This window comes from Aquarana catesbeiana, linkage group LG12 (assembly GCF_042186555.1).
Source record: "Aquarana catesbeiana isolate 2022-GZ linkage group LG12, ASM4218655v1, whole genome shotgun sequence".
Taxonomy (NCBI): Eukaryota; Metazoa; Chordata; class Amphibia; order Anura; family Ranidae; genus Aquarana; species Aquarana catesbeiana.
In genome coordinates, this window is record NC_133335.1 from 10,907,391 (window position 1) to 10,979,479 (window position 72,089).

General features: G+C 45.3%; 1 protein-coding gene across 1 annotated transcript; it reads right to left on the reverse strand.

The window, feature by feature from the left end:
- Positions 1–20,567: 20,567 nt before the first annotated feature.
- Positions 20,568–51,325, reverse strand: CYP24A1 (cytochrome P450 family 24 subfamily A member 1). Its single transcript, XM_073607236.1, has 12 exons — positions 50,969–51,325; positions 47,789–47,979; positions 42,364–42,457; positions 40,071–40,167; positions 38,316–38,407; positions 36,309–36,420; positions 35,298–35,443; positions 33,389–33,555; positions 32,528–32,606; positions 29,014–29,211; positions 27,337–27,453; positions 20,568–22,645 (listed from the first exon to the last, which is right to left on the reverse strand). The coding sequence occupies exons 1-11, from the start codon at positions 51,209–51,211 to the stop codon at positions 27,343–27,345; spliced, it is 1,530 nt and encodes a 509-aa protein (XP_073463337.1). The 5' UTR covers positions 51,212–51,325; the 3' UTR covers positions 20,568–22,645; positions 27,337–27,342.
- Between the last annotated feature and the right edge of the window lie 20,764 nt (positions 51,326–72,089).

Genomic DNA, 72,089 nt, shown 5'->3' on the forward strand with positions numbered 1-72,089 from the left:
GATCACATGAGGTAAACAGAAGGCGGTAATCAGCTTTTTTCTCCTCACACTGACAGCGTGAGGAGAAAAAAATAAGCCGATTAAACTGGACATCAGTTCCACACTGTGACATTCACTGCTGCTAAGCAGTGCCCACCAGTGCCACCTACCAGTGCCCCTCAATACTGCTAAGCAGTGCCCACCAGTGCCACTTATCAGTGCCCACCAGTGCCTCATCATCAGCGCCACCTATCAGAGCTGCCTAGCAGTGTCACCTACCATCGTTTATCAGTGCCCATCAGTGCCACCTATCAGTGCCCATCAGGGCCACCTATGAGTGCAGCCTCATCAGTGCCTCCTGATTAGTGCCCACCAGTGCCGCCTCATTTGTGCACATCATCAGTGCTGACAAGCAGTGTCACCTACCACTGTCTACCAGTGCCCATTAGTGCCACCTATCTGTGCCCATTAGGGCCACCTATCAGTGCAGCCTAATCAGTGCCTCCTGATCAGTGCCCACCAGATCTGCCTCATTTGTGCCCATCAGTGCCGACTCATCAGTGCCACCTTATCAATGCTTATCAGTGCAACCAGTGCCCATCAGTGCACATCAATGAAAGAGAGAAATTACCTGTTTGCAAAATTTTATAACAAACTATGAAAACAGTTTGTATTTTTTTTTTCAAAATTGTCGATCTTTTTTTGTTTGTTTAGCAAAAAATAAAAACCCCAGTGGTGATTAAATACCACCAAAAATGATAAAATGTCATATGGGTACAGTGTTGTATGACAGCGCAATTGTCATTCAAAGTGCGACAGCGCTGAAAGCTGAAAATTGGCCTGGGCAGGAAGTGTCCGGTATTGAAGTGGTTAAGGCAGCCCATTCATTCCGGGTGCAGTTTTTCCTGTGTTGAGGTCTGCAAGTCCACTCAAGAATAATGGACTGCCCCAACGCACAAGAAAGCACATAGATATATGTGGTAGATGGCCCATGTGGTGCAAATAAATTGCACCCTAAACCCATTAATTTTAACCACTTCAGCCCCAGAAGATTTTACCCCCCTTCCTGACCAGATCACTTTTTACAATTTGGCACTGCATCAATTTAGCTGACAATTGCGCGGTCATGCAATGCTGTACCCAAACAAAATTTACGTCCTTTTTTTCCCCACAAATAGAGCTTTCTTTTGGTGGTATTTGATCACCTCTGCTGGTTTTATTTTTTGCGCTATAAACAAAAAAAGCGACAATTTTGAAAAAAAAAACTATATTTTTTACTTTTTGCTATAATAAATATCCCCAAAAATGTTTTTAAAAAACGAATTTCTTCATCAGTTTAGGCTGATACTTATTCTTCTACATATTTTTGGTAAAAAAAAAATCACAATTGATTGGTTTGCGCAAAAGTTATAGCGTCTACAAACTATGGGAAAGATTTATTGCATTTTTATTAATTTTTTTTTTTTACTAGTAATGGCGGCGATCTGCGATTTTTTAGCGGTACTGCGACATTGCGGCGGACAGATCGGACACTTTTGACACATTTTTGGGACCATTGACCTATTATACAGCGATCAGTGCTATAAAAATGCACTGATTACTGTGTAAATGTCACTGGTAGGAAAGGGGTTAACACTAGGGGGTGATTAAGGGGTTAAATGTGTGTTCCCTGACTGTGTTCTAACTATAGGGGGGATAGGACTGACTAGGGGAGGAGACCTATTGTTGTTCCTACTTAGTAGGAACAAACGCTAGGTCTCCTCTCCCCTAACAGAACAGGGATTTGTGTGTCCCCCACCCTGCAGCTTTGGCTCTTAAAGGGAACGACGTAATCATATGGGGTTTTGCACAGCCGTTCCATTCTGCCACAGTATATCTGCGGGAGGTGGTCGGCAAGTAGTTAATCACCCTAAACTCACTCATCCATGTCTTTATGGACCTTGCTTTGTGCACTGGTTCGCAGTCATGTTGGAACAGGAAGGGGCCATCCCCAAACTGTTCCCACAACATGTGGGAGCATGAAATTGTCCAAAATGTCTTGGTATGCTGATGTCTTAAGAGTTCCCTTAGGGGTTAAGCCCAATCCCTGAAAAACAACCCCACACCATAATCCCCCCCTCCACCAAATGATTTGGACCAGAGCACAAAGCAAGGTCCATAAAGACTTGGATGAGCGAGTTTGGGGTGGAGGAACTTGTCTGGCCTGCACAGAGTCCTGACCTCAACCCAATAGAACACCTTTGAGATGAATTAGAGCGGTGACTGCAAGCCAGGCCTTCTCATCCAACATCAGTGCCTGACCTCACAAACGCGCTTCTGGAAGAATGGTCAAACATTCCCATAGACACACTCCTAAACCTTGTGGACAGCCTTTCCAGAAGAGTTGAAGCTGTTATAGCTGCAAAGGGCGGAGCCAACTCAATATTGAACCCTACAGACTAAGATTGGGAGGCCATTAAAGATCAAGCGCGTGTAAAGGCAGGCGTCCCAATACTTTTGACAATATAGTGTATGTCCTGTTTTCTTTTCTCCAAATGCACTACAATGCAGGACAAAATGTACAAAAAAAATAAAAAATAAAAAAATTTAAAAGGTCTACTATATAAACAATAAAAAAAGTCCTTGGGTGATAGTACCAATCTGTTGGGTTGAGTTCTTGCTCCGTTATATGTTTTTATTGCCATCTGAATAATCTTATGAACTGGAGTTCAGGTTCCCATTCTTTTATGAAATATGAAGTACGTAAAATTTCCTCTTATCGCAAATTCTTGTGTTATCTATGACCCCGACTCCTTCCAGGAAAAGGTCAGACCAAGGCAGATCAGAGTTCTCTCTCTGCGTCTTATCATGGTTTTCCATCATGACTCATTCGATTATAATACAGTATATGGTTCATTATACAGTATATTATAAGGCAATGCAGATCTGTGCTCATGCTTCAACCAATCAGAGAATGGCAACGAATACCTAAATAATGAAAATATATCAATATGTAACTAACCAAAGTTTACTCCTTATTTGCATGCGTGTAAAAAAAAAATTACAAATGTTTATAAAACAATACAAAAAAATAAATAAAAGATAGTAAAAATATATGATTAAAATATATAAGAGATAAAAACATATAAATACAGTATTAATAATAGAGAATAAATACTTGAAAAAAAAAAAGAAGAAACAATAACATTGTATACATTTATTAAACAAACTGACATTTTTAGTAGACTTGCTTATCTTCCAAAATCCTGTTAACATGGATAGATGGACCGATCCCTGCTGAAACGGCCAAATTTCAATCCATCTATAAAATGATGATGGGGGAGGGGACAGGGGGTGACCCTTCACTCTCTGAAAGGGTGAAGATTCTGGACTCTTAGCTGCTCACTGGGGTCACGTTGGCACCTTGGTGGCTCTCTATCAATGGGAAGGGCAACCCATGAGCCTGGTGCGTTGGGTCGGTACCTTTTAGTAGAAGGCATTTAAATATTAACCCGACCCAACAGAGCGAGTCAGAAGTAATGATGGTGAAGCAGATTTTCGAGCTCATGAAGCTTTAATAGCACTTGGAACAACGACAAAAAAAAAGAATCTAAAGGTAATGATGATTAGAAAGGACCACACATCGAATCAACATACCTTTAACTGATCCCCTGCAGGTTGTCCATATTTGCAAAGATTCAGCCACGCCCCTACATGGCAAGCCTAGAGATTGGCTGCTCTGGCACTTAGCAATGCCTTGTGGGAGATAAGAAAGGCTGAATGCACCATTACAGTGATTTGCATGGGAGGGAGATTCTCCCCATACATCCATGTGCAGCCCCATAACAGAGCTTGTTCATTGTTTACATCATCCAAACCCATAACAGAACACATTGTCTATTGTGTACATCCTCCATCCTCATAACTGAACTCCTCCATTCTTTACATCCTCCATCCTCATAACAGAACTCCTACATTGTTTACACCCTCCATCCCCATAACGGAGCTCCCCCATTGTTTACCTCTTCCAGCCCCATAACAAAACTCCTACAATGTTTACACCCTCTTGCCCCATAATAGAATTGGTCGTCCATTGTTTACACCCTCCAGCCCCATAACAGAACTCCTTCATTGTTTACATCCTCCAACCCCATAACGGAACTCCTCCATTGTTTACATCCTACAGCCCCATAACAGACTCCTACATTGTTTACATCCTCCATCCCCATAACGGAACTCCTCCATTGTTTACATCCTCCAGCCCCATAACAGAACTCCTCTATTGTTTACATCCTACAGCCCCATAACAGAACTCCTCCATTGTTTACACCCTCCAGACCCATAATGAAACTCCTTCATTGTTTACATCATCCAGCCCCATAATAGAACTTGTTGTCCATTGTTTACACCCTCCAGCCCCATAACAGAACTCCTTCATTGTTTACATCCTCCAACCCCATAACGGAACTCCTCCATTTTTTACATCCTACAGCCCCATAACAGACTCCTACATTGTTTACATCCTCCATCCCCATAAAGGAGCTCCTCCATTGTTTGCATCCTCCAGCCCAATAATGAAACTCCTCCATTGTTTACATCCTACAGCCCCATAACAGACTCCTACATTGTTTACATCCTCCATCCCCATAAAGGAACTCCTCCATTGTTTACATCCTCCAGCCCCATAACAAAACTCCTCCAATGTTTACACCCTCCAGCCCCATAACAGAACTCCTCCATTGTTTACATCCTACAGCCCCATAACAGAACTCCTCCATTGTTTACACCCTCCAGAACCATAATGAAACTTCTACAATGTTTACATCCTCCAGCCCCATAATGAAACTCCTCCATTGTTTACATCCTTCAGCCCCATAATAGAACTTGCCCTCCATTGTTTACACCCACCAGCCCCATAACAGAACTCCTTCATTCTTTACATCCTCCAACCCCATAACAGAACACCTCCATTGTTTACATCCTACAGCTCCATAACAGACTCCTACATTGTTTACATCCTCCATACCCATAACAGAACTCCTCCATTGTTTACATCCTCCAGCCCCATAATAGAACTTGTCGTCCATTGTTTACACCCCCCAGCCCCATAAAAAAAACTCCTTCATTGTTTACATCCTCCAACCCCATAACGGAACTCCTCCATTGTTTACATCCTACAGCCCCATAACAGACTCCTACGTTGTTTTTCAATCCTCCACCCCCATAACGGAACTCCTCCATTGTTTACATCCTACAGCCCCATAACAGACTCCTACGTTGTTTTTCAATCCTCCAACCCCATAACAGAACTCCTCTATTGTTTACATCCTACAGCCCCATAACAGAACTCCTCCATTGTTTACACCCTCCATCCCCATAAAGGAACTCCTCCATTGTTTACATCCTCTAGCCCCATACCAAAACTCCTCCAATGTTTACACCCTCCAGCCCCATAATAGAACTCCTCCATTGTTTACATCCTACAGCCCCAATAACAGAACTCCTCCATTATTTACACCCTCCAGCCCCATAATGATACTTCTACAATGTTTACATCCTCCAGCCCCATAATGAAACTCCTCCATTGTTTACATCCTTCAGCCCCATAAAAGAACTTGCCCTCCATTGTTTACACCCACCAGTCCCATAACAGAACTCCTTCATTCTTTACATCCTCCAACCCCATAAGGGAACTCCTCCATTGTTTACATCCTATAGTCCCATAACAGACTCCTACATTGTTTACATCCTCCATACCCATAAAGGAACTCCTCCATTGTTTACATCCTCCAGCCCCATAATAGAACTTGTTGTCCATTGTTTACACCCTCCAGCCCCATAAAAGAACTCCTTCATTGTTTACATCCTCCAACCCTATAACGGAACTCCTCTATTGTTTACATCCTACAGCCCCATAACAGACTCCTACGTTGTTTTTCAATCCTCCATCCCCATAACGGTACTCCTCCATTGTTTACATCCTCCAGCCCCATAATAGAACTTGTCATCCACTGTTTACACCCTCCAGCCTCATTAAAGAACTCCTTCATTGTTTACATCCTCCAACCCCATAACGGAACTCCTCCATTGTTTACATCCTACAGCCCCATAACAGACTCCTACGTTGTTTTTCAATCCTCCAACCCCATAACAGAACTCCTCTATTGTTTACATCCTACAGCCCCATAACAGAACTCCTCCATTGTTTACACCCTCCAGACCCATAATGAAACTCCTCTATTGTTTACATCATCTAGCCCCATAATAGAACTTGTCGTCCATTGTTTACACCCTCCAGCCTCATAACAGAACTCCTTCATTGTTTACATCCTCCAACCCCATAACGGAACTCCTCCATTGTTTACATCCTACAGCCCCATAACAGACTCCTACATTGTTTACATCCTCCATCCCCATAAAGGAGCTCCTTCATTGTTTACATCCTCCAACCCCATAATGAAACTTCTCCATTGTTTATACCCTCCAGCCCCATAACAGAACTCCTCCATTGTTTACATCCTCCAGCCCAATAATGAAACTCCTCCATTGTTTACATCCTACAGCCCCATAACAGACTCCTACATTGTTTACCTCCTCCATCCCCATAAAGGAACTCCTCCATTGTTTACATCCTCCAGCCCCATACCAAAACTCCTCCAATGTTTACACCCTCCAGCCCCATAATAGAACTCCTCCATTGTTTACATCCTACAGCCCCAATAACAGAACTCCTCCATTATTTACACCCTCCAGCCCCATAATGATACTTCTACAATGTTTACATCCTCCAGCCCCATAATGAAACTCCTCCATTGTTTACATCCTTCAGCCCCATAAAAGAACTTGCCCTCCATTGTTTACACCCACCAGTCCCATAACAGAACTCCTTCATTCTTTACATCCTCCAACCCCATAAGGGAACTCCTCCATTGTTTACATCCTATAGTCCCATAACAGACTCCTACATTGTTTACATCCTCCATACCCATAAAGGAACTCCTCCATTGTTTACATCCTCCAGCCCCATAATAGAACTTGTTGTCCATTGTTTACACCCTCCAGCCCCATAAAAGAACTCCTTCATTGTTTACATCCTCCAACCCTATAACGGAACTCCTCTATTGTTTACATCCTACAGCCCCATAACAGACTCCTACGTTGTTTTTCAATCCTCCATCCCCATAACGGTACTCCTCCATTGTTTACATCCTCCAGCCCCATAATAGAACTTGTCATCCACTGTTTACACCCTCCAGCCTCATTAAAGAACTCCTTCATTGTTTACATCCTCCAACCCCATAACGGAACTCCTCCATTGTTTACATCCTACAGCCCCATAACAGACTCCTACATTGTTTTTCAATCCTCCATCCCCATAACGAAAACTCCTCCATTGTTTACATCATCCAGCCCCATAATAGAACTTGTCATCCATTGTTTATACCCTCCAGCCCCATAAAAGAATTCCTTCATTGTTTACATCCTCCAACCCCATAATGGAACTCCTCCATTGTTTACATCCTACAGCCTCATAACAGACTCCTACGTTGTTTACATTTTCCATCCCCATAACGGAACTCCTCCATTGTTTACATCCTCTAGCCCCATAATATAACTTGCTGTCCATTGTTTACACACTCCAGCCCCATAACAGAACTCCTTCATTGTATACATCCTCCAGCCCCATAACAGAACTCCTCCATTGTTTACATCCTCCATCCCCATAATGGAACTCCTCCATTGTTTACATCCTCCAGTCCCATAATGAAACTCCTCCATTGTTTACATCCTCCAGTCCCATAATGAAAATCGTCCCATGTTTACATCCTCCAGCCCCATAATAGAACTTGTCGTGCATTGTTTACATCCTACAGCCCCATAAGAGAATTCCTCAATTGTTTACATCCTACAGCCCCATAACAGGATTCCTTCATTGTTTTTACCCTCCAGCCCCATAACAGAAATCCTCCATTGTTTACATCCTCCAGTCCTTTAACAGAAGGGTGCTGGAAAATAAACGCAGAAGTCTGTGCGTTGCCATGGTGACGCATTGAACATGGTAGCAATTCTGCACAGGATTCCACGCAATATTTTAATAACATGCATTTTTGTTTTTTATTATTAAAGAGGAAGTAGACCCTGATGGGTTTTATTTCCTCTTTTTCCCCCTGCAAAGTAAAAGCATACTATACTATACCCATTGTGTTACACTTACCTGCAAATGAAGCCAGCGATGTCCCTGAGGTTCCCCGCTGGTGGCCCGTCCATCTTCAAATTTGAAGCGCACTCGTCTCGCCGAGCTGGCGCACAGAAGCGAACACATATGTAAGTCGCGCCCCCGTATATGAAAGCGGTGTTCAAACCACTGTGAGGTAACGCCGCGATCGTTACAGCGAGAGCAATCATTCTACCACTAGACCTCCTCTGTAACGGAAATCTGGTAACCTGTAGATATTTATAAACGTCGCCTATAGAGATTTTTAAGGGTTAAAAGTTTGTCGCCATTCCATGAGCGGGCGCAATTTAGAAGCGTGACATGTTGGGTATCAGTTTACTTGGCGTAACATTATCTTTCACAAAATAAAAAAAATTGGGCTAACTTTACTGTTTTATTTTGTAATTCAAAAAAGTGTCTTTTTTCACCAAAAAAAGTGCGCTTGTAAGACCGCTGCGCAAATACGGCGTGACAGAAAAGTATTGCAACGACCGCCATTGTATTCTCTAGAGTCTAGGGTGTTAGAAAAAAATACATAAATAATGTTTGGGGGTTCTTCTAAGTCATTTTCTAGCAAAATAAAAAAAAAAAAGATTTTGTCTTGTAAACGCCGAGTCTGAAAAATAGGCCCGGTCCTCAAGTGGTTAAGTGTGTGTGCATTTATGTGTGGACTATTCCTTTAAACGTTTTTTGAAGTGATGGAAGGTGGACATTTGTATAAACTTCCACTATAAAGCAACAAGACATTTGTAAGATCAGCGAGTGTCAGCAAGCGGCGAGCGCCCCTCCTTCCGGCTCTATAGGAGCACTCAGCGCCCCCCGCCGGCCCCCAAGCGGAATGGCCGAGCCAGCCAAACGCGGTGTTCTATAATCTTATCAGAAAGCCGCTACTGCGCATGCGCGATGCGTTCCACGGCCGCGCTGATGGGTAGCGGCTATCTGATAGAACAGCGGCGCTTCCACGCATGACGAGAGGGCGGGGCTGCAGTCCAGAATAGGCGTGGTTGTCTAATACACATACGAGAGGGCGGGGCTGCAGTCCAGAATAGGCGTGGTTGTGTAATACACACACGAGAGGGCGGGGCTGCAGGCAGAATAGGCGCGCTGGTAGAATACACATACGAGAGGGCGGAGCCGCAGGCGTGGCTGTGTAATACACATACGGGAGGGCGGCGCTTCAGGAGGAATAGGCGTGGTCGTATAAATAGTAAGTACTCGCCGCACAGCGGGACTCCCACTTAAGGGGCGGATTTTCCCCCACACTGACCAATTGCACGGCAGTGTTTTGTATACATAATAAGGCTCTCATATGTAAATGCCGCCGCAGTAAATTGCTAAATACACAAAAAAGTCCGAATTTGATCATTCAGTTTTCATGGATTGTTAATTAGGAAGCCAAGCTGATCAGATTCAGCTATAGAGACCGGGAGCGAGCGGGGAAAAGTCTCCTTAAGTTGTAAGTTCCCAGGATTCTCGCTATATAAATAGAACTGAAGGCACATACTAGGTTTTGGATGTGAGGGCGATCTGGCTGCGACATCTGTCACCCCATTGATCGCTAGGGTTGATTCGGCTGATCTGGCTGGCTAGGCGGGTGTCCCCTTCCTCCCTCACCGCTCCAAGTGCGTCCCTCCCGAAGCTCCGCGCTCGGTCGAAGAGGATGGCCATCCCCGGTAGATGAAGCACCGATCTTCGGTCAAGGGTATACGAGTAGCTGCGCTCCCCTGCTAGAACCTCCAAACAAGATCCAAGGTCCCATTGTAGGAGAGAAACGTAGGGTAGTCAAGGCTCCACCAAGTCTGCAGACACATCCAAATTAGGCGCTGCATGTGGCAGTATGCCTTTCTTTTTACCATTCTTATCGCATTAACGTATTATTAATATTGTAATTATATTGTTTTTACTATACGCTTTCACATAATTGATTGGGCCACTTTCCCATCATACGTGGGTCTAGTACCAGGGGTTGGTACTCATTCTACCTTACGCCGCTATCCATCGGAACCTCATCGTATCCTTACCACTCACTGATTGGTTGCTAGAGGTTACAGCACACTGATTCATTGCTAGATGTTACAGCACATCGTTTCTGCTTGCTGAGGGGTTGCTAGAAGTTACTGCACATCCTTACCATTCACTGATTGGTTGCTAGAGGTTACTGTACATTATTACTGCTCACTGATTGGTTGCTAGAGGTTACTGCACATCCTTACCACTCACTTATTGTTTGCTAGAGGTTACAGCACACATTACAGCTCACTAATTAGTTGCTAGATGTTACAGCACATACTTTCTGCTTGCTGATTGGTTGCTAGAAGTTATTGCACATCCTTACCACTCACTGATTGGTTGCTATAGGTTACTGCACATCCTTACCACTCACTGATTGGTTGGTAGAGGTTATTGCACATCCTTACCACTCACTGATTGGTTTCTACAGGTTACTGTACATTATTACTGCTCACTGATTGGTTGCTAGAGGTTACTGCACATCCTTACACTCACTTATTGTTTGCTAGAGGTTACAGCACACATTACAGCTCACTAATTGGTTGCTAGATGTTACAGTACATAATTTCTGCTTGCTGATTGGTTGCTATAGGTTACTGCACATCCTTACCACTCACTGATTGGTTGCTAGAGGTTACTGCACATAACTATGTAGCGCTGGTAGATTTTCAATCTACCGCTGATAGGTAAATCTTGTGGGTTACTTATTAGGTGAAGTTAGATTTGCCTCTGTTCCAGCTTGGCTGAGTTGCGTGTAGTTCCACACTGGGCCGGTGGGTGTCATTGTCACCGTGGGCTGGTGTTGGAAAGGCAACGTGTTGAAGTGTATGAGTGCTCCTCTGTCCCGGAGACAACTCGGTGGAGGTGGTCCTCCGAGTTGCATTCTGGGAGAGGGTATTTATGGGACAGACGCCATGTTTAGGGGTTCGTTTTCAGCCACCTGCTGGCCCTCCTGGCCGACAGGTATGCGTTAAGAGCACCACCTCGTGGTCCTCCGTTCCGGAGGCCCACGTCGCTGCGGCGTGTGGGTGGGCACAGAAGCCTGTCTGGGGCCTACCACAGCAGCAGAGGAATGGTCCTGAGCTGTCTATCCCGTCATGGAAGGATCATGCAGAGTGCTGGTCTGGAGAGGGGCCTGGTGACTCGGTTGGAGGACGTATCCTGAAGTAATCTTACTGCATAGTACTGCCGGGTTAGCTTAAAGGTTCAAGTACTGTGTCTGACATTCATCGCAAACCAATACATCCTGTGGCAGAGGATCGTACGGGTTTTATTCCAAACAAGTTTGTGGCAGAGACTTTTGTTCGTGCTGCGTACTGGCTGCTAGGCAAGTAAGAGAGAGGCCTATCCAGGCGGGCAAAGATTGAATTCCACAAGGGGTGTGCATTCAACTACAAGTGTTCAATTCCAAAGAATGTTCTAAAGAATACTAAGGAAAGGTATTTGAGCTTCCCTGCAACTTTCCTTCTGCCTCTTTCCTGCTACTTCCTTTATTACTTGTTCATTAAAGCATTGGAAAATATACTCAAGTGTTTGGTGTCTACATCGTCCAGGGGTAAACTCAACGGGACCCTAGACCCGGTGCCGGTGAAACAGAGGTATCGAGAGTGAAGGTAACAGCCCGCTATAAACCAGCAGCTCCACCGAGAGTTAGTGCTACAATTACTTCTCACTGATTGGTTGCTAGAGGTTACTGCACATCCTTACCACTCACTGATTGGTTGCTAGAGGTTACTGCACATTATTACTTCTCACTGATTGGCTGCTAGAGGTTACTGCACATCCTTAACACTCACTGATTGGTTGCTAGAGGTTATAGCACACATTACAGCTCACTGATTCCTTGCTAGATGTTACAGCACATAATTTCTGCTTGCTGGGGGGTTGCTAGAAGTTACTGCACATCCTTAGCATTCACTGATTGGTTGCTTCAGGTTACTGCACATCATTACTGCTCACTGATTGGTTGCTAGAGGTTATTGCACATCCTTACCACTCACTGATTGGTTGCTAGAGGTTATTGCACATCCTTACCACTCACTGATTGGTTGCTAGAGGTTACTGCACATTATTACTGCTCTCTGATTGGTTGCTAGAGGTTATTGAACATCCTTACCACTCACTGACAGGTCGCTAGAGGTTACAGCACACATTACAGCTCACTGATTAGTTGCTCGATGTTACAGTACATAATTTCTGCTTACTGATTGGTTGCTAGAGGTTATTGCACATCCTTACCACTCACTGATTGGTTGCTAGAGGTTACAGCAGAACCCTAATGGAAATGCATGACATTTCCAGCAGGGATCTTCTAGCATTGAAAGGGCTATCGTGTGCTATCCCTGGGATCTACTATCTCCACTGAGTAGCTGCCACGGCACATACCTCTGCCCAGTCCGCTCTGCAGCCTGACTACTGGCCATAGATGGTTTCAAATCTCAGCTGGTTCAGCAGGAACTAGCCAATATTCGAACCATGTATGGGCAGGCTGAATGTACCCAAGTTGATCGATCAACTTGGGTACAACCAGCCTGAAGGATTTTACATGCAATTATTCCTAGCAGTTATTATAGCCGCTAGCAATTTTAACTGCGTTCTACTGGCGGGGACAGCTTCCCCCACCTCCCCGCTGGAAAAAGACAATGGCCCAGCAAGGGATTCCCCCATCAACACTGACGGGTTGCAGAAAAGAAAATTGCTCTGTCTATGGCTGACCGAAGCCTCTCACAACAGCACACCTGCTTGCCCAACAAGCTGTGATTACCTCCAAGGTAGTTCCTAATGGTTTATGCTCTAATAGTGTTAGCGTGTAGTGGCTAACACTAGTCAATTCAATGGACATAAATGAATCAGTTTTTTGTTCGTTTTTTCACATATACCTAGTGCAAACAGTTTGGACAGGAAACACATTAACCTTTCAATTTATCGTTCGTTCGGCAGAACATTTCCAAACTTGTCCTTCGTTTTTTCGGCTCAAAAACATCCCAGCCGATTACCGATTTGTGCCCATTAACTGCCTGAAAAATGAACGAACTGTCTAAATGACCGAATTTCTGACTTTTTTTGTATAGTGCATGGCCAGCATTAGACATGGCCGGCTGCTGACAGGAGGGGGTGGGGCAAGCGGGTTGCAAGTACACAGACAACTCGCAGCTGCACCTCCCCTGTCATAGCACAGCCAATCAGGGACCCGTAGTGGCGGGAGGGGAGATCTCTCAGCTACACTGATGACAGGGAGGCCCCACGGGCCCCTGTAGCTAGGAGCGATCCAAGATGTTACGCCTATGGCGAGCTCAAGGGGCAGCTGCTTTGGGCCCCACAAAAATGACTGGGCCCTTGGCAGCTGCCCCTTTTGCCCCGCCTTAAAGACGGCCCTGCATACATGGGTCTGGTGCCCATTATTCCTGGAACTGCTACCCATCATACTCATCATACCTTGGGTCGCTATTCATTGTACCAGAGGTTGCTACCCAGCCTTCCTTCCAACCTCATTGTAACGGGGACTGCTACCCATCTTACCAGGGGCTGGTGCCCATCATACCAAGGGCTGATATCCATCATACGTGAGTCTGGTACCCAGCATCATACCAGGGGTTGGCTATCCATCATACCAGAGGTTACTACCCAACCTTCTTACAACCTCATCATAACTGGGACTGCTATCCATCTTACCAGGGGCTGGTGCCCATCTTACCAAGGGCTGATATCCATCGTATGTAAGTCTGGTACCCAGCATCATACCATCTTATCAAGGACTGATATCTATCATATGTACTCATTACGTAAGTTCGTCTCGAACATCGGGTGTTCGCCCGTTCACCAAACAGCAAATTTTATGGGGCGTTCTCAGTGAATTGCTGTATGATGACTGGCCAAGCAAAGCATACACCTGACCTGCATGTTTTGGCCAATTACAGCACGCTCCTCAGCGAGAGCCATAATTGGCCAAAGGCAGGGTGCCTTTGGCCAATCATGGCTCAGGGGGACTAAGTCAACGCCCCACACTATATAAGGCTTCTTATACAGCATCCGTATAGTATGTTATAGTGGACGGAGATAGAGAGTTTGAGCTAGATTAGACAGGCAGGTTAGTTAGTTAGTCAGACTAGTATATATACAGTATCTCAGAAAAGTGAGAACAACCCTCACATTTTTGTAAATATTTTCTTCTATCATTTCATGTGATAACACTGAAGAAATGACACTTTGCTACAATGTAAAGTAGTGAGTGTACAGCTTGTATAACAGTGTAAATTTGCTGTCCCCTCAAAATAACTCAACACACAGCCATTAATGTCTACAACAAAAGTGAGTACACCCTAAGTGAAAATGTCCAAATTGGGCCCAAAGTGAGATACTGTATATATATATATATATATATATATATATATATATATATATATATATATATACACTCTGCATTCAGCGTAGCCTATATATACAGTGTAAACTCTATATTCAGACAGTACAGGCAGTATATTTGATATATATATATATATATATATATATGCAGTCTACTAGTATGTAATATAGTGTGTACAGTTTCATATACACTTCAGGCGGTGTACACAGTATATATATAATACAGTGTAGTGCAGTGTTAAAAAAAAAAAAATACCCATCATGTCCAGAAGGCCTCCAAGGAGAGGCAGATGCTCACAGGCCACTAAAAGAGGGCAAGCAGCCTCTGAAATAATATTTAACAGCAGGGACCGTTCCTGGGCCCAACAAGAGTAACTGTGAGGGGTTACCCTGTTCTGCCACCACCAACACCTAAGGCCCAATTTTTCAGCAGAGCATATAGTACAGTCCGTATAGTATATATACTGCAGTTCAGAGTATATAGTGCAGTCCGTATAGTGTATATACTGCAGTTCAGAGTATATAGTGCCCTCAGTGTAGTGTATATATAATACAGTACAAGGTATATAGTGCAGTGTACAATATATAATATAGTGTATTGAAGTGGTTAAGGGGAGCCCTATGACAAAATTAAGAAAAAAAACTAAATGGGTTCCCCCCGTCCATACCAGGCCCTTAGGGTCTGGTATGGACTTGGGGGGGGACCCACGCTGTTTTTTTAAATGATTTTTTGTGTATATTGCTGGGATCTGGCAATACATTACAGCCGTGAGCAATTTTAGATGACATTTTTTCCTTTAGAAATGTCATTTTGCTGCAGTACTTTTCTAAACATGGGGAAAATGTGCCCCCCAGGCACGATATTTAAAGGAATATTTAATTTTTATTGATTCACTTTAAGCATTCTTAAAATCACTGCTCTTGAAAAAGCGTCCGTTTTAAAAACTTTTTTTTGCATTGATACATGTCCCCTGGGGCAGGACCCGAGTCCCCAAACACTTTTTATGGCAATAACTTGCATATAAGCCTTTAAAATGAGCACTTTTGATTTTTCACATTCTTGTCCCATAGACTTTAATGGTGTTCGCATGTTCGCACAAGTTTTTTGTCTATTCGCAAGTTCTGGTGCGAACCAAACCAGGGGGGGGGAGGTGTTCGGTTCATCCCTACTAGTGACACTAGATAAGACAAGGGCAGATTAGGAGTATTTGGGGTACCTCAGCCAATGGGCAGATTCTTAAATCCCTTGGCCTGCTGGGAGAACCTATATATTTTGGTGGAGTCAGGTGATCTATGTTCTGTGCCACCTGGACGGCTGTCTGGGTGGACGTGTGTTGTACTGCCTGGGCTGCTAGCCCAGAGTTTGGGCCTATCCCGAGCACATTTGGCTGCTAGGCTGTCCGAGGGCTTATCCAGAAGCAAGAGAGCAGCGCAGGGTTGGGACTGCGGCTTGCAGTCCAACCAGAAGTGAAGGTTCTGCCGGCCGGAGAACCTGACATGGTCGGAGGTAGAGGGGAAGCTATCGCCACAAAGGGACCATCCACCTTATTACCAGGGACCACAGTAAGTAGCTGAAGCAAGTACCAGAGCAGTATTCTCACCAACCGGGGACAGTGAAGAATTGGGAAACTTCAGTGGGTATCAAGCCAGGGACCCAGCCAGAGGAGGTGACACTTGCAGAGCAGCCTTGTGTGTCAAGCCAGAGACTGAGCAGGCCAGTGGGGGTGAAGCTTGAGAAGTATCTGGAGTGCCAAGCTAGGGACCCAGCAGAGAAGCGGGGGTGACGCTTGAGGAAGATACTTAAGTGAAGATTGGAAGAGCTCAAGGGATTCGGTGGCAGTGAATCAGCAAGTCTAGTGAGAGAGACTGAGAGCTCAGTGGGTTGAGAACCTACCAGAAGCGATCGTAGAGAAAGTAAAGGGGTTTGTTACAAATTGAGTTAGAAACTGTTCTAAGACTGTTGCCATAGGAGACAGCATCCCTACACATGCAGATGTGGTGTCTTGCTAGATGCCTTTCCTTGCATGGCTGTCTACCTGTAGAAGTCTCGGGGTCTGCCAATTAACATTGCAACTACCTAAGGGTGTCCTGGCTATAAACCCTCTTGCCCACAGTTCTGTTCAAGAGAAATAAAATCTCTTTGCGTTCAAGAAGTGTCTGGCGCCCATGAATCTAACTTGCACTACACCCACTATGCCTTGCAACCCACTCTATATGGAAGGATGTCAGCAGCTCTTGGCTCTGGAGGTTCTCATTAGACTGAAGGAGGCCTGAGATCTTGCTACACAAGCAAAGGGCCACCTCTGCCCCCCGGTCTGCAGTTTGGAGACCACTGCTCTAAACAACTAACTCTATAGGGGGCACAACAGCCATTTGCAAGCCCAATGGTCCAAAGACTTCACTTCCAAATAAGAACTTTATGGAAGTTCTCTATGATCATAAATTCCCAGGATCTGTTTTCCAGTTTTTTTACACACAGACTATACCAAACTTTCTCAAGCTTTTTTAACACGGAGGCACCTTTGAATTGAGGTATCAGAGAATCCCTAGTAATGGTTACTTTATCTACAGCTCATGGTACATTAGCATGAACATTAAGTTGAAGATATAAAAATAAATAAAAGAACAAAGAATGTGATGCACTTAACATATTTGACACCCAGGGCTGGTCTATACAACAAAATGATTAATTTCAGAAATAATAATGAAATTAAACAAATAATAATAGTCATAATGGCCAGGAGATTCGTGAAAATTGTAGTATTCCCTCACTTGGTGGCCAGTAAAGAAATGCTCGGTTGCTTTGAGGGTCAATGGAAACGTGCCCACTTACATTTCTCAATGACACGCCCCTTTGCACGTATGGTCAGAGGAGAAGGGACTACTTTGGTTGGTACTTAGTGAAATGTTCCCTTACATTGATGGTCAGTGGAGAAAGGTCTCTTTATATAGGTGATCTGTGGAGAAAGGTTCTCTTTTATAGGTGATCTGTGGAGAAGAACCTTCTTAGACCTTCTTAACCTTCTTGGTGGTCAATGGGAAGAATGTCCCCCTTACAGATAACTACAAAGATTACCGGTGTCTGTGGTTACTTATCTCAGAGGTAGAAACTGATCGTTGCTCAAGGAACCCCTAGCAACCTCTGGAGGAACCCTAGGCTTCCATGGAACCTTGGCTGAAAAAGGCTGAACCATACTATACCTCTATAAAATGCAGACAATGGGCATCTAACTCACAGCCGAATGCTACATGATGTCAACTACAACTTTTCACATCTTCCGGGCATGTTCTAAAATTCTACCCTTCTGCCAACAGAAGCCCTACGTTCTGCTGACTACAGTTCTGAGTTTTAACTTACTGTTTAACCCGCAAACCTATCAAAATTACATGCCAGGTGCACACGCCAGGAGGTATTCTCCACTGAGAACGCTATTGCTGTTCTATACCATGAAAACCCCTCTGTAGACAGTCTTCAATGCCAGACTTAAAAAAGTTTATTTTAAATTTTAAATGACATGCTGCCAAAATACCAACAAGTGTCATTAGCAGGGCGTGCCCAGCCAGGTTTGGTAAAATCTGGGGCCTGTGGCTGTGGGCCTCACCCCTAATAACTTAATTTTATATAACTTAGATTTATGTGTAGGCAAGAACTGACAGCTCTCCCAAACCTATAATTATATGTGTTATCCTGCAAGATCCTATGGAAACTTTGGAGGGGGGCTATTGGTTAATTCAGTAGCACGTGCAACAGTTTTTTTCCGAAGCTAGTTGCTTCGAATGTTATCATCTATGAATGTAGCATTAGAGGTAAACATACAATAAATCTAATTCTTTAAAAAAAATGTTTTGTTTTTTTTTTTCATTTATTTGGCACTGCAAAAATGAACAAATGTAATGTGAGCAAGGAGTGAAGTGGCTGGGTAAGGATGCACTCTGAGGGGTAGTGGCCATGGAGGGATGCACTGTGAATGGAGGGAGGGGGATAAGGTGGCTGGGTAGGGATGCACTGTGAGTGGTGGTTACCATAGAGGGATGCACTGTATATAGGGGATGGAGTGGCTGTGCACTGTGAATAGTAGGTGAAGTAGACAGGAGGCCATGGATGGATGCACTGTTAATGAAGGGTAAGGTGGCCATTAAGTGTTAGGTGGTCATGGAGGGATGAACTATTAATTAAGAGCGAGGTCGCCATGGAGAGATGCACTGTTAATGGAGGGTAGGGTGGTCATAAAGGGTTAGGTGGCCATGGAGGGATGGACTGTGAATTGGAGTGAGGTGGCCATGGAGGCAAAAACTGTTAATTGGAGTGAGGTGGCCATGGAGAGATGCACTGTCAGTGGAGGGTAAGGTGGCCATTAAGGGTTAGGTGGTCATGGAGAGATGAACTGTTAATTGGGGGTGAGGTGGCCATGGAGGGATGCACAGTAAATGGGGGATGAGGTGGCCATGCAGGGATGCACTGTTAATGGGGGGTAGGGTGTCCATTATGGGTTAGGTGGCCATGGAGGGGTGAACTGTTAACTGGGGGTGAGGTGGCCATTGAGGGATGCACTGTTAATGGAGGGTAGGGTGGTCATTAAGGGTTGGGTGGTCATGGAGAGATGAACTGTTAATTGGGGGTGAGGTGGCCATGGAGGGATAAACTTTTAATTGGAGTGAGGTGGCCATGGAGATATGCACTGTCAATGGAGGGTAAGGTGGCCATTAAGGGTTAGGTGGTCATGGAGAGATGAACTGTTAATTGGGGGTGAGTCGAGGGATGCACTGTAAATGTGAGATGAGGTGGCCATGCAGGGATGCACTGTTAATGGGGGGTAGGGTGTCCATTATGGGTTAGGTGGCCATGGATGGATGCACTATAAATGGAGGATGAGGTGACCAAGCAGGGACGCACCGTTAATGGACAGTAGGGTGTCCATTAAGGGTTAGGTGACCATGGAGGAGTGAACTGGTAAATGGGGTGAGGTGGCCAAGGATGGATGCACTGTAAATGGGGGTTGAGGGGACCATGCAGGGATGCACTGTTAATGGAGAGTAGGGTGTCCAATAAGGGTTGAGTGGCAATGGAGGGATGAACTGTTAATTGAGAGTGAGGTGGCCATGGATGGATGCACTGTAAATGGGGGATGAGGTGACCAAGCAGGGATGCACTGTTAATGGACAGTAGGGTGTCCACTAAGGGTTAGGTGACCATGGAGGAGCAAACTGTTCAATGGGGGTACCTCACTGTAAATGGGGGATGTGGTGACCATGCAGGGATGCACTGTTAATGGAGAGTAAGGTGGCCATTAAGGGTTAGGTGGCAATGGAGGGGTGAACTGTTAATTGGGGGTGAGGTGGCCGTGGAGGAATGCATTGTGAAAAACTGGTGAGGTGGCTAGGTGTTAAAAGATGAATGCACTGTAAATGGAGGGTGAGGTGATCATGGAGGCATGCATTGTTAATGGACTGGACAAGCTCGGCCCTGCAGCACCTCAATGGCTGAGCTTGTGAGGTCTCTGCTGAAACTATAAGGGAAGGAGTGAGCGTGACATTACAAAAGGGTTGGGGGAGATGAGTTGGAGCAGGATGAAGTGATACTGGAGAAGAGCTGAGGAGTGGGGTTGAGGTGATGTGATGGTACCAGGACAAAGCAGAGGAGACAGGGCTTCGTCCCGAACCTTGGTGACAAGAGGGTGCAGAAGCAGAAGAGCCTCTCCTTCTTTAGATGTACACATCAACGCGGTGTCTAAAGACCTCCTCCAATCAGTGGCTTTTCTAAGCTGAGCACATGATGATATCAGTCTGCTGCAGGAAAAAGGAAGAATTTCCTTGGTCTCCTCTCCCCAGTAATGAAGCTGTAACTTTTTAGCATTTCATACGGTGACAAGGTGGCAAATTACTTAGCACAGGCCTGGACACATTTCACCCAGAGCTAGGAGCCAATTTTATAAAACCTAGTAGCCAGCGCTACGTAACCTGCATATGACCGTAGAGAAAGCTGAATGATACTTAGTTAAAAAACAGTCAAAAGGAAAAACAGTTTGTTCTGGAAATTTTCAACAGACTTTATTTTAGCAATTAAATTAATAAAAAAACAATACAGAACAGACTATTACTTTACTGGTAGAACAACTTGAAACCATAAATAACAAGGAACAAAAAGTGACAAATGTTCCAAACATAAAATCAGGAATTATTTAATTGGTGGGGAGGGGGGGTTATATCAGAATGCCAAATGGTTCCCCACCCCTCCAAACACACGTGCCATGGCTTGCCGGCATTGCAGTAGTAGCGCCCTTCTGTCATGACTTAGACAAATCATGGTCCTGGAAATTATACATTTTGGTTTGGGAAGGGGGAAGGAGCATTTAGGCATGGGGTGTTTCCCAACATGCTGATAAAGCTGTTGCAGGCGGGTGCTGAAATGCTGGGGCTCTTGTTAGGTAAGCCAGCACTGGGCGAGAAAGTAGTAGCTGATGAGATTTTATTGACAGCCGGTGTTGCGTGAGACTGACTGAGCTAAGTTCACCTTTCTCACACGCAACACCGGCTGTCAATATAGTCACATCGGCTACCGTACTACTTCCTCATGTAGCGCCGCTTTACCCAACAATAGCCCCGGCATTTTAACACCCTCCTCCCCAGCGTTTAAACATTCTATTGTGAAGGATAGAGATCGGAAGGTAAGTAGTTCTGTAGATGACCAATGATTTTTTTTTCCAGGGGAGAAACATGCAATAAAAGTTATTTGTGTAAAAAAAAAAATTGTGTGCCAGAATTTATGGTGCCATGAGCACCGTGCCAAAAACAACCACGCCAAATTGCAGAGGGCGGAAACTGATACTGCCTAGCTCTGCCTTTGCTATACGGCTACGATAAGAGTCTCAAAACTTTTGCTGCAGTTTTCACAATTGAAAAGGAAATAGCAACTGTTAAATCTTCTACTAATGGCACAAAAAGATGGAGCAGGAAACACAGGTGCAGAGCTCTCTATGAGGTTATTTCATGAGTCAATGATCAACCAAGAGTGAGCAGACACTTTAAGAGCATGCTGTAGAATGTTGTTGTTCTGGACCCCCAAGTGTCAGTGTGTCATTGGTCTGGACCCCCAAGTGTCAGTGTGTCATTGTTCTGGACCCCCAAGTATCAGTGTGTTATTGTTCTGGGACCCCCAAGTGTCAGTGTGTTATTGTTCTGGGACCCCCAAGTGTCAGTGTGTTATTGTTCTGGGACCCCCAAGTGTCAGTGTGTCATTGCTCTGGGATCCCCAAGTGTCAGTGTGTCATTGTTCTGGGACCCCCAAGTGTCAGTGTGTCATTGTTCTGGGACCCCCAAGTGTCAGTGTGTTATTGTTCTGGGACCCCCAAGTGTCAGTGTGTTATTGTTCTGGGACCCCCAAGTGTCAGTGTGTCATTGCTCTGGGATCCCCAAGTGTCAGTGTGTCATCGTTCTGGGACCCCCAAGTGTCAGTGTGTCATCGTTCTGGGACCCCCAAGTGTCAGTGTGTCATTGTTCTGGGACCCCCAAGTGTCAGTGTGTCATTGTTCTGGACCCCCAAGTGTCAGTGTGTCATTGTTTTGGACCCCCAAGCGTCAGTTTTTTGCTACATCAGTGTGTCATGGTTTTGGACCCCCAAGTATTAGTGCAGTTTTGCTCTGGAACCCCCAAGTGTCAGTGAGATACTGTTTTGGAACCCCTTTGTGGCGGTTTGTCACTGCTCTGGGACGTCCAAGTGTCAGTGTGTCAGAATGTTGTTTTTTTAGGACCTCACGGGTGCGAAGAGTGCGTTACCAGTGACAATGAACTCCTGTCAACTTTCGCTGGTGTTATCTGCCCCATCTTATCAGCACCATTGCCAATCTGACCTACTTATAGAAAAACAAACAGTAGATTGTACAACCGCCTCTTTTTAGGTTGGGAGCAGTGGGCGGCTCCGTGCGTCCATCATGGAATCGACTTTTGCCAGCTCTGGCGCTCTGACGTCGGGGAGGGCTGTAAACACTGGCCATTCGCCTGATCTCGCAGGGTTCAAGGCCTGAAATCTGCGCAGTCAGTAAATGAAGCAGAAACTGGATACAGCTCGCTCAGTCATCTTCGAATGCGTCACGTGGAGAGACACTGTGGACAGAAAGGTGAGCTGCAGTCAAGCACGGTGGTGGAATTTTCAATCTCAACTCCTTATAACTATAGAGCTTGTCTATTAAAGTGCAAGTTTGCCTTTATAACACCTTATCCCTGTAAGCCATAGAGAAAACGCAGCTCTCCCAAACAGCCCCTGCAACATAAAAGCGGATAGCAGCCTCAGCCTGCAAGTCTCTGCCAAACCAAGTTCACCGATGCATTTCACCCCACCCACCCTGTAAAAAATTGGCAATACAATCATTGTCTCCATTTTATCTGTCCCTTTCCTCCTTCTGCACCATGTTCGCTCTACCAGGACCTGCCCACGTTTTTCCAATTTTTATCATTGCTGTCCTTGATCTGGAGCCCCTATAGCCAGACATACATGTTGGAGCACAGTTGGGCATGCATGTTCAGACCCATCGTCTCCTGGCCTGATTCCTACCAACGACATGAAGTGATGAGATATATCTCCAACATAGAAACAGACCATGGCTCCAACATGGAACCATGCCTTAGCACTCAAGAGCCAACTTGGAAGCAAGCAGTTGGAGAAGTTATGCAAATATCAAAATGCCTTGATGGGTGGTTGTCAGTCTGGAGGAGTGGACGTTCCTAGGCAGGGTGTATTTGCATTCAGACCACCCTAGGTGACACTCACGTGGTAAGCTGAGTCTCCATGATTGAAAGAACTGGAATCCAATGAATGAAAGGGGTGGGCCAGAGATGGTCAGGCTGGGGAAGAAAGACCTAGAACAGTGGTCTCCAAACAGATGTGACCCTTGACCTGCCTTCATCCGGCCCTTGGGGCACCATTCCTCCCACTGATATGAGACACTATTCTACCAACTGATATAGGCAGTGGGGCACCATTTCTCCCAAAGACACAAACGATGGGCCACTATTCCTCCCAATGACACCAAAAGTGGGGCATTATTCCTCCCAAAGACACAAACAATGGGGCACTATTCCTCCCAATGACACCAAAAATGGGGCATTATTCCTCCCAATGACACCAACAACGGGGTACTATTCTCCTGCTGACATCAACAATGGGGCCCTATTCCTCCCAATGATACCAACGATGGGGTACTATTCCTCCCAATGACACCAATAATGGGTCACTATTCCTCCCAATGATACCAGTGATGGGGCACTATTCCTCCCACTGATACCAATGATGGACACGAAAGACACAAACAATGAGCCACTTCTCCTCCCAATGACAACAATAATGGGGCATTATTCCTCCCAGTGACACAACAATGGGGCACTATTCTCCCCCTGACATCAACAATGGGGCACTATTCCTCCCAAGGATACCAACAAGGGGGCACTATTTCTCCCAATGATACCAATGATGGGGCACTATTCCTCTCAAGGATACCAACAAGGGGGCACTATTCCTCTCAATGATACCAATGATGGGGCACTATTCCTCCCACTTGTACCAACAATGGGGCACTATTCCTCCCAATGATACCAACGATGGGGCACTATTTCTCCCACTGATACCAACGATGGGGCAATATTCCTGCCACTGATACCAATGATGAGGCACTATTCTTCCCACTGATACCAATGATGGGCACTATTCCTACCAAAGACACAAACAATGGGCCACTTCTCCTTCCAATGACAACAATGATGGGGCATTATTCCTCCCAATGACACAACACTGGGGCACTATTCTCCCTCTGACACCAACCAGGGCCATCTTTAATATTGATTGGACCCTGGGCAAAAATTTTCTTGGGCCCCCCCTCCCCCATGCAATTTCGCTCTCCACCTGCTCTGAGACGTACAGTAAATAGCAGTTGGATTTAAAATCAGTTTACTGTATCAGATCAGGCATCAATTTTGATTGGTTGCCAGAGGTTACAGCATATCATTACCTCTTACTGACAGGTTGCTAGAGGTTACAGCACACATTAAGGCTTACTGATTAGTTGCTAGAGGTTACAGTACATGGTTTCTGCTTGTTGATTGGTTGCTAGAAATTACTGTACAGTAATACTGCTCACTAGTTGCTATAGGTTACAGCACATCTTCTCCTCACTGCAGGAGGGGCATGATATACATATGAATGCCGTCTTTATTTACATATCAATGACGCAGGCCTCAGCTATTTACATATGAAAGTCACTTCTATTTAAGTATGAATGCTGCCATTATTTACATATGAATGATTGTTATTTACATGTAAACACAGGGTCTGCAGGTGAGCCATCTGTACACAATAGGGCAGAGCTAGATATCAGGACACTGCACAGGACTAAAACTTCAAGGGACATGGGAATTTAAACTGGAACAGTTGGCAAATATGAGGGAGCTGCTTTGGGCCCCACAACAATGACAGGGCCCAGGGCAGCTGCCCCTTTTGCCCTGCCTTAAAGACGGCCCTGACACCAACAATGGGGCACTATTCCTCCCAATGATACCAACTATGGAGCATTATTCCTCTCTTTACACCAAATGTGGTGATATTTACTCCTGCTGATGCCAAGGAAATTTCCACTCCTGCTGGCCACAGTGTGGTCCCCCCCTTAAGCCTGAAGGACAATAAACAGGCCCTTTGTTTAGAAAGTTTGGAGATCCCTGGCCTAGAGGATGCTAGATGTCCTCCAGGAAATGAGGTGGGCTCCATCTGACTTGCTGTAGCTTCTAATGCACATTGTGAGAATCTCACAGTATGCAGTGAAATCAGAGCAAGCCGTTTCAGGAGAGGAGAGGAGCCGGGTACAACTGTGCAAGACTGAAGTAGGAGGAGTAGGAGGATGACTCGATTGGGAATCAATTCCGAATATATCTTCCTCTTCAGAAGAGAAGTCACTGGTCACGTGTCATCACATATATCTATAACAGCAGACAGGGAGGTACATACGACTATGAACGTGTTGTGTGAGCAACTTGCATCCCCTCCGGGTTTAGCCAGGGTTGGGATGCAAATAGTTCTCTTGAAAAGCTTTGAACTTGCTTAATCTAGAGAATCTTACAACAGCGAGGCGTGAGTCACAGGCGAGAGTGTTCCTCGGAAGAGTCGGAAAAACTCAGAGAAAGTTCCCAGGGCTTTCTAGACTGGGAAGTGAGTGCTTTAACCCCTTTCCTGCCGGTACGGCAATCGGCACTACCGAGTCTCCTTACACCGCAGCTCATTGACAATCTGCTGCACACTTATACAGCAGGGGTCTCCAAACTTTCTAAACAAAGGGCCTGTTTTCGGTCCTTCGATCTTTAAGGGGGCCGGACTGTGGCCAGCGGGAGTGGAAATTTTCCTGGCATCAGTGGGAGTAAACATCACATTTGGTATTAGGTGGAGGAACAGTGCCTCATCTTGGTTCTCATTGTTGGTGTCAACGGGAGAAATGGTGTCCCATTGTTGGTGTCAATGGGAGAAATGGTTCCCCATTGTTGGTGTCAACGGGAGAAATGGTGCCCCATTGTTGGTGTCAATGGGGGAAATGGTGCCCCGTTGTTGGTGTCAACGGGAGAAGTGGTCCCCCATTGTTGGTGTCAATGGGAGAAATGGTGCCCCAATGTTGGTGTCTATGGGAGAAATGGTGCCCGATTGTTGGTGTCAATGGGAGAAATGGTGCCCCAATGTTGGTGTCTTTTGGAGAAATGGTGCCCCATTGTTGGTGTCAATGGGAGAACTAGTGCTCCATTGTTGATGTCATTTGGCAGAATAGTGTCTTGTATCAGAGGGCGGAATAGTGCCCCAAGGGCCGAAAAAAAAAAGGCAAGCAAAGGGCCGCATCTGGCCCCTGGGTCACAGTTTGGTGACCACTGTTACACAGGAATGGCTAGGAGTAAATTTTATGTATAATCTTGGCGTACAAAATCTAATACCATGCTATTGTTTAAGGTTTGAACATGCGCTACAGACACAGATTTAGCCGTTCTGATATATAACATACATCACAACGGCTTAATCTGTGTCTGTAGTGCATGTTCAAACCTTAATACCATAAATAATAACATTTTATTAGATTTTATTACTCCAAGAGTATATAATGAGTTTGAAAGATCTAGAGAAATACTTAAATAATGCATTACATTTTCACTAAACCCATTTGATTTTAGTTGACTAAAATGTACCGCTTTCAATTTCGTTTTTAGTCATAGTCTTTTGACTAAAATCAATGCCGTTTTAGTTTTAGTCTTATTTTAGTCAATCGAATTGTTTTAGTTTTAGTCGTATTATAGTCTACTGAAATAGTGTTAATTTCCTCTATGAAAATATTTTAGTTGGACGAAATTAACACTGTACTTGGCTCAGCCAATTTTTTTTTTTTTAAATGACTTATGTCAGGATGGGTGCTGGAAAGGGGCACCCCCGACTCTAAGTTCAGCCGATTAAGCAGGAATCAGCTGAAATTCAAGCAGTCTATGGGGGGGGCCTCTAAACGGACACACTAATGAGCATGCTGCACCTCACATGAAAAAATACACACGGTGCTAGGCCCTCTCGAACTTTGGCCACTGCACACTCTGAGGTTGGGAAACAGCGTGCAAAATTAGGCACTGCAAAGGCTACAAATGTGACCCCTGACCCCCCCCCCCCCCCCCCCACCACCACCCACCGATGCAAACTGAAACCTCAGAAACTAAAGTTTAAAAAATCTTTATCGGTATGCCTCTACAATTATAATCTTGGTGCTGGTACATCTTTGGTGGCACCGACTCACCTTGGTCTACCTGTGAAGGAAGGCCACCGGCAGCTCTCTGCTTGGCATCAGAGTCCCCAGATGTAAGGTATCCACAGGATGTTTATCAGTGGCTACAATGTTATATCTTCTGACGAGCTGCAAGAGAAACATGGAACACAAATTTACTACAAGAGGGAAAAGGGCCGCTGAGGTCTACAGCGTAAAAATGGCTGGTCACTTTCTCTGGATCCTAATATCAGACCTGTTTACAGCTGTAACCCATTACCAATTCCGTCTCAGTCTGGGAGAGGCTGCTAATACGTGTCCCATCTGATCTTCTGACACCCAGAAAAATCCGGTATCCCCGCCCCCGCCCTGTTTTAATGTGACTGTTGTGAGCACTAGGGATGCCGTGTTTTGTGCCCTGCCCCTGTCCCTATGGGTGGCACGCGAAGAAGAGAAAAAAAACAAAGGTCCTGCAGAGACATTTGGAGGAGGTGGTTATGCCAGGCCATGTAGAGAAGAACGCAGCAGATGAATTCGGTCCACTAGGAATCTTACGGCAAACATGGATGAGGAAACAAAGGCGTTATGGCAATTATCTCCAGTAGTCAACAAAGTGTGCCCTTACACTGGAAGCTACGAGCGCGGTTCAACCCCTTGAACTGGTTCATTTTGTGTAGTGGGAGTTCTCTGAACCATGCCCAGGAAAAGTTAGGTGCACCATGGCTTGGAAGAGGTGGTCCTGGCATGGTTTACTTGTAGTCCGCTATGATTTACTTCAGTAATGTCTGTTCTATAGAAGTTGGTGGGATAGGGAGAGCTCCAGCTAGACTGGTTCGGGGTTTGAGACCTGAGTTCAGGGTAACACGTTTGGATAACCCTGAACTGAATTATGTGGATGCACCAAGTAATGCTTGTTCTATCGAAGTTGGTGGGATAGGGGGACCTTCAGCTAGACTAGTCGACAGGCCACTGATTGGTCCTGGGGTTTGAGTCCTGAGTTCGAGGTAACAGTTTTGGATAACCCTGAACTGAATTATGTGGATGCACCAAGTAATGTCTGTTCTATAGAAGTTGGTGGAACAGTGAGAGCTCCAGCTAGAATGGTCGACAGGCCACTGATTGGTTCGGGGTTTGAGACCTGAGTTCAGGGTAACAGTTTTGGATAACCCTGAACGGAATTATGTGGATGCACTAAGTAATGTCTGTTCTATAGAAGTTGGTGGAACAGTGAGAGCTCCAGCTAGACTGGTGGACAGGCCACTGATTGGCCCTGGGGTTTGAGTCCTGAGTTCAGGGGTAACGATTTTGGATAACCATAAACTGAATTATATGGATGCACCAAGTAATGTCTGTTCCAAAGAAGTTGGTTCCCATGAAGCCCCATTGTAAATGACACAATTTGATGCATTGCATGTGGACAGGTCACTGATTGGTCCTTGGGCTTGAGTCCTGAGTTCGGGGTAACAGTTTTATATAGCCCTGAACTGAATTATGTGGTTGCACTAAGTAATGTCTGTTCCATAGAAGTTGGTGGAATAGTGAGAGCTCCAGCTAGACTGGTGGACAGGCCACTGATTGGTCCTGGGGTTTGAGTCCTGAGTTTGGGGTAACAATTTTGGATAACCCTGACATAGTAAGCCACTGTGGGACAAAGAAGATTCGGGGGGGGGGGGGCTGGATACGTCCCCAGAAACCTGCAGAGTAACTCACCCAACAAATGCCAAGCTGCAATTGAAGCTCAGCTAGCCGTCGTCCGATGCACATTCGCTTCCCAATGCCAAATGGGACGTGGGCGAAAGGGTTGATGGTGTTCTTGTCCTGCAGCCAACGCTCAGGCCGGAACTCAGACCAGTCATCATAGCATTCTTCATTGGAGCCCAGCACATGGCTGTTTATGGTCAAGACTGTCTGCAGAAAACAAAAAACAGATCCTTAAAATTCCATACTTCTTCTATTCTATTATTGTTCTCAATCCAAATATCCAGTCTTTGCTCTGAGATGGTCCACAAAACTCAGAGGAAAAAAAAAATTCATATTAGACTGCTCAACGGATGAACAACCTCATTCAACAACATCAATTAATGAGCAATGGAGATATGCCAACTTGTAATCAAGTTTTTAAACTATCACCTTTTTTTATTGACTTCTACATACTGAATTTTCATGATCTGCACTGTTGAAGAGCCAAACCTAGAAGATGGCCCTCACTCGGCTCTATGCCCTTGGAGGACCAGAGCGAGGTCCAACATCACTTCCGGTTCTCGGGCAGATAGACAGGATCTTTTTTTGCTTAAAGTCAAAATGAAATTTTTTTTTTTTTTTTGCTTTTAAGAGGTAAATGTGAGATCTGAGGTCTTTTTGATCACAGATCACTCAATAAAGAGGACCTGTTGTGCTTATTTCTATTACAAGGGATGTTTACAATCCTTCTAAAGCCTCGTACACACGGTACGATTGTTGGCCAACCGAGCGTTTGATTTTTGTCAAAAGGGCGTGTGCCAGGATCTTGTCTTGCATACTAACGGTACACAATTGTCGGCCAACAAACACGAACGTACTGACGTACTACGAGGAATTTCAGCCCTTGGGCGCCACCCTTTGGGCCCCTTCTGCTAATTTCGTGTTTGGTGAGCATTGATTCCGAGCATGCGTGTTTGTACTTTCGACTTTTGTGTGACGGACTGCTGTACTGACCTAACGAAAATCTGACAACCAACCGTTGTGCACCGAAAATTTACTAGACTGCCATCCAACATTTGTTGGCAGAAAGTTGGACAACAATTGTCAAAAGGAGCGTACTAACGATCTGATTTTAGGACAACAGTCTGTCAACAGACAATCCCCTGCCAACAATCGCATCGTGTGTACGCGGCTTAATAACAGAATTAAAAGTGATTAAAAAAAAAATAAAGGGACAGTGTAAAAATAAAAAATAAGTAAAATAAGTAAGGAAAAAAAAGTAAAAAGTAAAGCGCTCCATCCTTCCGTGCTCGTCTGCAGAAGCGAATGTACACGTAAGGCGCGCCCGCATATGTAAACGGTGTTCAAACCACACATGTGAGGTATCGCTGCGAACATTAGAGCAAGAGCAATAATTCTAGCCCTAGACCTCCTCTGTAACTCTAAACAGTTAACCTGCAATAATTTTTAAAGCGTCGCCTATGGAGATTTTTAAGTATTTTTTTACGCAATTTTAAAGCATGACATGTTGGGTATCTATTTACTCGGCGTAACATCATCTTTCACATTATACAAAAAAATTGGGCTAACTTTAGTGTTTTGGTTTTATTTTTTTATATATAAAAGTGTATTTTTTCCAAAATTACTTAGAAAGACTGCTCCGCAAATACAGTGTGACACAAAATATTGCAACAATCGCTATTTTATTCTTTAGGGTCTCTGCTAAAAATATATATATATATATATATATATATATATATATATATACACACATATATATATATATATATGTAAAGTTCTAAGTAATTTTCTAGCAAAAAATATTACGTTAAACTTGTAAGCGAAAAGTTCCGGAAAAAGGTCTGGGTCAGCAAGTGGCGCTCCTGAGCAGAAGCAGAATTTCTCATTTCCGCTATCAGTAAACAGACAGGAATTATGTAACATGGGAGTCTGGCCTATTCCGCGGGAACACCTGCCAAGCTATGAGGGTCAGGGTGTTGCGATCCTCCAATCTGCCAACATGAACTTAATATTGGGCTACTCATCAGAAATCTTACATAATGTAGATGCTAATATCCAAGGAACGATCGTTCTGTCCTGCAATAAGGCCCATCCTGGGAAAAGAAGCAAATGTCCCCGGCATCCTTTGCTGCCAGCATTTAGTGGTTTCAGAAGAACCACTAATGATAAACGGGGGGGGGGGGTTCTGTTTTAAATAGCATGGCAGCTAAACTTTTAGAACTTGCAGTACTGTGGTCCCGGGTTCAGTGCCAAGCAATGCAATCTGTATGGAGTGATTATGTTCTTTCCATGTTTGCTTATGTGATCTAGTTTCCACCCACAACCCAGAAAAAAAAAAACGTAGAGGTGTTTAAACTGGCTTCTAACCAAACTGGCCTCAGGGTGTCTTCTGACGCTAGATAAATAACTATAATAGTGTGTGACTGTGGTGGGGCATTAGAGTGTAAGCTCCTCTGGTACAGAGACTGATATAAATGGCTGTGTGTTCTCTGTACAGCACTGTGGTGTATGTCAGAGCTATATAAATGTATAATAATAATAATAGCGTGTGACATTAGAGCATAAGCTCCTCTGGTACAGAGACTGATGTGACCGGCTCAGTGTTCTCTGTACAGCACAGCGGTATATGTTGGAGCTATTTAAATGTATAATAATAATAGTATGTGACTGTGGGAGGGGGGGGGCACTAGAGCGTAAGCTCCCCTGGTGCAGAGACTGATGTGACTGGCTCAGTGTTCTCTGTACAGCACTGCGGTATATGTCAGAGCTATGTAAATGTATAATAATAATAGTGTGTGACATTAGAGTGTAAGCTCCTCTGGTACAGAGACTGATAGGACAGGCTCAGTGTTCTCTGTATAGCACAGCAGTATATATATGTCAGAGCTATGTAAATGTGACTGTGGTGGGGCATTAGAGTGTAAGCTCCTGTGGTACAGACTGATGTGATTGGCTCAGTGTTCTCTGTACAGCACAGCGGTATATGTTGGAGCTATATAAATGTATTATAATAATAGTTTGTGACTGTGGGGGGTGGGGGTGGGGGGGGGCATTAGAGTGTAAGCTCCTCTGGTACAGAGACTGATGTGACCAGCTCAGTGTTCAGCACTGTACAGCACCGCGGTATTTGTTGGAGCTATATAAATGTATAATAATAATAGTATGTGACTGTGTGTGGGGGGGGGGACACTAGAGCGTAAGCTCCCCTGGTGCAGGGACTGATAGGACTAGCTCAGTGTTCTCTGTACAGCACTGTGGTATATGTCAGAGCTATTTAAATGTATAATAACAATAATAATAATATCAGTGTGTGACTGTGGGGGGGGGGGGAGACATTTGATTGTAAGCTCTTGTGGTGCAGAGACTGATGTGGATCATTTCACATTCTCTGTAGGACACTGGAGAATATGTCAGCGCTATATAAATGCATTTATTTCACAACTTCCCGTGATCTCGTTTACTGAACCGCCGCTGTGTAGATCATGGCGCACATTATTTATCAGATATAACCATAAATACTCACTCCCTCGGGCAGTACATAATCCCCCAGCACGGTCTCCTTATCCAGAGTGCGAGTGGTGAACGGCACAGAGGGGTTTATCCTGCAAATCGAATATTAATATGAGAAGTCATCGGAAATAATATGTACATGTATCTCACTCCTTCAGGGTGATGGATAAGATCTACAATTAGCATATATCATCCAGGACTTTCAGCCATTAATTCCTAGCAGGCGGGAACCGTCATTTTCTAGGAAAGAGTTAATAAAGGCACGTGCCATGCACCAAAATGCCTATGGCCACCATCAAGCATGGTAGAAATATGGTGCGGCAGTTAAAACTGACCTCCAGGCAAACAGCTAAATACACAGATAAAACACATAGAAAGAAGTCATTATACATGCCAAAGTATTTGCATTTCTGCCCGTCCAACCCTGAGATTTACACAGCTCTGCCACACAGCACATCCCTGTCTGAGAGGCCAGGAGATCTGATTTTTCTCTATTGCAGTTAGGTAACACTTACAGGTTGTGTGCCCCCCCCCCCGCAGCCTGTGATTGGATAGTGGGAGGTAGCAGACCGATTAGCTTTTTTCTAGCGCGTGAGCACAACCTAATCACGTGAGCGCGTGAGCACAACCTAATCACGTGAGCGCGTGAGCACAACCTAAACACGTGAGCGCATGAGCACAACCTAAACACGTGAGCACAACCTAAACACGTGAGCGTGTGAGCACAACCTAAACACGTGAGCGTGTGAGCACAACCTAAACACGTGAGCACAACCTGATCACGTGAGCGTGAGCACAACCTAATTGGCTCCTTGCCCATGTCTGCACATTTTAGGTCTTTCCACAAAACCGACTTAGCTAATTTAAGACCTACCTCATCGATTCCTTTAGGCAGGCCTTTAAGTATGGCATGTGCTTCAAGTCGTCCGCGCACGGCACCTGGTCGGGCGACAAAACGTCTTGGATTTCAGCGTAAAGCTTCTCTTGGATGTGCGGGTTTCGGGAAAGGTTAAACATGGCCCAGAGTAAGCTGTTTGCCACCTGGGCAACAAATTAAAAAAAATAAAATAAAAAAAAATAATGAAAAGGAAAGATAATTAGAAACATTAACTAAATATAAATACAATTTTTTTACACTATGTCAGCAATGAGGTAAAAGGGATCACCAAGAGAGGAGTGTGTGTAATGAAACAATAAATATTGGTGAGAATAATCATCTGAATACACAGAAAAGAATGTTTAAAAAAAGAAGAAGGCGGGCTGGACAAAAGAGAGAGAAAAAAAATAAGGATGAAAAAGAAGAGGAAGGAGACACTGAGAGTGAAAGGAAATAAGAAAGAAAAAAAAAAATATATATATATATATATATATATATATATATATATATATATATATATATATATAAAAGAGGCAACCACAGAGGAAGGGGTAAGAGGTGGAGAGTGTATGGAAGGAAAGAAAATAAACTGGAAATATGAAGGGCAGGCAAACGACAAATAAAAAAATTAAAAAAAGAGATAGGAAAAAGGGAAGGAATGAAATGAGATAAAGAAAAGGAAGGAAAAGGAAAGGGTGGTAAAAAAAAAATGAAAAAGTAAAGAGAATAAAATAAGACAGAAAGGGAGGGAAAAGGAAAGGAAGAAAGGAAAAGATAGAAAGGAAAGGGGAAAGGAAGGAAAAGAGAAGATGATAGAAAGGAAAGGGGAAAGTAAGGAAAAGAGAAGAGGATAGAAATAAAAAGAGGAAAGGAGGGAAAAGGAAAGAGGATAGAAATGAAAGGGGAAAGGAAGGAAAAGAGAAGAGAGTAGAAGGGAAAGGAAGGAAAAGGGAAGAGAGTAGAAGGGAAAGGAAGGAAAAGAGAAGAGAGTAGAAGGGAAAGGGAGGAAAAGAGAAGAGAGTAGAGGGGAAAGGAAGGAGAAGGGAAGAGAGTAGAAGGGAAAGGAAGGAAAAGAGAAGAGAATAAAAGGGAAAGGGAGGAAAAGAGAAGAAGCTAGAAGGGAAAGGGGAAAGGAAGGAAAAGAGATTAAAAGGGAAAGTGAAGGAAAAGAGAAGAGAATAGAAAGGAAAGGGAAAAAGAAGGAAAGAGAAAAGGAAAAAAAGGAAAGGGGAAGGGAAGGAAAGGAGAAGATGATAGAAATTAAAGCAGAAAGGAAGAAAAAGAGAAGAGGCTAGAAGGAAAAGGGGAAAGGAAGGAAAAGAGAATATGATAGAAAGGAAAGGGGAAAGGAAGGAAAAGAAAAGAGGATAGAATGAAAAGGGGAAAGGAAGGAAAAGAGAAGAGAAAAGAAGAGAAAGGGAAGGAAAAGAGAAAAGAATATAAAGGAAAGGGGAAAGGAAGGAAAGAGAAAAGGAAAAAAAGGAAAGGGGAAGGGAAGGAAAGGAGAAGATAATAGAAATTAAAGGGGAAAGGAAGGGAAAGAGAAGAGGATAGAAAGAAAAGGGTTAAAGGAAGTAAAAAAAGTGTAAGGGGAAGAGAGGTAGAAGGGAGGGAGAATTATTAGAAAGGGTAGGGGTGGATAAAGCAAAAGGAAAGAAAATGTCAGGGGAAGGAAAAGAAAATGAAATATAAAGGAAGGGGGAAAGGAACAGGAAGGAGAATTAAAGAAAACGGAAATGGAAGGCAAAGGAAAGGAAAGGAAATGGTAGGAAATAAAAGGGAAGGGAACATAGAAAAAAGGAAGAAAAAGGGATTTTGGTTGATTTGTAAGTAAAGCCGTGGCTCCAATAACAAACACACCTGCAGATTTTACAAAGCTTGTTGGTCTGCAATTCCCACATCTTACCGTTTCTACGGCTCCGATCAGCATCTCGGTGATGGTGGCGTACATCTCTTTCTTGGATAGCTTGCTGTCCTTGTAGATGGTGCAGAGGAAATCCTCGTCCCCTTTACCAGAAAGCTTCATCAGTCTTCTGTCTATGTGACACTTTGCTGTGAGGGGAGACAGATGACTGTGAAAAAGCCAGCTCTACACCACATATCACGGTAAGAAAGAAGGGACTCGCACGGGTTAATAACACAATGTAAATCAATAGCGCCGATAAAAATGACAACGCTGTCACCGTTCTTTATCAATCACTGTTGTAGCGGCAGTAAGCGAGAAGAATGATTGACAGGGCGACAGCGGGCTCATTGTGCTTCCTTCAGACAGTAATTGCTGCATGGGTAAAAATTTATAACAGGTACTGTTCTGTTACTCTTTTATGGTATTTCTTACTTTTTATTTGTATTTCTTTTTTTTTTTCTTTTTGTGCTGTCACTTTACAAATGTCATGTTTGTACTATGTTTAAAACTTCAATAAAAAAAATAACAATAAAGAACATTTATAGCAAACAATGAAATATAGATCATGATCAGCTGGAATTTGATTAGCTTCTTCTACAGCTTCAAGAGAAACTCCATTCGCAGGGAAATAAAGTCTAAATAAGTTTCAATGGACTGATAACCTCACCATAATAGGCCTTATAGCAGTGGTCATCAACCCTGTCCTTAGGTCCCCCAATAACAGGCCAGGTTTGCAAGATAACTGAAATACATCACAGGTGATATCATTTGTCACTCAGTGATTGCAGTATTCTAGTCTGCATCTCCCCCAAGGTAATACATAAAACCTGGCCTGTTAGTGGGCCCTGAGGACAGGGTTGATGATCACTGCCTTATAGTACAACTCTTTCCAAGACTATTTTGCTTTGGATACAGCTGGAGAATATTTTAGCTGAGAGTTAGGCCTTAAGTTTAAGCACACGTGGAGGATGAAGAGAGGCCACCAGGCTTGGATCACAGTAGGCTCTCTACCTGTTTTGAAGATGCTGTCCCAGGCATGGGTGTGATCTTTCCAGATTTTGGTGTTCAGACGTTTGTGAAATTCCACTGGTGTCACCATCATCAGACCGAAGGTGCTCATCATCTGTAGGACGAATCACAGAGGGGATTTTTCTTAGTCTAAAAGTACGTATCTGCGGCCATATTAAACCTCAAGCTTTAATATGTTTAATCCTTTTCTTTTTTTCTTGCCAGAGCGCTCATGGTTTTATTTTTTTTTAGCCGAGACAGACTTGGGTATGGTCCTCGAGATGTCTATAATGATCTACTGTGCATGGTGGCCAGCACAATGAAGACTTGCCCTGAGGTGAACGTTTTAGGAAGCTGTTTGGCCACAGTTTGGAGGTATGTATCTGGGGAGGGGCAGATTGGGATACTTTAAGTTAGAGGTTCAAAAACGCATAAGCAGGGTGTGAAGTTTTGAGTCAACAGGCCCTACACAAAGTGCTTATTGTGCACTATGCAACATCTTCTCATAATGAACATACCCTGTTTCCCCCGAAAATAAGACCTAGCGTGATTGTCGGTGATGGCTGCAATATAAGCCCTACCCCCCAAATAAGCCCTAGTTAAAGTCCTTGTAGGTCTTATTTTCAGGGTAGGGCTTATTTTCGGGGAAACAGGGTAGGGCTTATTTGGGGGGGTAGGGCTTATATTTCAGCCATCACCGACAATCACGCTAGGTCTTATTTTCGGGGAAACAGGGTAGCTCCACCATGGATCGCTTTTCAGGGAACGGTACAGGCCGTCTCCTGAATGCCCCAAACATGTTTTTTTTTATTGGGAATACTTTGCCTTAAGCATGAGCCTAGCGCTTTGGCTCGCGCTTGCCGTTTTGACCCAATTCACTTGAATGGGTCACATTTGGCAGCATGATCTCTCCAGCATCCGAGTCAAGTGAAGAGGAGAGATCGCCTACAACAACTGCAGAGCCTGGATGGTGACGTCACTCCTAGGCTTACTATGGGGCATCCATTGTTGGCTGTCCTTCCTCTACACCAGCCTCTCTCAACCTTTTCAACACAGAGGAACCCTTGAAATAACTAACTGGTTGCTGGGAACCCCTGCTAAAGAATACTATATCTACAACTCATGGTACATTAGTGTGATGGTCAGTGGGAAGAATGTTCCTTACATTGGTTCTCACCCCCCCCCCCCTCCACTGCCACATTTGGCACTTTTTGGGGAAAGAGCGGAGCGGGTACCTGGTTTTGACAGGTACCCGCTCTCCCTCTTCCAGGTAAGATCGCCGTACGGCGGTCTACAATCATTACAGTGCCCCCCGCACCTTCTGCGACACACAGAGGTCCCAGAAGATGGCGGGGCCATTCAGAAAGTTCAGCACCAGCATATGCAAAGCTTCACTACCTGATTCCCATACTACATGCCGTCGCCTGCACCCAAAGCCAATTGACGAATCAGCTAGTGGTGCCGACATTGCTGAATTAGTGGACAGGTAAGTCAGCATTTTAATAGCTGCTGACTTTAAAATTTTTTTTTTTTTTTTACAGACTGGAGCTCCTCTTTAAGCTTTAGAGTCACAATTTTGGCATATTTAGCACAGATCTATTTTTCATTCACAATTTAGTTAGTAAGGTTATAAGGGGTGTGCTTGATTGCATATATTATTTGGAATCTTTGGTGCTGTTGTGACATATGACTATTTAGTTGCACTCATTAATCTCATTATTGGCATCTCCCGGGAATAAAGTGTATTATAAAAAGGGTGGCACCTTTATTGACTTCCAGTAATCCCAGCCTAGGCTTCATGGAAAGCCTACGTAAGTATCAGATATGCCATTTTCCCTATAGCAGTGTTACTGGCACTGCTTATCCACCCGTGAGATTTTATCTTTTTCACGGAATCTTCAAAACTCCCCAAAATTTCCTGATCCCCGACCTGCTGTGACTTAATAGCCTGTTATCGGAAGACCTGGCGGCTTTGATCTGCCCCTGCCGTTGCTGGAACAATCGTCATACCTTTTTTATAGCCGTGATAAAGTCCAAGGCTTCTTCTCCTAAATTAGGCTGTAAAAAGCCAAATCGCTTCTCGTAGAGGACCAGGCAGATACCTGAGAAGGAAACACAAAAAACGATCTGTAAATTGTAACGTTAATGGGGGAGTGGAGGACCTCCCGATCTTGTTTCAGAATGTTCATCAAACACATGTTAGTGCCGATCAAAATGTCATGTTGATGTAAATAATTTTGGGCAACAATGTACAGTACATACACTATATTACCAAAACTATTGGGACGCCTGCCTTTACACACACATGAACTTTAATGGCATTTAAGTCATAGCCCGTAGGGTTCAATATCAAGTTGGCCCTCCCTTTGCCGCTATAACAGCTCCAACTCTTCTGGGAAGGCCGTCCACAAGGTTTAGGAGTGTGCCTATGGGAATGTTTGACCATTCTTCCAGAAGAATATTTGGGAGGTCATGCACTGATGTTGGATGAGAAGGCCTGGCTTGCAGTCTCCACTCTAATTCATGCCAAAGGTGTTCTATCGGGTTGAGGTCAGGACTTTGTGCAGGCCAGTCAAGTTCCTCCACCCCAAACTCGCTCATCCATGTCTTTATGGACCTTGCTTTGTGCACTGGTTCAAATCACTTGTTGGAGGGGGGATTATGGTGTGGGGGGTTGTTTTTCAGGGGTTGGGTTTGGCCCCTTAGTTCCAGTGAAGGGAACTCTTAAGGCGTCAGCATACCAAGACATTTTGGACAATTTCATGCTCCCAACTTTGTGGGAACACTTTGGGGGACGGCCCCTTCCTGTTCCAACATGACTGCACACCAGTGTACAAAGCAAGGTCCATAAAGACACGGATGAGCGAGTTTGGGGTGGAGGAACTTCACTGGATTTTTTATATTTTCTCTCTGTGGTTCACCATTTATATTCTATGAGGCTAATTCAGTTTATTCCATGCAGTTACTTCACAGAGAGGCGAGTAATTGCAGTGAAATGCAGAGATAGATTAGAGAGGGCATGTACACATTTGCATAAATACTATATAATGTGCATATGGAACAGAAATGATATATGAATGGGAAAGCACGTGACAAGATATTTTAGGCAAACATTATAATAACTCAAAATACTTGGTGAAACTCAGTTGACGCAGAGCAAGCATGTTGGATGGGAGTTCTGACCTCATAAGCCTTGTTCTCACCCTTCAAGTAGAAGTAAAGGCAAAAACTTTTTTTTGTTTTTGTTCTGGATATAGTGGAGAGGGATTAGAACACCTGCCAGTTTTTATTGCTGTCTGTGCCACCATTAAGGAGATTCACCCTCTCTATTGGTTCTTTTACCATTATCGTTAAAAGTGAAAGTAAGAGAAATTACCCAAATGTTGGGTTGTCCCCAGAAAAGTAACAGAGGGAAAATCTTCTAATGGGTACACTAGTTCTGGTGACCGGGGGGGGGGGGTCCCAAGGAATTCCCTTAATTTACAGGGATTTCCTCTCACTTCCTGTTTGGCTATGGGACAGGAAGTGAAGGGAAATCTCCACAATGGGACACAGTTGCTCTATCCAAAATGTAAAAAAAAAAAAAAAAGTGTTGCCTATAGTTCTACTTTAATGAAATGAAGGCAAGAGGAGAGAGGGGAGGTGGATGAGAGGGGGGACAGTGGGAGAAACCAGCATTTGCACAAAGAACAGTATGGGGATTCCTCTTATGACAGGTCCTCATGTACAGCATTACTCAATATTCAAATGGAGAAGGTAACTTACTCTCCAGAGACCACTTATTCAGTTCACAATACAAGTCCTCGATCTTCCCCTCGGGAGTGAGCACGTCATCCATTCTCTGCACTAAGTCCACCATCACCTTGGAGTAAAGGAAATACATTTAAAGTTTAGGAACAGCGTGTACGGTTTGGCCTGCAATGTATCACACCTATTATCAACAAATCTAAATTCCTCCCAGTGTGCCAGGCAGCCCCTGGCCCCTTCCGTAATACATGTCCATCCATGAAACTTTACATTGATGTCTCCAGCTGATGCAGTACCCGGGGATAGTCCCATAAGTTTTTGCCATGAATGGTTTTGATGTTTGGAGTATAACTCCCTCCCACCACTACCACCTTTTTGGTCTCCTTCTCTATTCCTACTATACCTTTCCCCTTTTTCCCCCATCCCTCTCTTTGCCTTTTACTTCCACATAGTATTCTCTCATTATCTGTCTCACCATCTCACCTACTCCCTCCCTTCATGTTCTTTGGCTGACCCCCCCCCCTTTCACTTGCCTACAGTCTCTTTTCTTCTCTATATCTTGTATCACCTTTTTCTCCCCCCCCCCCCCCCATTTTCTCTCAATCTCTCCTTCTATCCCCCTTCCCTCTCTTTCCTCTAGATCCGCTCTTTAACCTCTCTTCCCCTCTCTCTCCTTCCTCTCTTCTTCTCTCACCTTTCTATATCTATGTCACTCTCCTATCCCTTTTTCTCCTGCTATCATTTTTCTTTTTACTGCCCCCTTTAATTTTTGCTCTTCTTGTCTCTCCCCCCCCCCCCCATACTCTTTTCATTTCTCCCACCTCCTCACCATACCATCATTTTGCTTCCTACTTTCTCTCCCGCTCTTCCCCCACATATCCACCTCCCCTCTCTCTCCCTTACTATCTCTCATTCCTCTCCCTCTGTCCCCCCTCTCATCCACCTCTCTCTCCCTTACTATCTCTCTCTCTCTCTCTCATTCCTCTCCCTCTCTCCCCCCTCTCATCCACATCCTCTCTCTCTCCCTTACTATCCCCCTCTCATTTCTCTCCCTCTGCCCCCCCCCCCCCCCATCCACCTCTCTCTCTTCCTTACTTTCTCTCTCTCATTCCTCTACCACTCTCCCCCTCCCATCCACCTCCTCTCTCTCTCCCTTATCACCTCTCTCTTATTCTTCATCCACCTCCTCTCTCTCTTACTTACAACCCTTCTCTTTTTCCTCTCCCACTTCCCCCATCCCATCCACCTCCTCTCTCTATCTTTCTCTCTATCTTCCTTTCTCACTCTCATCCCTTTCCCGCTGTCCCCCTTCTCATCCACCTCCCCTCTCTCTCTTACTTTCTCTCTCTCATTTCTTTCCCGCTCTCCCCCTCTCATCCACCTCTCCAATCTCTCTCCCGCTCTCCCCCTCTCATCCACCTCCTTTCTCTTCCTTACTTTCTCTCTCTCATTCCTCTACCACTCTCCCCCTCCCATCCACCTCCTCTCTCTCTCCCTTATCACCTCTCTCTTATTCTTCATCCACCTCCCCTCTCTCTCTTACTTTCTCTCTCCTCCACCTCCCCTCTCTCTCTTACTTTCTCTCTCTCATTTCTTTCCCGCTCTCCCCCTCTCATCCACCTCTCCAATCTCTCTCCCGCTCTCCCCCTCTCATCCACCTCCTTTCTCTTCCTTACTTTCTCTCTCTCATTCCTCTACCACTCTCCCCCTCCCATCCACCTCCTCTCTCTCTCCCTTATCACCCCTCTCTTATTCTTCATCCACCTCCCCTCTCTCTCTCTTACTTTCTCTCTCCTCCACCTCCCCTCTCTCTCTTACTTTCTCTCTCTCATTTCTTTCCCGCTCTCCCCCCCTCTCATCCACCTCCTTTCTCTTCCTTAGTTTCTCTCTGTTGTTTCTCTCCCGCTCTCCCCCCTCTCATTCACCTCCTCTCTCTCTTCCTTACTTTCTCTCTCTCATTCCTCTACCACTCTCCTCCTCCCATCCACCTCATTTCTCTTTCCCTTGCTACCTCTCTCATACTCACCCCCCCCCCCCCCCCCATCCACCTCCTCTCTCTCTTCCTTACAACCCTTCTCTTTATCCTCTCCCACTTTCCCCCATCCCATCCACCTCCTCTCTCTCTCTCTCTCTCTCTCTCTCTCTCTCTCTCTCTCTCTCTCTCTCTCATCCCTCTCCAGCTCTCCTCCACTCTAACCCACCTCCTCCCTCCCTCTTTCTATGTCTCTCTCTGTCTCCCCCCCCCCCCCCTTACACGCTCATTATCTCTGGTAACATTAGCCATGCATATTAAGCATCTCAGTGTAATTACCTCATTGATTTTGGTGTCTAATTTCCCCACTTCTGTCGGCTTCATTAACTTTTGTTGAAAAGCACTTCGAACTCGCTGCCAGTCCTTCCCTTCCCTATACAAGGACATAAACGAATTATTGTAACATCTTCCCTAATACACAAAACCAAGAGAAATACCATGATCACAGCCAATAGCGTTCTGCTTCATTCTAAAGAGCTTGTGAATGGTGTACTGTCTATATATTAGGCTGATGATGCCCTTTGATAACTAAGGAGGCCTTGCTGGTGGTGCAGTTGTGTTCTCTCAACGTGGCACAGCGGTTGTCCCAATTGTATATCGTATTGCGGGTGCACCTTACCCCCGCAAGGCTTTATAGCAGGGGTCTCCAAACTGTGGCCCGAGGGCCAGATGTGGCCCTTTGCTAGCCTTTAATGGGCCCTTGGGGCGCTATTCCTCCCACTGATATGAGGCACCATTCCTCCCACTGACACCAACAATGGGGTACTATTTCTTCCACCAATACCAGTGATGGGATACTCTATTCCTCTTACTAATAGGGACACTACTCCTACTCCTACTCCTATTGACCACCAACCCTAAGGCCATATTTATTCTCACTCATGCCGGGCCTGTAACATTTTCTACCCCTGCTGACCACAATCCGGCCCTCCTCAAGTCTGAAGGACAATAAACTGGCCCTTTGTTTAAAAAGTTTGGAGACCCCTGCTTTATAGAATGGGAGTCAGGGAGAGCTCTGAGTGTACCTGGTGCTCCAGGGACCATGGAGGTCCTATTCACCTTTTATGGTGCTGTTCCAAGCTACATCTGTACTGGACGGGAGTTGTTAATGCCATCAACAGGGTATTTCCACAGGGTATTTCAGGTCAATATACAGATGGACTTGGCTTAGGGTCCATCTGTATATTGACCTGAAATACCCTTTGGGGTATTAGGTATCTTAGGTGACCTTCCTATTGAGGACATCCCTAAGCAGACCATAGCCAGAGCTCTTTTCCAGGCACGTAAGCTTATCTTCAGGCACTGGAAAGCGACAGAGCCTCCTGCCTTACAAGAATGGATTGCCCAAATGGGGGACACCCTGAGGTTGGAGAAATACATTTTCCAGCATAGGGGGTCGTCCTGGAAAAATTCTCTGCTCTATGGTCTCCTCGGTTGGACACTCCCAGCCTTTCTCCCATCCTTTTCGTTTTGGACAGACTACTCCTTTAACATTGAGATAGATTTTTACTCAGGATGCGCATGTGTTAGGTATTGGGGGGGATAGAATACCTCTATCTGAAGGCGTTGTGAGAGGGTCGGGGGAGGGGATGAAACAGAGTAAACTTATAATTATTGTCTTAATGGTGGATGGTGCTCTTATTTCTGATTGTAAATGACAATGTTGTACCTGGAATCGACAGTGTTGGGTTGTATATCCTTGTTTATCTTAATAAAGTCCTTTTGAGGAAAAAAAAAGGTACTCTGCACCTCAGCCATTCTACGGCTTTTGCTGCTCATGTAGGCTTGCTGGGCTCTCCCGCTGATGCCAATGGATATCCTGCCTATCCAAGATTCCTTGTAGCTTTCTATGTCTCCCCTTTGTCCAACACTGCTGCCTAGCCCTAGCTCTTGCAACTAACTCTTGGCTAGTCAGTCTGCCCTCTAGTGGAAATGGGGTGAAGCACATCTCTTTCACCTCTTGTGCTGTGAATATCAAAGTGGCCACTAGGGGCGCCTAAAACATTAATGCTTGCATGCATGTCTGTCAGAAGTGTGGCAATTAAGCACTTTTCATACAAAGGGCATCTGTTCTGAAATCACATGGACGTTAGTTTCTGTGGTCACATCGATGTAAATGGGGTTCAGGAGAAATTTTCTCGAACACGAAATTTATTTTTAGGAGACGTTTTAAATTGGATTTCCCAATCAGAGATGAAACTGACAGATGAAATGAATGAAGTGTATGATTCATATCCCCCCCCTCCCCCCTCAGTCGCACTACAGGGTGCCGCAATTTACCAGACCGATGAGAAAACAGTCTGGCCGCGGCAGAATCAATCACGGAAACCTGACTCTGGAAATAGCTCTACATCCAAACAAAAAAACGAGGGCCCTGCCTGGCTAATTTACGATGCCTCCTCAAGAAAACCGCAAAAAGGCTTAACGTCTTGGTCAATTAAAAAAAATAGTTTTATTTTTCAGTTTTATATTTTAGTTACTCGGCTGCGTCTGTCGTTTCGGCCCTGCTTACGTGACGATTGGCCCGGTCCGAACAATGATCCCCATAGACAGCTGGCGTAGGTCGGAGCCGCCTGTCTGCTTTTTCATCCCTATTTATGAATTTTACCACCGAAGTGGGAAAAAAAACAAAAAAAAAACGCCACGCCATCTGCAAATATTTTTATAGGACCTCAGCTATTCCTAACAAATCAAAAGTTTTATAAAGGCGTTGGCTTTATCCAATCCAATCTCCTCATAATCAAAATGTAAACATCTGGTATACCGCTGACCACTGTGTACAGGAGTATCTCTTTTGGCGTTCTCATATCTCCTGCATGTGAGTAGGCAGGTAGATCAAGCAGAGTATCAACTCCTCTACTCTCATCCAAAAGATTTTATCAGCAGAGTCGCCTTCGCTGATCATGCTGTTACTGTTCATGTGCCAATAAATTCAGTGTTTTAAATGATTTATCTCTAGAGCTATAGCAGACTAAAAAAAATGCACAGTGATGAGCTCTTCTCTCTGCCGCTCTACTACTCTCTCCTTCTATCAGCATCCAGAGACTTCATCTAAAGTATCTTATTTCTGCCCCTAGATGTCCTCAGCTTGATGACCAGCATCATTCAATCCACTTCCTCTGATGCCTGGTAATGACTAAGTGCTAACATTTGCGCGAAACGCGCCTACATTTTTTTCCCCTGCTCCATCTGTCAACCACTTGTCATATGAAGTTTCAATAAAAGGATTTTTGGAAGTGCAGCCGTCCAAAATCATTTCCTTATCCCCTGAGCCCAATTCATCCCGGACATGCTCCCAGCCTATGACTGGACAGTGAAAGGAGAAGCAGCACAGTGATGAGCTCTTCTCTCTGCCACTCTACTCTCTCCTTCTATCAGCATCCAGAGACTTCTACAGTATTTTATTTCTGCCACTAGATGTCCTCAGTCTGATGGCCAGAATCATTCCCTGAGTCCAGGTTGTTCCGAACCCCCCCCCCAGCATGTGGTTCGACAGTGAAAGGAGAAGCAGCACAGTGATGAGCTTGTCTCTCCGACACTTTACTCTCTCCTTCTATCAGCATCCAGAGACTTCTTCTGCAGTATTTTATTTCTGCCACTAGATGTCCTCAGTTTGATGACCAGCATCATTCAGTTCACTTCCTCTGAGCCCGAGTCATCCCGGACGCTCCCCCAGCCTATGACTGGACAGTGAAAGGAGAAGCCGCACATTGCTGAGATCACCTCCCTGCCACTTTACTCTCTCCTTCTATCAGCATGCAAAGAATTCATCTAAAGTATTTTATTTCTGCCACTAGATGTTCTCAGCTTGATGACCATTATCATTCAATCCATTTCCTCTGAGACCAGGTTATCCCAGACGCGTCCCCAGCCTGTGACTGGACAGTGAAAGGAGTAGCGGCACAGTGATGAGCCCTTCTCTCTTCCACTCTACAGCACATGAACTGATTGGCTTCTTGTTTATGCTTCTTCCAGCTGTACAGGGACTTCAAGAGGCTGATAAGCAGGTCACAATCAAGTACATTGAATATTTCATGAAGTATTAATGGCTACAAATCTGCATTGCTGTGGCATTGTATGATCCGCTCTCGCTTCTCCTATTACGTTTTCCGTTCTGAATTTCAGGAAAACAAAATTAAACAAAAAACACACATTATGCCGCCCTCGGCAAAATATTTTTCAACTGGGAGTTCCACCAGACAAGTTGGGAACTTTGATGTGGTCTGACATTTATCTGAGCGCCTCGAAGAATAGAACAATAAAAAGGAATGATTACATATTTCAAAGATGAGTAAGGACTGTTACACAACACAATGGAAAAACCAAAGAATATCACTTTCTCTGAGAAAAAAATAACAAACTCCGGCACGGAGGAACGAGTGAACTTGGGGACCTCCAGGTCTGGTTTGCATAACTAAAAAAATAAAATAAAAAAAATGTTTTCACTTGCTGCCCCTCCCAATCTGAACGAAGAGGTATGTATCTGCCGAATTCTGATACGGCCAGGAAATTTTTAACTATGTATGTGAAGGATCATAACTTTGATAGTTATTATTATTTAAGGTACTTATATAGTGCTGTCAACTTACACAGCTCTTTCCATATACATTGTGCATTCAGATCAGTCCCTACCCTCAAGGAGCTTACAATCTAAGGTCCCTAACTCACATCCATATACTAGGGCCAATTTAGACAGAAGCCAATTAGCCTACCAGCATGTCTTTGGAGTGTGGGAAGAAACCGGAGTACCCGGAGGAAACCCACGCAGGCACAGGGAGAACATGCAAACTCCAAGCAGGTAGTGTCGTGGTTGGGATTCGAACCAGCGACACTTTTTACTGCTAGGCGAGAGTGCTACCCACTACACCACTGTGCCACCCCAAGTCAACATCTAGATGCCAGAGTTTCTGACTCTGTGAATGCACACTTAGGAGTTTTACGTTCCACCTCCTCCTGTTACATGTTCCATAATATTAAATATATAACGGAACTTTGCACAGGGATGGTGGGAAGGAAGCCCTCATAATAGCCACAGCAGGTGTACAGACCCGGGTACACAGCACAGGGATGGTGGGAACTCCTCATAATGGGCACAGCTGGTGTACAGACCCAGGAACATAGCACAGGGGTGGTGGGAACCCCTCATAATAGGGAATTCAGTTCAGGGGTGGTGGGAATCCCTCATAATGCTCACAGTAGGTATACAGACCTGAGAACTCAGCACAGGCATAGTGGGAACCCCTCATAATGGGCATAGAAGGTATAAAGACCTGGGAACTCAGCACAGGGATGGTGGGAACCCCTCGTAAAGGGCACAGCAGGCGTACAGACCCGGGAACTCAGCACAGGGATGGTGGGAACCCCTCATAATGGGCACAGCAGGCGTACAGACCCGGGAACTCAGCACAGGGATGGTGGGAACCCCTCATAATGGGCACAGCAGGTGTACAGACCTGAGAATTCAGTACAGGGATGGTGGAAACTCATCGTAATGGGCACAGCAGGTGTACAGACCCAGGATCTTAGCACAGGGATGGTGGGAATATCTCATAATGATCACAGTAGGTATGCAGACCTAAGAACTCAACACGGAAATGGTGGAAGCCCCTCATAATGGGCACAGCAGGTGCACGGACCAGGGAACTCAGCACAGGGATGGTGGGAACCACTCAAAATATATACAGTATTTATAGGGTTTACGTACAGTATTAGGAGACCATAGGCTTCGTCCCGGTAGTCTCGGTAAGCCTTCCAGGGCTTGATCTCCAGTCGTTTGGGGTAATTGCTCTCCTCTCTGTACAAGGCTTCTAACAGGCAGGGAGCCCCGATGTGGACGGAGTCAAACGATCCCAGCTTCATGCGGAAAATTTTCCCATACTGCTTGTGGTAGTCGGCCTGGAGAGAGAGGGAGAAAACATGGACATATAACGTTACACCAGCGCAGTGGTTTCCCCGGCCACTGAAGATGGAGCTGCATTGGTCGTGGCTACAGGACATTATGGTCATCCTGTGCCAATACCCATGAAGACTTTTATTATTTAAAGCAGAACCAGTGTAATGAGCATTGCCTCTTGCTGCACAGCCCAATAGAAACATAGATACTTCTCTATCATGTGTTGGGGTTTGTTAGTAGTGCATTCAGAGTGGACGGGCAGATTTAATGCGTATCAAAATGTAAGAACACAAATGTGATATTTTGCAGCTTACCAGTCCTTAGATGTGGTGTCTGCATTACTTTTCTTTTTCTGGACTTTTCTTTTTACCTGGTGATTCTGCCAGTAACACACTTCCTATCAATGAGTGACAAAGCTCACTTACTGTATTGTATCTTTGGAGGAGCAGCTTTGTCACCATAGGACTGGAAGTATGTTAGGACTACAGAACATCCCCCCTCCCTCTCCTTATCTACATAAGGTAGTGGGAGGTCAGCTGGTTTTGGCTGATAAACATTGTTTTAGATAATAATGGACATCAATGGATTTCTTACAGGATATACAGATAAGAATAAAGTAAAGGAGAGAGGAAAGAAAATGGAAAGGGGAAAGGAAAGAAAAGGGAAGGAAAAGAAAAGAAAGGAAAGAGGAAAGGGGAAATGAAAGGAGAAAGGAAAGGGAAGAGGAAAAGAAAGAAGAAAGGAAAGGATAGAGGAAAGGAAAGAGGAAAGGAAAGGAAAGAGGAAAAGAAAAAAAAAAGGAAAGGCAAAAGGAAATGAACGGAAAAGAAGGAGTTAAGTAAAGGAGAGAGGAAAGGAAAGAATAAAGTAATGGATAGTGGAAAGATAATGGAAAGGCGAAAGGACAGAAAAGGGAAGGAAAGGAAAATAAAGGAAAGAAGAAAGGGGAAATGAAAGGAGTAAGAAAAGGGAAGAGGAAAGGAAAGAAGAAAGGAAAGGGAAGAGGAAAGGAAAAGGTAAGGAAAGGAAAAAAAAGGAAAGGCAAAAGGAAAGAGGAAAGGGGAAATGAAAGGAGAAAGGAAAGGGAAGAGGAAAGGAAAGAGGAAAGGAAAGAGGAAAAAAAGGAAAGGCGAAAGGAAATGAACGGAAAAGAAAGAATTAAGTAAAGGAGAGAAGAAATGAAAGAATAAAGTAACGGAGAGAGGAAAGAAAATGGAAAGGCGAAAGGACAGAAAAGGGAAGGAAAGGAAAGAAGAAAGGAGAAATGAAAGGAGAAAGGAAAGGGAAGAGAAGAGGAAAATAAAAAAAGAAAGAAAGGCAAAAGGAAATGAATGGAAAATAAAGAATAAAGTAAAGGAGAGAGGAAAGAAAATGGAAAGGGGAAAGGATAGAAAAGGGAAGGAAAGTAAAAGAAAGGAAAGAAGAAAGGGGAAATAAAAGGAGAATAGAAAGGGAAAGGGAAAGGAAAGGAATAGGTAAAAAAGAAAAGGAAAAAAAAAGGAAAGGCGAAAGGAAATGAAGTGAAAAGAAAGAATAAAGTAAAGGAGAGAGGAAAGGAAAGGAAAAAGGAAAGAATAAAGTAAAGGAGAGAAGAAAGAAAATGGAAAGGGGAAAGGGTAGAAAAGTTAAGGAAAGGAAAAGAAAGGAAGGAAGAAAGGGGAAATGAAAGGAGTAAGGAAAGGGAAGAGGAAAGGGAAGGGAAGAGGAAAGGAAAAAAAAAAAGGAAAGGCGAAAGGAAATGAACAGAAAAGAAAGAATAAAGTAAAGGAGAGAGGAAAGGAAGGGTGCAATGGAAAAGGAAAAGAAGAAAGAGAAAAAAGGTTTTGTCTAGCATGACACTTTAATTACTACGTAATTATTAATATTCTCAAACAGAACCAGTCATTCCAGAAGGTGAGGTTTTCCTGTCCCTGTAACCTGGATTTTGTCCTGCTGTCGGTTTCTCTGCCTAGTAAAAAATATTTGTAATCCCAATCCTCATTTCCATTCCAGAGAAACAACAACTTGCTGTATTTATGAAACATTCTATTTCATACACACATTGGCCTGGCGTAGCAGCTTCTATCTCACTGCTCTATGAGTTACAGATAAACAGGAGACTTTTATGACAAGGCTGCTTTGTCCAAGTGATCAATGCCAAACGACAGTGACCACCGACCATCGGTGAATGTGTTCCTTTCCCTGCAGACGGCAATCAGAGAGATGCACATTTGAATGCACACAGGGAAGGCGCGCTCCCTGACAGTAGCTGGGATGTGCACCTGTTGCTAGTAGAACCCTAAAGGGTTAAACAACCTCTTGTAGCTTATTTTGAATAAGGCAGCGGCCCATGTGGAAAGTTCAGCTATCTGCAACAGATTTCAGGCTGCTGTGCTGCAATCACTAAAAGAAAAAAAAAAAAAAAAGTATTTGCATACCGCTGCCTTCGCAGTACTACAGAGACCTACTGCTGTTAACCCTTCGCGCTCTGAAAACAATTTTTCAGCAGCAACTTCACCTTTTTAAAGTCCCTTATAGTACAAAAAAGAGAGAATAACATAAAAAAACAAAAACAATTAATATAAAAAAAAAAAAAAAATAATAATAATAATAATAATAATAATAATAATAATAAAATATATATATATATATATATATATATATATATATATATATATATATATATACACACACAAAATAATAATAATAATATAAAATAATAATAATAATAATTTTATATATATATATATATATATATATATATATATATATATATATATATATACATATATATACACACACACACACACACACACATTCGTATATAAAACCTAAGCATTGAAATAAAATTTTTAACTTAAATAAAAATCCACTTAATGTAAAAGATTTAAAGGAATATAAAAAAAAGCTATGCAAAACTATATATATATATATATATATGAAAAAAATAGAAAAATCAAAGTAAAGAATAAAATAAAATGACATAAAAATCCACTTAATGTAAAGAATTACCAGTGCCTGGTGCTGCCTCTTCAGCCCTCCTTTGCGCAGGATGTCCACGAGGCTGCCCAGCACGGGCCAGTTGGTGGGTCCAGGCAGGGTGGACAGGGCGTGTGGGCACTGAGGGGGTGGCGTAACCGGAAGCCCCTGGGTTTTCAGGTCGCAGGCTGTGGCCCCTGGGATGCTGTGGTGCAGGCTGATGTACCTGGACTTGAGCATCATCCACAACTTCTCTGCTTTGATCTTGGCAGCCATGGCATTAACAGGAGCAGACGTTCAGCAGCTGTGAAAATCTGCATTTTTAGCTAAGGTATATATAGACGGCTGAGGTGTCAGAAAGGTCTCCTTTCACAACAATCCCCAGCCAATCAGAGAGGCCCAATTAGACGATGGATCAGCTTCGTCAGGAGGGTGCTCTGGTACTTTGAGTTCATTAAAGGGCTGTTTTCTTGGCATGGGAAGGGCAGGCAGGAGCCAGATCCCAAGATAAAGGCGTTCCACAGAGAACTTCACTGATTAGTCACCTCTCGGAGGATGGACTTACTTTCCCTGCAAAGTTGACTTTTTTTTTTTCTTCTTCCCTTATTTGCTTTTGTTTGCTGTATGTCAGGTGTCACCCAAACGCTGACACAGGGGTGTCATGGCTGCACTCATTCACCTGCACTGATCGGTCACTGTGACTTTCTGTGCCTTAAAATGTAGAAACGTCAAGTCTGAACTTTTTTCAAAGTTTATTTTTTAATCAGTCGGTTTTAATCAATGAATTCACATTATAAATTGCAGTAATGTGCCTAAAACTGTGTACTTTCCAGCAATGCGCTGTAATGCGCTGCCCTTTTCCAGCTATACGGCGGTGTCATAAATCCTCTGTGCACTTTCCTGCAATGCGCAGTAACGTGCTGCCCTTCTGCAGCTGCCCAGTGGTGCCATTAATTCTCGGTGCACTTTCCTGAAATTCACAGCAACGCGCTGCCCTTCTGCAGATGGTCGGCGGTGCCATTAATTCCTATGTGCGCTTTCCTGCAATTCCTGCAATGCGCAGTAACATATGCACAGCCACCTTCTGCAGATGGGCGGCGGTGCCATTAATTCTTGGTGCATTTTCCTGCAATGCGCAGTAACGCACTGCCCTTTTGCAGATGCGTGGCGGTGCAATTCATTCTTCTTTCACTTTCCTGCAATTCCTGCAATGCGCAGTAACGTGCTGCCCTTCTGCAGATGTGCAGTGGTGCCATTCATTCTTTGTGCCCTTTCCTGCAATTCCTGCAATGCCCAGTAACGTGCTGCCCTTTTGCAGATGCAAGGCGGTGCAATTATATCCTCATTTGCTTTCCTGCAATGCCCAGTAACGCGCTGCCCTTCTGCAGATGAGTGGCGGTGCCATTCATTCTTTGCTCGCTTTTCTGCAATGCGCAGTAACGTGCTGCCCTTTTGCAGATGCGTGGCGATGCAATTCATTCTTCATTCACTTTCCTGCAATGCGCAGTAACATGCTGCCCTTCTGCAGATGTGTGACGGTGCCATTAATTCTTTGTGCCCTTTCCTGCAATGCGCAGTAATGTGCTGCCCTTCTGCAGATAAGCAGTGGTGCCATTAATTCTTGGTGCCCTTTCCTGCAATGCGCAGTAATGTGCTGCCCTTTTGCAGATGCGTGGCGATGCAATTCATTCTTCATTCACTTTCCTGCAATGCACAGTAACATGCTGCCCTTCTGCAGATGTGTGACGGTACCATTAATTCTTTGTGCCCTTTCCTGCAATTCCTGCAATGCCCAGTAACGCGCTGCCCTTCTGCAGATGTGCGGCGGCACTATTAATTAATAATGGCACCCCCCCCCCCATGCATCTGGGAATGCGCACCACACGTTTCACCACAGCGCAATGCCTCATAAGGGTCGTCCATGGATGGGCTGCACTACACATGACACGTGGAAGCGTGCAGCCGCGCCTGCACACACAAAGGACTCATTTACACTTGCGGTTGGGGGGAGGGAGGTAAAAATCGGCAGCTGAGCCACGGTTTTATCATGGCTCGATCGCCCGCCTTAAGCTGCAATGGCAGCCAGATGGTGGCTGTACATATGCTGCAGCCACAATGATTTACTTCGCTGCTGCAGCAAAAAATGAGACCTCTGTTGTGTTCGGCCGGTAATACTGCTGCCGATCACGACCCATTCAAGTGAATGTAGCCACATCGCAACCGCTCTGCAACTGCGTGCAATGTTTGCCGGAGTGCAGGCTTGTAGTCTCAGTGCTGCTCATCTCCTCCAGCCTCTTTCATCCACTTCATGCCCACGGGTACCTATAAGTGACCTGGTATCAGCTTCTTGAAGTCCTTGTACAGCAGGGCTGGAGTATGAGAGGAAAAAGCAGCACAAGGAGCCAGCCAGTTCATGTGCTGAGAAGAAGCATGCTGATAGGAGAAGAGAGCAGAGAGACATATAGATGAGCTCATCACTGTGCTGCTTCTCCTTTCACTGTCCAGTCACAGGTTGGGGGTGCGTCCGGGATGACCTAGGCTTAGAGGAAGTGTATTGAATGATGCTGGTCATCAAGCTGAAGACATCTGGTGTCAGAAATAAAATACTGCAGAAGAAGTCTCTAAATGCTGATAGAAGGAGAGAGTAGAGTGTCAGAAAGAAGAGCTCATCACTGTGCTGCTTCTCCTTTCACTGTCCAGTCACAGGTTGGGAGAGCATCTGGGATGACCTGGGCTCAGAGGAAGTGGGAAGTGTGACTTGGTATCAGCCTCTTGCAGTCCTTGGACAGCAAGGCTTGAGTATGAGAAGAAGAAGGAGCACAAAGAGCCAGCCAGTTCATATGTTGAGAATAAGCATGCTGATAGGAAGAGAGAGAAGAGTGACAGAGAGATGAGCTCATCACTGTGCTGCTTCTCCTTTCACTGTCCAGTCACAGGTTGGGGGTGCGTCCGGGATGACCTGGGCTCACAGGAAGTTGGAAGGGTGACCTGGTATCAGCCTCTTGCAGTCCTTGTACAGCAAGGCTGGAGTATGAGAGGAAGAAGCAGCTCAAGGAGCCAGCCAGTTCATTTGTTGAGAAGAAGCATGCTGATAGGAGGAGAGAGAAGAGTGACACAGAGATGAGCACATCACTGTGCTGCTTCTCCTTTCACTGTCCAGTCACAGGTTGGGGGTGCGTCCGGGATGACCAGGGCTGAGATGAAGTGGACTGAATGATGCTGGTCATTAGGCTAAGGACATCTAGTGGCAGAAATACCTTTCTACAGGAGAAGTCTCTAGAAACGAAGGTAAATATTACAGCAAAAGGTGGATTTGTTTTTTTATCTTTTAATAGGCTAGTCTTGCTATTTTTTTAAAGCTAGCCTCTAAGCAAGCAGATAAAGATAGCTGAAGACCAGATCTGTGAACTGTTTTATTGGACAATAGATAGAGACATTTTTCAGACTGATACCCCTACCATATAGCGCAGCTAGGTCCTTGACCTTACTTTTCTATCTTGCAGGTAAAGCAGTACAGCTTGGTCACAGACCTGCATCAGCCCGTAACAGAATCAACGAAGGCCGATTTTTGGAGTCCCTTTTCGAGCTGCCTTTAGTTCTGTAATGAGCCTTAGAATGGCAGCTGCAGAAAACTGCAACCTGATTTTCCACTGCTGATTGTTCTGCGCTGACAGCATCCATGTAAAAAAAGGTGCAAGCTATTTATACATTTCTCCATCCTGTTGTGCGGCGCTGTAACCTCGGGGGTCACGTTTGTTCCTCGGTGCACTCATTAACCCTCGATTGGCTCGCTCCCATTTTAGGTTGTGACCCTTGCACCTTTGTGCCCTGAACAGCCTGCCTGGAAGTCAGATATGTGATAATGAATTTTCTATCTGGTGTATTTCTTCACTCCTTGATGAGGGTTATGGGAAGGCAAAACAGTAGGGCCACATCAAAGATTTTACAAATCAGAGCCCCCCCTACATCCAATTCTACACCAGAGTCCTCCCTTACATCAGAGTCCCCCCTTACATCAGAGTTCCCCTTTACGTCAGGATCCACACCAGAGGCCCCCTTACATTAGAGTCCCCATCAGATTTCCCCTTACATAAGGGGGCCCCATCAAAGACCCCCCTTTACACCAGAGACCTCTCTAGATCAGGGTCCTCCCTTACATCAGACTCTACACCAGTAGTCTACCCTTACATCAGAGTCTCCCCTTACATCAAGGTCCCCACTAGAGACCCCCCTTACACCAGACTCCACATCAGAGACCCCCCTTACATCAAAGTCCCCCCTACATTAGGGTCCCCGTCAGAGTCCCCTTTACAATAGGATCTGCATCAGCATTCCCCCTTATATCAGAATCTCCATCAGAGTACCCTCCTTACATCAAGGTCCCCATTAGAGACCCCACCCACACCAAACTCCCTACCAGAGTCCCCCCCCCTTACATCAGAGTCCCCCCTACATTAGGGTCCCCATTAAAGTCCCCTTTACATCAGGATCCGCATCAGAGTCCCCTCCTTACACCAGACTCCACACCAGAGACCCCCTTACGTTAGAGTCTCCCCTACATTAGAGTCCCCAACAGAGTCCCCTTTACATCAGGATCCCTGTCAGAGTCCCCCTTACATCAGGGTCCCCATCAGAGACCCCCTCCCCCCTTTACACCAGAGAACTCCCTACATTGGGGTCCTCATCAGAGTCCCCCTTACATCAGGGTCCCCATCAGAGACCCCCTCCCCCCTTTACACCAGAGAACTCCCTACATTGGGGTCCTCATCAGAGTCCCCCTTACATCAGGGTCCCCATCAGAGACCCCCTCCCCCCTTTACACCAGAGAACCCCCTACATCGGGGTCCTCCTGTACATCAGGGTCCTCATCAGAGTCCCCCCCTTACATCAGACGCTGAAAACCAGATCTGTGGATTGTTTTATTGGACCATAGATACATAGAGACATTTTCCAGATTGCTACCTCTACCATATAGCGCAGCTAGGTCCTTGACCTCACTTTAATATCTTGCAGGTAAAGCAGTACAGCTTGGTCACAGACCTGCGTCAGCCTGTAGCAGAATCAACGAAGGCTGATTTTTGGAGTCCCTTTTCAAGCTGCTTTTGTTCTGTAATGAGGCTAGAATGGCAGATGCAGAAAATTGCAACCTGATTTTCCACTGCTGATTGTTCTGCAATGACAGCATCCATGTACAAAAAGGTGAAAGCTGTTTATACATTTCTCCATCCTGTTCTGCAGCGCTGTAACCTCGGGGGTCACCGGTGACAGAATCACTGCAGGGGAATCACGTTTGTTCCTCGGTGCACTCATTAACCCTCGATTGGCTCGCTCCCATTTTAGGTTGTGACCCTTGCACCTTTGTGCCCTGAACAGCCTGCACACCAGATGGAAGTCAGATATGTGATAATGAATTTTCCATCGGGTGTATTTCTTCACTCCTTGATGTGTGAGGGTTATGGGAAGGCAAAGCAATAGACAATTAATTGAATTATTACAGGCATCAGATAGAACCGGGGGGGCCCAGATGTCTCAGTATAGGGCGATATAAGAGATTTTACAAATCAGAGTCCCCCCTTACATCAGATTCTACACCAGAGTCCCCCCCTTACATCAGAGTCCCCCCCTTACATCAGAGTCCTCCTCCCTTACATAAGAGTCCCCCCCTTACATCAGAGTTCCCCCTTACATCAGACTCTACACCAGAGTCTACCCTTACATCAGAATCCCCCCTTACATCAGGGACCCCATTAGAGACCCCCCTTACACCAGACTCCACACCAGAGACCCCCCTTTCATCAGAGTCCCCCCTACATTAGGGTCCCTATCAGAGTCCCCTTTACATTGGGATCCCCGTCAGAGACCCTCCCTTACACCAGACTCCACACCAGAGACCCCCTTACATTAGAGTCCCCCCTACATTAGGGTCCCTATCAGAGTTCCCCCTTACATCAGGATCCCCATCAGAGTCCCCATCAGAGACCCTCCCTTACACCAGACTCCACACCAGAGACCCCCTTACATCAGAGTCCCCCCTACATTAGGGTCCCCATCAGAGTCCCCTTTACATCAGGATCCCCATCAGAGTCCCCCCTACATTAGGGTCCCTATCAGAGTCCCCTTTACATTAGGATCCCCGTCAGAGACCCTCCCTTACACCAGACTCCACACCAGAAACCCCCTTACATTAGAGTCCCCCCTACATTAGGGCCCCTATCAGAGTTCCCCCTTACATCAGGATCCACATCAGAGTCCCCATCAGAGACCCTCCCTTACACCAGACTCCACACCAGAGACCCCCTTACATCAGAGTCCCCCCTACATTAGGGTTCCCATCAGAGTCCCCTTTACATCAGGATCCCCATCAGAGTCCCCTCCTTACATCGGGTAAACCAGATTCCCAGCACCAGAAAACCAGTGCAGGATTAATGCTCATATTAGTGGTGTGTGCTCATTGCTCACAATGGTATGCTTCCAGGCAAAGAGGCAATAGATGTACTATTCCAGTTCATCGTGCTCTCATTCGTGTGCACACGAATTGGCATGCATACTTGGCACCCCGTGGCCTGATTAAACTGACCTTGCACAAAGAGCAGTTGCTGAAAGGTCTTCAGCTTGTACCCGTATTCCTGTGACCTGATCCATTGAACCTGCTTACCTGTGTACCCGGCTTTCTCCTGGACTTTGCCTTTGCTCCTGCATTAACCCTGTTCACCTGATCTCTCTGACCTCGGCCTGTTTACTGGACTCTTCTTTGCTCCTGATTCTGTACTGCGCTGCCCGGCTGTTATCCACCTTGGTCTGCCAACTGGACTTGCTCTGCCTGCTGACTCGGTCCATTGTTTTCGAAAAATATGCTGGTACCCAAGATGCGGGTCAGAGCCAACAGTTTTTCACATAAAAGTTACAAACATAAAAAACGTATTAAACATTCAGCACTGCCATTCAACAGCATCAGTGTAGAATGTAGATCCCAGATAAATGAAAGCAGCAATCATACCAGAGCAAATAATGAAGAAAATAATAATTAAAAAATATATATATATATATATATACACAGTATCTCACAAAAGTGAGTACACCCCTCACATTTTTGTAAATCTTTTCTTCTCTCTTTTCATGTGACAATACTGAAGAAATGACACTTTGCTACAATGTAAAGTAGTGAGTGTACAGCTTGTATAACAGTGTACATTTGCTGTCCCCTCAAAATAACTCAACACACAGCCATTAATGTCTAAACCGCTGGCAACAAAAGTCAGTACACCCCTAAGTGAAAATTGGGCCCAAAGTGTCAATATTTTATGTGGCCACCATTAATTTCCAGCACTGCCTTAACCCTCTTGGGCATGGAGGTCACCAGAGCTTCACAGGTTACCACTGGAGTCCTCTTCCCCTCCTCCATGACAACATCACGGAGCTGGTGGATGTTGGAGATCTTGCGCTCCTCCACCTTCCGTTTGAGGATGCCCCACAGATGATCAATAGGGTTTAGGTCTGGAGACATGCTTGGCCAGTCCATCACCTTTACCCTCAGCTTCTTTAGCAAGGCAGTGGTCATCTTGGAGGTGTGTTTGGGGTCGTTATCATGTTGGAATACTGCCCTGCAGCCCAGTCTCTGAAGGGAGGGGATGATGCTCTGCTTCAGTATGTCACAGTACATGTTGGCATTCATGGTTCCCTCAATGATCTGTAGCTCCCCAGTGCCGGCAGCACTCATGCAGCCCCAGACCATGACACTCCCACCACCATGCTTGAATGTAGACAAGACACACTTGTCTTTGTACTCCTCACCTGGTTGCCCCCACACACGCTTGTCACCATCTGAACCAAATAAGTTTATCTTGGTCTCATCAGACCACAGGACATGGTTCCAGTAATCCATGTCCTTAGTCTGCGTGTCTTCAGCAAACTGTTTGCAGACTTTCTTGTGCATCATCTTTAGAAGAGGCTTCCTTCTGAGATGACAGCCATGCAGACCAATTTGATGCAGTGTGCGGCGTATGGTCTGAGCACTGACAGGCTGACCCCCCCACCCCTTCAACCTCTGCAGCAATGCTGGCAGCACTCATACGTCTATTTCCCAAAGACAACCTCTGGATATGACGCTGAGCATGTTCACCCAACTTCTTTGGTGGACCATGGCGAGGCCTGTTCTGAGTGCAACCTGTCCTGTTATACCGCTGTATGGTCTTGTCCACCGTGCTGCAGCTCAGTTTCAGGGTCTTGGCAATCCTCTTATAGCCTAGGCCATCTTTATGTAGAGCAACAATTCTTTTTTTTCAGATCCTCAGAGAGTTCTTTGCCATGAGGTGCCATGCTGAAATTCCAGTGACCAATATGAGAGAGTGAGAGTGGTAACACCAAATTTAACACACCTGCTCCCCATTCACACCTGAGACCTTGTAACACTAACGAGTCACATGACACCGGGGAGGGAAAATGGCTAATTGGGCCCAATTTGGACATTTTCACTTAGGAGTGTACTCATTTTTGCTGCCAGCGGTTTAGCCATTAATGGCTGTGTGTTGAGTTATTTTAAAAGGGACAGCAAATTTACACTGTTATTCAAGCTGTACACTCACTACTTTACGTTGTAGACAAGTGTCATTTCTTCAGTGTTGACACATGAAAAGATAGAATAATATATTTACAAAAATGTGAGATACTGTATAGATAGATAGATAGATAGATAGATAGATAGATAGATAGATAGATAGATAGATAGATCTAACTATATCTGTACATACAACATTAGTACAGCGGCCAACACTATATCCCCCCTTGTCATAACAAGAGATATCAAAGCACCCATCAAGACCCACTTAGACCCAGCATCTCATCACAAATAAAAAAAATACATTTAAAAAAACCCCAACCAGGGGCCAATTAATCAGATGCTGTGGAGCTATTTTCCATCCAACCACCCCATACCTTTTTTAACTTATATATGGCCAGGTTTAGTGCCCGAAATTTTATTTCAGCTCGGGGAGGTTATCTGCAGTGAAATAAAGAGAAGTAAATACAATTTGTTACAATGAATCTTTTGCCGTTTTCCCTTGAACAAACCTGATGATTTTTTACTTGTGACTAATCTGCAGGCCCCGTTCCCCCCACTTTCCCTTCTGGGGTCAGAGAACAGTCTGTGCTGTTCATTATGTGGATTCTGGAGAAGGAGGAATTGTTTAATCGATGCCGGCCAGTGCGAGGGAATGCATCTCGGCACCGCCATCTCTAGATACAGGGTAATGTCATATGACTCATGTGTTTGGCCACTTCATAATTCTCCCATAGAAAGTAAAACAAGCAGGAGTTCATTGGGTTTACCATCTGTACAAGACCAGCGGATTTCCTCTACAGGGGTCACAGAGCTGAAAGAGAACCAACCACAATTGGGATTGTGCAAGAATCTGAACATTCCACCTTAAGTACGTAAACCCAATCACCTATCTTCTAAACTCACTTTGGAATAATCCTCCCTGGTGATCCTGCCATGAAGACCCTTGTTCAGGCACTTCCTGTTGTAGAGTGACACGCTCTGTTCCTGTCACCAATTGCCAGGGCCGGGACAAGGGGTTGGCAGAAGGGACGGCTGCCCTGGACGCAGCGTGTATTTTAGGGATGGGGGCACCGCAAGTTCCTTCTACTATAAGACTGACAGAAGTAGTGACAGCGGCATCACTACTTCTGTCAGCCCAGCCCTGGACGCAGAAAGGAGGAAAGGAGAGAGCAAGGAGGAGGCGAGGGCTGTTTTCTCTCACACATAATTAGGGGGGGGGGGATTGGGCATTTTTGCCCTGGGCACTGGATGATCTTGCCCCAGCATTGCCAACATTGGTGTCAGTGGGAGGTATTGTGCCCCATCAATGGTGTCAGTGGGAGGAATAGTGTCCCATCATTGGTGTCAGTGGGAGAAATAGTGCCTCATCATTGGTGTCAGTGGGAGGAATAGTGTCCCATCATTGGTGTCAGTGGGAGAAATAGTGCCTCATCATTGGTGTCAGTGGGAGGAATAGTGTCCCATCATTGGCGTCAGTGGGAGGAATAGTGTCCCATCATTGGTGTCAGTGGGAGGAATAGTGCCTCATCATTGGTTTCAGTGGGAGGAATAGTGTCCGATCATTAGTATCAGTGGAAGGTGTTGTGCCCCATCATTGGTGTCAGTGGGAGGAATAGTGCCCCATCATTGGTGTCAGTGGGAGGAATAGTGCCCCATCATTGGTGTCAGTGGGAGGAATAGTGCCCCATCATTGGTGTCAGTGGGAGGAATAGTGTCCCATCATTGGTATCAGTGGGAGGTATTGTGCCCCATCATTGGTAACAGTGGGAGGAATAGTGTCCCATTAGTCAGCGGGGGGAATTATGCCCCACTTTTGGTATCAGTGGACGAAATAGTACCCTGAGGGCTGGATATAAGCAAGCAAGGGGCCACAGTTTGGAGACCCCTGCAATAAAGGATAAATAAAAATTCAGCTTATAGTATACAATACTTTAACAAACTAAATGCCATTCAGTTAGGGTTTGCATCTACTTTAAAGAGGGCCTAGCTAGATATATTTTTATCTTAATTACATAAGTAATGTGTTAGTAACACTTATGCCACGTACACACGTACACACATAAACTCCGACGGAATTCCGCTCAAGCGGTCTTGCATACACACGGTCACACCAAAGTCCGACCGTCCAGAACGCGGTGACGTACAACACGTACGATGGGACTAGAAAAAGGAAGTTCAATAGCCAGTATCCGATAGCTTCCGTCTCATACTTGCTTCAGAGCATGCGTCGTTTTTGGTCTGTCGGAACAGCATACAGACGAGAGGTTTTCCGGATAGGAATTGGTTCCGTCGGAAATATTTAGGACATGTTCCATTTCTAGGTCTATCAGAATTTTCGAGAAAAAAAAAGGCCGATGGGGCATACACACGATCGGAATAGACGATGAAAAGCTTCTGTCAGACTTTCTCTGTCGGACATTCCACTCGTGTGTACGCGGCTTAAGTGGCATTCATTACCTCTTACTGAGATCACAGTACTCTGCTTGATAATGCCTTCACTTGCTTTTCTCTCCAGAATGAACACACCATCTTTGTTCAGGCATCACCCAGGGTTACCAACTACTTGTGGACTGAGATGCCCACTCAAAGATGACACAGGTGGGGGGCGTGTCCAAGATGGCAGAGTGACCAGACATCTTTCCCAGAGCTCTGCTGGGTACTTCTCCTACACTTACCAGTACCTGAGTGATCAGACGACCTGTGCTGCTGCAACTGTTGGCGGATGCCTTCTAAATCATTGGCAGTGGCAAGGGTGGTAAGAAACTCCACTTTCCCCCCGGGAATTACTGGTATCACCGGCCCTGAGCTTTGGACGTGGCCTGCCCAGCTGCCATGCGCCAATATGGTGTCCCAGACAGACTCTCCTGTGGAGGCCTCCGTCTCCCTTCTAGGGATTCCGGAGGTTATGGCGGCAATTGCATCCTGTCAGACTGCCATAGCCACTTGTTAGATGACCCTCACAAGCAAAATTTAGGTGGTGCAGTTAGACATGTGACTTATCCATCAGGACAAGGTATGGGTAGGCCACATGGAGGACATGGTGGCGGAACACGATGGGGCTCTCCATACGCTACAATCTAAACTGAAAACCCTGGAATACAGGGCAGATGATGCCGAAAATCGATGCCGCCGGAATAACATACGCATTATTGGTCTAGTGGAGGGAGCTGAGGGCAAGAATCCCACAGTATTCGTTGAAGAGCTCCTGTGCTCTCTCCTACCAGCGACCCAGTTGTCACCATACTTTACGGTGGAGAGGGCCCACCATATGCCTCCACAGCCAGGGCCACAAGGAGCTCCCCCACGCACCTTCATACTGTGGCTACTTAATTTTCGGGACCATGATGAGCTATTGCGGGCAGTGAGATTGGCGGGGGAGTTGCATTACACGAATAATTGGCTGATGATGTTTCTTGACTATTCTGTAGAGACGCAAAAACTCCGCAAGTCATTTGACGCTGTTAAAGCTGCTCTCCATAACAGGAAAATTAAGTATAGCGTTCTCTTCCTGGCCAAGCTGAGGGTTTGTGGATGGGGAAGCAGTTAGATTCCTTACCTCTCCAAAGGATGCAGCAGACTTGCTGGAGTCCTGACCTCCGCAGGGATGAAGACCTTTGGTGCGGATGCAGTCGGGATCTTGTCCAACTTTATGATTCCCTTTATTGGCTCTGCAGCTTCTCTACTCATGGCACTGACTCCATTATTTCTGTTTATTTTCGGGGACTGTTTCTTCACCCTGTTCTGCTATATGATATTTAGGGGGCTCAATCCCCGACTACAGTTTCTCCCCACAATGCTGAGAGATGGAGTCATCGTTGTTGCAAGACCTTCCTAAGATTTGTGCCCCTGGTACAAGCCAGGTGATTACCCTAACTCAGGTATCACGTTTTCCTTGATCCAGCACCTCCTGATGGGAACTATATGCATTAATATCTGCTATTAACTCCAGGAGAAAGGAGCAACTGAATATTGTCATGGTTTGACTATTGCTCCACGTTTTGTTACATGTCTCCTGTGCTTCCAGTTTCAGGCAGGTTATAGGGGATATAAGTGGTCTCACACTATGTGGGATCTGCAGGGTGGGGGGATGGGAGGGTCGGCCGTTGCTGACCGAGGTTGGACATTTACATTTTTTAGGTTTTGTTGCTTTTATTTTTATGGTTTCATTTTGAATTATTATTTTATTGTTCCTTAATGGCATGGACTACCTTTCTTTGACAGGATATATGGCAGGGTGTTAAGACAGAGGGACAAGGACGGAGGTGATGTATCTCTGCCTGCTGCCCCTTGGAGTGCTGGGGTGCAGACGTACCTATTCTCCCTGAGCTACACTTATATATGTAGCAATATAGACTACAACCGTAATGTATTTCCATGCATCACATGTCCCTCTAATGATCAGTGTTATCAGGTGACATCAAATTTGTGCCAAACAAAAGGGATTGTGGAATGAGTGGTTCCTCAGACTGATAATTGCTTCACGTGATCATGCTTCTGGACTACATATCCCAGGGATCTTTGCTAACATCAGGAAGATTGCTGGGAGTAGCTATAAAAGAAGCAAAAGCCTGTGCGGAGCTCTCTTCCTCCTGGGCCTGACGTGAGACGGACCTCTCTGTGCATGGAGAAAAGGGTCACGGCCTATCACGCGGTATAACACACTCCAATCCGTACCAGAGGGGCCCAGTTCCACTGCTTGTCATCTGATGTCCATCCAGCACCACTGTACCAAGCTTCACATCGGGAGATCAAGATGGCGGATTCACTGCACGAGTCTTGCTACACGAGATACTGTCCGGAAGACATCATATCAGCCTGGTCGTTGATGAGAGGGCAATCGCCCAACCTTTACCCACCCTTTGTCACGGATTCACTGGGACACTTTGCATGGACATCTTTACCTTAGAAATACTTTACTGAACCTATTTTAAACACTGTGCTTAGACATCTTTAGCCTTCTTCACTACAAATAATCTATTGCTTCCTACTGTACCTTATCGGATTACAGTTAATGAGCTCCTACGTACCGGTGAAGACCATCAGATCTGCAACAGGGACGTTACTGCTATTACTGATACAAGGGCCATTATACTATTACTTCTAAGCCTGATCTCTAATGATCAGTCCCTCTAATGATCAGTGTTATCAGGTGACATCAAATTTGTGCCAAACAAAAGGGATTGTGGGATGAGTAGTTCCTCAGACTGATAATTTCTTCACATGATTATGCTCCTGGACTACATATCCCAGGGATTTTTGCTAACATCAGGAAGATTGCTGGGAGTAGCTATAAAAAAAGCAAAAGCCTGTGCAGAGCTCTCTTCCTCCTGGGCCTGACGTGAGACAGACCTCTCTGCGCATGGAGAGAGGGGTCGCGGCCTATCACGCGGTATAACACACTCCAATCCGTACCAGAGGGGCCCAGCTCCACTGCTTGTCATCTGATGTCCATCCAGCACCACTCCGGTCGCCTGCCAGTCTGTGTACAAAGCTTCACATCGGGAGATCGAGATGGCGGATTCACTGCACGAGTCTTGCTACACGAGATACTGTTCCGGAAGACATCATATCAGCCTGGTCGTTGATGAGAGGACAATCGCCCAACCTTTACCCACCCTTTGTCACGGTTTCACAGGGACACTTTGCACGGACATCTTTACCTTAGGAATACTTTACTGAACCTATTTTAAACACTGTGCTTAGACATCTTTAGCCTTCTTCACTACAAGAAATCTATTGCTTCACACTGCACCTTATCGGATTACAGTCAATGAGCTCCTACGTACCGGTGAAGACCATCAGATCTGCAACAGGGACGTTACTGCTATTACTGATACAAGGGCCATTATACTATTACCTCTAAGCCTGATCTCTCTTTAGGGTAACAGTTATAGGCCGGCCAGGTTCCATCTTCTACAGTGTGTCAGTATAATCCGCTGTATTTATTCATTCAAGGGCTAGCATTATTTCTTTGAGGTAGTGTATATAACATACTGTTTATTTGTTGATATCTTGCTTTGTGTCATTCGGAGGAATTTGTTTGCTGAGTTGGCGCTGTTGCCTAAAACTCAGCAAATCTATTACCTCCTCTTTGTGACAACATCCCTTTAATCGGTTCAAGTAAATATTATCAGAACATAAGTAGACAGAGTTGTCTGATTTATTACTTTACAGTGTACGAGGATGTCGGAACCCAGAGTGTCAGGTGGGTTGGACTGTTCACCAGGTCATGGCAGTGCAGATCAGTAAGTAATTCCAAGCAGCCCCTTAGGGGGTCGTGCTACATATAGTACTAGCATTATGTCTACCCCTACTATAATATCGTGGAATGTGCGGGGTCTAAACTCCACCATAAACCGTTCCCTGGTATTTAATCACCTTAAAAAAATTTACTTCCCATATAGTTCTACTCCAGGAAACCCATCTTGTTGGATCTCGTGTTCTAGGCCTTAAGCGGGTGTGGGTTGGCATGCACTATCATGCCACGCACTCCAGGGGGGTCAGTATATTAATACATAGATCACTTCCCTTTCAGCTTCTTGATTTTAAGATAGACCCTGAGGTTCGGTATATAGTGATGCATGCTCTCGTATCCAATGCTCCCCTGATATTGGTGTGCCTTTATTTGCCCCCCCCCCCCAACTGACGTTTCTATACTTACCACTGTTATGCAGAAGGTGATGATTTATGATGTTAATGATGTGTTGATTATGGGGGGACTTTAATATGACTCCCTCTCCGGATATGGATAGGCTCTCTTCTGCCTCCCAGTGGTCCCCTGGCTTGGCCCAGTGGATGGGCGCGTTCGATCTGATGGATGTCTGGCGACACTTTCATTCTACTCTTCAGGAGTTTTCGTGTCACTCGGCATCCTTCCGGACGTCCTCGCGCATTGGCTTGGTCCATGCTTCCCGCTCCGTACTGCGCAGGGTAACTGAGGCCACTCTACTCCCAAGGAGGGTTTCGGATCAGGCTCCAGATTCTGGATAGAGGACCCCACTATACAAGAGCATTTTCAGGAGGGAGTGGCTCACTCTGCTGCCCCGACGAATACCTGGGATGCTTTCAAGGCCTGGTCCCATGGAGCATATATTTCCCGCATAGCAGCGGCACGCAAAGCATCCGCAAAGTCCTTGGATAGGTTGGAGCGGGAGGTTAGCCAGAAGGAAGCCTCCTATGTTGCAGATCCTAGTCCTGACACATATGGGGCCTGGCAGTTTGCTCTACAGCATGTGTCTCTGTTGCGGATGGATATGACCCATAAATCCCAGCTACACACTGCTCAGAGAATATTCGAAAATTGGAATAAGAATGGCAGACTATTAGCGTGGCTTGTTAAGGGGCAGTTTGCGGTGACCTACATTAGTGGGGTTAGAGATCTCGCCGGGGTCATGCGGCGGTCACCCACTGAGATTAATGATAGATTCCTTCTCTATTACCGGCAGTTATACTCTTCCCGGGTGACTTCTACAGCCTCTGACCTGCACGCCTACCTAGATAAAAACTGCCTTCTCTAGACTTGCCGAAAAAAAACTTGTGCCAATCTAGAACAGGAGATAACATTGGAGGAGGTACAGCTAGCCATGACTTCACTTAAACCAGGGAAAACCCCAGGAGTCGATGGTCTGTTCTTGTTAAAAAAAAAAAAGATGACACAGTCATGTAAATGTTAGTTCTGGGCTGTGTTCACAGATGTCTGACACAGATCAGACCCTGCTGCAGCTTCTTACCTTGCGACTTGCTACAAAGTTGCAATGGACAATCTGAGTGATCCCTGGGAGGAAATGCTTCATCCTGCCTGCAGCAGACCAATGACATCATCCCAGCCTAGGCAAAGTCACTGACTGCAGTTCAAGGATAGTTTTGTAATGATAAAAGGTGGACTTGTTAAAGTAATATTATAGGTCTCTAATGCTTTGTGTATTGTTTTTTGTTTTTTTTTGTTGTGGTCGTCTATTGCTAATGTGATATCACATTATCTGTATAAATTAACAAAATCTGGGTTATGCATCACAAAGGAGCAGACTCAGATCCCCTCCTTAGGTGTGTTTCCTGGACCCCCCGCCGCCTCCTCCTCGTTGTCCTGCTTGGCGCACACCATACCAAGACCAAACAGGGGCATCATGGGAGACGAGCGCTTATGTTTTATGGCTTTTTTCGTGGTAAACTATGACAAGCGGAGGATATTAAATAACGAGGGCCTCAGGATTTCATAAACATCCAGCGTCTATGGCTAGACATGTTACTATTTGTGCTGTAATAGGCGTACACAAAACAGTCAGCGCTGCAGGGCTGGAGAAGTCAGGAAAATGAAATGAATCGTATGTAGGGTAAAGGTGACGCCGCTTTGATTTACGATGTACACAAGGCCAGAGGGACTCCACCCATGTTTAGTCCTAATTAATAAAAAGATTGTTAGTGAATTAATGCTATCAGCTCTCTGCTGCCCCCGAGTGGACAAAAAAACAAACAGAAAGGTCTGGTGGTTAGTACAGGGATGAGGGGCTCTGTTCTGCAGTCTTCACTACAATCAGCCAATAGTAGGCTTACTTTATTTATTTCTATTACAGGTATTTATACAGCACCTTAGGGCTAGGAAGTCACAACGGTCTCTAGGAGCTTACAATCTAAGGTCCTTACATCACACGCACACACTCACATGGTAGGGCCAATTACCCACCAGAGAGGGAGAGAGGGAGAGAAAGGGAGAGGGAATAAGAAGAGGAGAGGGGATAAGAAGAGATGAGGGGATAAGAAAGGGAAAGGGGATAAGAAGAGGAGAGGAGATAAGAAAGGTAAAGGGGATAAGAAGAGGAGAGAGGATAAGAAGGGGAGGGGGGATAAGAAGGGGAGAGGGGTTAAGAAGGGGAGAGGGGATAAGAAGGGGAGAGGGGATAAGAAGAGGAGGGGGGATAAGAATCTGAGAGGGGATAAGAAGAGGAGAGGGGTTAAGAAGGGGAGAGGGGATAAGAATGGGAGAGGGGATAAGAAGGTGAGAGGGGATAAGAAGAGGAGAGGGGATAAGAAGAGGAGAGGGGTTAAGAAGGGGAGAGGGGATAAGAAGAGGAGAGGAGATAAGAAAGGGAAAGGGGATAAGAAGAGGAGGGGGGATAAGAAGAGGAGAGGGGATAAGAAGAGAAGGGGGGATAAGAAGGTGAGAGGGGATAAGAAGAGGAGAGGGGATAAGAAGGGGAGAGGGGATAAGAAGGGGAGAGAGGATAAGAAGAGGAGAGGAGATAAGAAAGGGAGAGGGGATAAGAATGGGAGAGGGGATAAGAAGAGGAGAGGGAATAAGAAGAGGAGGGGGGATAAGAAGGGGAGAGGGGTTAAGAAGGGGAGAGGGGATAAGAAGGGGAGAGGGGATAAGAAGGTGAGAGGGGATAAGAAGAGGAGAGGGGATAAGAATGGGAGAGGGGATAAGAAGAGGAGAGGGGTTAAGAAGGGGAGAGGGGATAAGAAGAGGAGGGGGGATAAGAAGGGGAGAGGAGATAAGAAGGGGAGAGGGGATAAGAAGGTGAGAGGGGATAAGAAGAGGAGAGGGGATAAGAATGGGAGAGGGGATAAGAAGAGGAGAGGGGTTAAAAAGGGGAGAGGGGATAAGAATGGGAGAGGGGATAAGAAGGTGAGAGGGGATAAGAAGGTGAGAGGGGATAAGAAGAGGAGAGGGGATAAGAAGAGGAGAGGGGTTAAGAAGGGGAGAGGGGATAAGAAGGGGAGAGGGGATAAGAATGGGAGAGGGGATAAGAAGAGGAGAGGGGTTAAGAAGGGGAGAGGGGATAAGAATGGGAGAGGGGATAAGAAGGTGAGAGGGGATAAGAAGAGGAGAGGGGATAAGAAGAGGAGAGGAGATAAGAAAGGGAAAGGGGATAAGAAGAGGAGGGGGGATAAGAAGGGGAGAGGGGATAAGAAGGGGAGAGGGGATAAGAAGAGGAGAGGGGATAAGAAGGGGAGAGGGGATAAGAAGGGGAGAGGGGATAAGAAGAGGAGAGGGGATAAGAAGGGGAGAGGGGATAAGAAGGGGAGAGGGGATAAGAAGAGGAGAGGAGATAAGAAAGGGAGAGGGGATAAGAATGGGAGAGGGGATAAGAAGAGGAGAGGGGTTAAGAAGGGGAGAGGGGATAAGAAGGGGAGAGGGGATAAGAAGAGGAGAGGGGATAAGAATGGGAGAGGGGATAAGAAGAGGAGAGGGGTTAAGAAGGGGAGGGGGGATAAGAAGGGGAGAGGAGATAAGAAGGGGAGAGGGGATAAGAAGGTGAGAGGGGATAAGAAGAGGAGAGGGGATAAGAATGGGTAGGGATGAGCCGAACACCCCCCGGTTCGGTTCGCACCAGAACCCGCGAACGGACCGAAAGTTCGCACGAACGTTAGAACCCCATTGACGTCTATGGGACTCGAACGTTCGAAATCAAAAGTGCTCATTTTAAAGGCTAATTTGCATGGTATTGTCCTAAAAAGGGTTTGGGGACCCGGGTCCTACCCCAGGGGACATGTATCAATGCAAAAAAAACTTTTAAAAACGGCCGTTTTTTCGGGAGCAGTGATTTTAATGATGCTTAAAGTAAAAAAAAAAAGTGAAATATTCCTTTAAATATCGTACCTGGGGGGTGTCTATAGTATGCCTGTAAAGTGACGCGTGTTTCCCATGTTTAGAACAGTCCCTGCACCAAATGTCATTTTTAAAGGAAAAAATCTCATTTAAAACTGCTTGCGGGTTTAATGTCATGTCGGGTCATGGCAATATGGATGAAAATCAGTGAGACAAACGGCATGGGTACCCCCCAGTCCATTACCAGTCCCTTTGGGTCTTGTATGGATATTAAGGGGAACCCCGCACCCAAATTAAAATAAGGAAAGGTGTGGGGCCACAAGGCCCTATATACTCTGAACAGCAGTATACAGGCGGTGCAAACAAGACAGGGACTGTAGGTTTGTTGTTAAGTAGAATCTGTTTGTAATTTTGAACATTTTTAACGTGTTTAGCTCCAGCCAAAAAATCTTTTCTAAGCTTTTTGGAAAACATAGGGAAGGGTTATCACCCCTGTGACATTTGTTTTGCTGTCTTTCCTCCTCTTCAGAAGATTTCACCTCACTTTTTTGTCCCAATGAAAAATGTTTTTTGAAAATTTGGGTTTTTTTGTGGAACAAGGATTGGAAAGCATCAGTGGAAAGGAGAACTTGTTTTCCCATATTAACTCTTACAGGAGAGAATTTCCCTTCCTAGGGGTAGATTTCATCTCACTTCCTGTTGTCTCCTTCCGTTTGCAAGTAGGAGTCGTTTGTAAGTTAGATGTTTGAAAGTAGGGTCCTGCCCTATATACTCAGCAGAAATTTGGGCCTTAGGTGTTGCTGTGGCCACAACACTGTAAGCCCTCACAGGGCCCTGCTGTGAAATATTAGATCAAGAATTGTAATTACATGCCCCTGTTGAACAGGAGCTGAAAAATTAGGCCTTAGGCACTGGTGCTGGTGCCACAACACTGCAACCCCTCACAGACACTCTAGTTGGAACGCAGGAACGAGCCCTGCTGCAAATTATTGCTTCAAAAATTGTAATTACACGCCCCTGTTAGACAGGGGCAGAAAAATTGGGCCTTAGGCACTGGTGCTGGTGCCACAACACTGCAACCCCTCACAGACACTCTAGTTGGAACGCAGGAACGAGCCCTGCTGCAAATTATTGCTTCAAAAATTGTAATTACACGCCCCTGTTAGACAGGGGCAGAAAAATTGGGCCTTAGGCACTGGTGCTGGTGCCACAACACTGCAACGCCTCACAGACACTCTAGTTGGAACGCAGGAACGAGCCCTGCTGCAAAGTATTGCATCAAAAATTGTAATTACACGCCCCTGTTAGACAGGGGCAGAAAAATTGGGCCTTAGGCACTGGTGCTGGTGCCACAACACTGCAACAAGCTATCAGCGTGATGATTGAGGAGGAAGAGGATAATTACTCAGGGATAGTCACTCAGCATCAGCATAGGCAGTCTTTGAAGGGATCTGAGATTTCAAAAAAAATTATTCGGTTACATCAGCATCAGGTGCTTGGTAGCTGGTGGTGATCCAAGACTCATTCATTTTTATGAAGGTCAGCCGATCGACCGAGTCGGTGGACAGACGCACCCTGTGATCGGTTACCACGCCTCCAGCAGCACTGAATGTGCGTTCCGAAAGAACGCTGGATGCAGGACAGGCCAGTAGCTCAATTGCATACTGTGCAAGCTCTGGCCAGTGATCCATCCTCAAGACCCAGTAACCCAGAGGATTTTCGGTGGGAAAGGTGTCCAAGTCTGATCTTGCCCCTAGGTATTCCTGCACCATGTAAAACAGACGCTGGCGATGGTTGCTGGAACCGATCATACCTTGGGGCTGCGGACCAAAAAATTGTCTGAACGCATCGGTCAGACGGCCACCTTCTCCACCGCTCCTTCTTTGACTGACCGAAGCCTCAGCAACACGTTGTCCAGAAACAGGAGTTTGTAACCTCCCAGTCTCTGGGAACGCGTTGCACAGACCTTTCTGCAAGGCCTCCCGAAGATGTTTCATCCTCTGCTCCCTCTGCGATGGCAAGATAAGGTCCGCAACCTTACCCTTGTAACG

Bases quoted from the DNA above. Each gene is read 5' to 3' on its own strand.
- CYP24A1 (XM_073607236.1), bottom strand. From the start codon at position 51,211: ATGGCTGCCAAGATCAAAGCAGAGAAGTTGTGGATGATGCTCAAGTCC. The intron at 47,980-50,968 runs GTAATTCTTTAC...CTCTCTCTCCAG, and splicing joins AGAGGCAGCACCAGGCACTG to GCCGACTACCACAAGCAGTA. The intron at 38,408-40,070 runs GTAAGTTACCTT...TTTCCTTCTCAG, and splicing joins GAATAAGTGGTCTCTGGAGA to GTATCTGCCTGGTCCTCTAC.